Below are 72,089 nucleotides of genomic sequence, written 5' to 3'. Positions count from 1 at the left end.
CAATCTGCCTGCTTCTGTATTTTGGATCCTGGGTAGGTGTATGGCCACCAGTGTTATCCTTGTCTGGATTGCCCACCCCCAAATTTCCTATGCCAGGCTAAGGGGTGTGGCAAAGTGTGTAATCTAGTTTACCCATCTGTGGAGGTAAAACATCATGGTTGTGTTGTCCATTTTAATTTGGACTACTTTTCCCCTGAACTGCCTTTGGAAACCCTTCAGTGCCAAGAAGACTCTATTCAGTTCCAAAATATTGATGTATTTCATGGCTTTCTGTGGGTTCCACAGACAGCAGAGGTTCAACTTCCCCATCAGCGCCCTGTATGGGACGCATCCTTTTTGATGGTCCCTAAAGGGGGTTGGGCTCTTGAAAGGTACCTAATGTGATGTTCTTTGTGTTCCACCACTCCACATCCCAATACACTCTTGTTACAACCACTAGCTAGTCCCAACTTCTGGTAGCCTGTGACCATTGTGCTTATAGCCACTCCCGGAGGGGTCTGATGTGCAGCCATGCATGTGATAACAGGTGAAAGTAGGATATTATCATCCCCATTATCCTCCTTCCTCGATTCTACCCCTACTGGTGTTGTGTGTAGCGAAGGCCCTGAGGTGAAGTCACTTGTGAAGTGTTTCCTGCTCATCTAAGTGAGGTGGCTCTTGCCCTGGTCCGACCCCAAAAACCACTGCGATGTCTGTATCTGGGGGGGTGGGGGAGAAGTATGGGACATGAGGCTGGTAGCTGGTCGTGTGGTCACCCATCAGTTGGTCTCCTTTGTAGATCCCTTCAGAAGGTTCCTCTGAACTGAAGTGGACCCATGGACATAGCAGTGTTGCTGTCTTTTTTCATTTTCTGCAGGACCTCGTTTACTGTTGGTCCAAAGAGATTGTCACCTGCAAGGGCCATGTTTATTATTGCAGCCAGAACGTCCTGTTTCAAACTGGAGATCCTCAACCACCCGTGCCTTTGCTGTGTTGAGCATTCACGTAATTGTCTATTGGCTGTGTGAAGAGCTGATTTTAGGCAGGGGGTCGCTATGTTATTACCCTCCTGTGCTAAGGTCTTGGATCTTGTCTGGTATTGCTACAGGAGGTGTTGCATGAGCTCCTTCATTTCCTCCCACTGCAAGTGTTGGTAACGGTTGAGAACAGCATTGGAGTTGGCGATGGGCCACTATGTTGCTTCCGCACCTTATACTTTCAGCCCACATTCTCCATCCTCTTACTCTACCTATCACGTGTGGGTTCTGTGGTAGTTGGGGCGTTAGCACTCCTGTATAGCACTGTGACAAAGATAGATTGGGCACTTACATTTCCCCTGATGTCTGGGGGTCTTTTTACAAGTGCTTATACTTTTTTTCCCTCATTGAGTGAGTCGTTGTCAAAGCTGGCTCCTTAGAGGCCTCTTGGCTCAGGTACAATATGCTGGGCACCATGGGCAAGAAGTAGTGTCTCCAGTAAGAAATAGGACTCGGTCTGCTCTTCTTCCAGTTGTATTCCAATTGTGTCAGCTGCCTCCTTAACCAATGAATTGTACATGGCAATGTCGTCTGGTGGAGATGATCTGGAGGGGTAGGAGTATCCTCTCTTAGGGGGAGTCTTTCTCTATGTCCTGCCATACCTCCTCCTTATGGTCTTGAAGGAAGCCCTGGTTGAACTGTCTTTCCTCCTCATAAAGGAATCCCTCCTCCTCTTCTTCTTCTTCCGCTTGTATTGGTGTTGTTGGGGTTTCAAGGTCCATCACTTCGATCTCTTGTTCCTTCTCTAGCTGTGGCATTAGTGGGATTGCAAAAACCGTAGAGGGATCTGTAGAAATACTTTTATCTTTTCGTAATGGCCCCCATTTAGGTTTTGAGCCTGCATCCTTTTCTTTCAACATCAAGGTCCTTTTGTTCAACATTGAATGTCAAACATTTCCACTTTGAGAATAGGGCCTCCTTCTCTGGAGTGTCTTTTCCCTCCAGTGCTCTCGATTGCTCTTTGACATTGAGGCCAGTTCTGATAGGGGTCCCCCAGAAATGTCTTTTTGCTTCAACCCATGGTGCCATTTTTGAAGTAGCTTTCCCGTAATCACTGTTGCTTTTGGCATCAGGGCAGCTTTTGTTTTTGACTCCAAGAGACTTGGTTCGATGCCACTGAATATTTCAATGTTGGAGGCTTACCCTTGTGATTGCTCTGTGTCTTCAGTATTGTCCTCTTCGCTCTAGAGGCCAGGTCCCTCAGTAAAGTTTTTGACTATGACATGGCATAATGTTCCACCTCTGCTTTTCACTCATCTTCAAGGTCTTAGCGAGGAACGTGCATGTGCTATACCCTGGGTGTCGTGCTCTTTTGGGATGCAGAGGTTACAGACCTACTGGCTGTCCTTCTGGGTGTACAAAATGTAAAGGGGATGTACTCCGCCCCCTACCATCATTCTCTGACCTAATTTTTTTGTTTAAATCTTTTAATTTTTGCACATTTTTAAAACATACAATCAGAGCAGTGCTCATGCAGCAAGAAGGAAAGAAAGAAAAGTGATTACCAACAGAATAATGTGCAGTACTCAATAGCAAAAGGAGAGACAGGTGACTAGTGACTGTGGTTAGTGGTTAGTGACTATTTCCTGGAGCTTGGAAACGATTGTGTCCCACTGAGGCGCTAGGGGAATTTACGGATGCCGAGTAGGTCCTCCTTATGTAGTGTCACACCCTCTGCTTTAGCCCAATTAAGCAGGGATTGGTGCCAGGCAAGTGGGTGAGGTGACAGAGGGGATTTCCAACGCCTGGTGATCAATCGTTTGGCCGTTATTAGATTCAGGTCTAGAAATCGAATGGCGGAACTATATTTTTTGTTTCTACTAAAGAGGTGTAAAACATGGGCTTCCCAGCTAGGGGGAATGATTCGGGTGGTAAAGTTGTCAAGGTGATTGTCACATTGTTCCAGTATTCAGTTTAGACCGGACAATGCCAGAGCATATGAAGAATGTCAGCATCTAACTGCCGGCAGCGGGGGCAAGCCGTATCTGCGCGGAGGAAGTACCTGTTGATTTGAGCTGGAGTAAGGTAAGCCCGATGCAGCACAAAGAATTGAATTTGTTTAAACCGTTGATTACGCGGAATGTATGTCGGTCTACCTCGGACGGTAGTCCACTCTCTAACTGTAAATGCCCTCCCCAGGGACCCCTCCCAATGATGTCAAAGTCGAGTGAGGTCCACCTCCGTGTGTTGCCGGAAGGAAGATGCGAACCAGCGTGTGAGGTGTCCTCCCATCAGGTGAAGGTATTGTAAAGTGTGGTGCATAGGGGGTTCCTGGGTGAGTGTACCCCATTTAGATGATAACGAAGCTATAATTGTTCTATTTAGTAAACACTGCCCAGGGCATAGGTTCCCCTCCGCTATGAGTTCCTGGTATGGGATGAGAGTGCCGTCCTGGAAAAGGTCTCCCACATCCTGTATTCCCTCCAAGGCCCAGTGTTGTAACTCAGGCACCGCTGTGTAGGTGTCCCCTCGTGGAGTTCCCAGCAATGGGATAGTGGGTGCATAGGGAATGGTGGTTCTAGTGAGAAAAAGACACCTAGAGAAGCACCTGTACGCTACATTGAGTAGAAGTGTATCGGGGGGTCTGGACTTGGAGCAAGGATGGAAAATGTGTAAAAGGCTACCCTGTGCCAGCGGGGGCTGTAGAGAAGCCATGTCTGCTAAGTGACTGGAGGACAGCCACCTGGCAACCCATTGCATCTGGGAAGCTAGGTAGTAATGTTCAAAGTTGGGTACCGCTAGGCCACCCAGTTCGGTAGGCAAATAAAGATTTCCCATGGACACTCTGTGACGCGATGTTCCCCATATAAAGTCCCGCACAACTTTTTCCCATTGCCTGAAGAAGGGGGGAGGGGAGGGGGAATGATAAGAGGTAGAGTGGCGAAGTAGTAGAGAAGGCGGGGAAAAACTACCATTTTGATAAGGGCAATCCTCCCAGAGATCGCCTATGGAAGAGTTTTCCAGAAACCCATCTGTGACCGAATCGCCGTGGTGGCCCGGATTACATTCCCATCGAAGAGATCAGTTCTGGTACGATAAACTCGGACCCCCAAACAGCGAAAAGGGTCTACACACCAGCTTACGGGTGTCCCCCCCAGCGCGTATCCCGGATCAGGAGTCTCCCTCAGAAACAGCGAAAGTATAGATTTCGCTGCATTGACTCACAGTCCCGAGGCACGTGCAAAATGGCTGAGGGCTTGTTCAAGTGTGGAGGGGATGTTATGAAGGTCTCAAGCATATAACAGCAGGTCATCTGCATATAGCGAAATGGTGTGAATGCCATCTCCCAATGCAATCCCCAATTCGATGTAGGTGCGTATATGGACTGCCAGCGGTTTCACTGCCAACGCGAACAAAAGCACGGACAACAGGCATCCCTGCCGGGTTCCACGTCGCACCTGGATTGGATCTGAAACATAGGGTCCCGTCCGAATCCGGACCGACGGATTGTGATATAGCAGCCGCACCAGACTAAGGAAGTAGGGGCCGACTCCAAAACGGGCCAGAACGGCAAAGAGGAAGTTCCAAGTCAGCGAATCGAAGGTCTAACACCATGCAGCCCGAGCGTGGCCAATCGATCGAGGCATATTCCGCCATCTGGAAGTAGCGTTGTATGTTCAAAGCGGTATTAAGCTGTGGAACGAAGCCATTGTGGTCAGAGTGCACTAAATCAGGGACGAGCAGGGCTAGCCGATTGGCCAAGACTTTTGCCAGGATCTTTTAATCCGTGTTCAATATTGCGATCGGCTGATAAGAGCTAGGGGACGTGGGCTCCTTAATAGATTTCAGCAAAGAAACCACATTTGCGGTACGCATGGTCGGGGGGTAGAGCCCCATCCGAGATTGCCTCTGCGAACAGCGAATGGAGATGCGGTACTAAATGTTCCGCGTAAGTTTTGAAAAACTCGGCCGTGAGGCCATCCGGACCCGGTGTCTTACTGGAAGACAAGGATTGCAATGCGTCTCATTTTTCGACCTTCGTTAGGGAGGAATCCAGCTCCAGGAACTGGTCAACTTTAAGAGTAGGCAACTCCACTGTGTCCAAAAAGAAACCCACGTCCTGGGCGTTGCCCACCAGTTGGGTCCCATACTGTCGAGTGTAGTGTTCAGTCATCAGTGTGTGAATGTCTCTCTGAGTGCTTCGCTCCTGGCCCAGATCATCGAGTAGCCACTGTATGGGGCGCTGGGGGTGCTCCTTCCTGATCAAGTAAGCCAGCAATCTCCCGGCCCCGTCCCCCGCAGAGTGAGAACGGCCGAGTGCGCCAAATAATTAACACACCTCAGTCGGTCCAGAAGTGCCTCCCGCTCGACATGAGCAGCGTCCAGGTGCTGCTGTTGATCCGGGCAGTGGACAACCTGTGTCTCAAGTGGAAGCAGCTGCTTCTCAATGAGGGATAGTGAAGTGTTGAGTTGTCTGCAAATACTCCAAATCTGTCCCAGACAATGGCCCCTAATCACTACTTTAAAGGCCTCCCATTCAGTGAGAACCGAGTCCACGGAAGCCGTATTGAGTTCGAAATAGCTAACTATCGCAGGTCCTGGAGCAGGACCTCCGAGAGATCACTAAAAAAGGTGCCCTGCGTGACACTGGGGGCATATATGGAACCCAACAAGACTGGCTGGCCATACAGCTTGCCGCTCACTAAAACGTAGCACCCCATGGGGTCTGTCAGGACCTCCTCCTCCTCCCATGGAACCCCGGCCTTAACCCATATCACTAACCCTCTAGCCATGGATGAATAGTTGGTACTGTATACCTGACCCCGCCAGCGACGACGTAAGCGGGTAGCCTCCACGGCCGACAGGTGTATCCTGTAATAGCTCCACACTCGTTGTGTGACGTTGCAGATATGCATAGGGGGCGTACCGCTTGGAGGGTGTGTGAATGCCCCCAACATTCTAGGTTATTATATTAAGAATAGTCATCAGGACAATTGAAATCAGCGGACCCCACCTGTGTATTGTGGCACCCCCCCTGGGTAATGAACCGCCCCCGGGAGGGATTGTGTAAATGCAGCAGGTCTGTGTGTATGGCGACTCGTGCAGGGGGAAGTAAATAATAATGTAGATCTCTAGGGTACCTTGAAACAGGAAAAGAGCGGGTCCCCAACATGAGAACTGCCCAAACAAACTTGCCATGTCATGGCAACTGGACTATCGTCGTTGTACGACTTCGGGGGAACAGACCAGTGATAGAGAAAAGCTGATATACGGTCTATTCCCTTCAGATATGCCAACAGAGCAGAAGATAGAGCATCTGAAAGTTACTACGGATGACATGGCCTGGAGTGACATTGTGTTCTAATAAAGGCTAGGCTCAAATAATGCTATCTGCAGTCTCCGGGTTGGCGCCCGGGAGCGTGGGGAAATCTGCATCCATGGACCTTTCAGGTGTGGATCCGGAGTCTCCGGATTTTGGCAGGGAGGCAGCGGAATCAACCAGGACAGAGATCTGGTAGATTGGAGGGACGCCTTTGCCTGCAGGGCCTCCTGGCGCTCCAACCTAATTTGGGCAGGGTTTTGGGCGGCCACCTTTGGTCCCAAGTCCTTAGTCTTTTTCCCACCACGCCTGGCTCTGTGAGGGCGGTCGCGGGGTCAGGACTCATCTGATGATTTGGGCGCCGCCGCCAGCCCTTGTTCCTCGAGCCAGTCCCAAGCCTCTGTGGGGGGAGACAAAATATCTGGTTTTCCCCATCTCTGATAACTCGCAGGCGGGTCTGGAATAACAAAGAATATCAGAGGTCCATATCGCAGAGCTGTTTCTTTACTACGTTGAAGGTGGTGCACCTCCTCTGCACCGGAGCAGTGTAATCCGGGAAGAGGGAGACGGTGACATTTTGTACCTTAGGGCCAGGGTGTTTGCCTAGTTCCCGCAGAATAGCATCTCTGTCCCTGAAATTCATAGCCCGAAACAGGAAGGGACGAGGACGAGCTCCAGGAGGTGGCCTGCGGGCAGGTATTCTGTGAGCCCGTTCCACTACGAATTGTGGGGAGAGCGATCTGGGGGGCATCAGCTCTTTCATTCAGGTTTCTGCGAAGGTCTCCGGATCGTGTCCCTCCGCCAGCCTCAGGGAGACAACCACGCGGACATTATTACAGCGTGAGCATCCCTCAGCGTCATCCACCCTCTCCTCCAGGGTGCAAACCTGATCCAGTAGATCTTGGAGCGTGGAGGTGCAATTCCGAGATCGGGTTTGAAGGTCTGCAAGCGCGGCCTCCGTATCGCAAACCCTGTCTGAGAGTTTGTGGTGGTCTGCCCGGAGGAGTGTGAAGTCAGAGGTGATGGTGTCCATCCGGCCCTCCATGGAGGTGCAGGTCAGGCGTTGCTGATCCGCTCAACAGCCGCTATTACGTGTCGAGTTTGGTTGCAATGTCTGCCTGACTCATCTTAGCTGCGGATCCGGGAGCCATGAGCTGTGCCCCAGTCTGACCCCCGGGGGAGCACATCACGGTGGGCATTGGCACGTAGGCAGTCCATGACAATTTGCTGAGCGCTCCGCATAGGGAGCGAGGCCAGGATGTCAAACTTCCGTGGCTTCCCCACTTGGTGGCCGCGCCAGTACTCAGGACCATATCCTCTGCAAGGTGGTACCGCTCCAAGCAGCGATGTGTCCCACCGTGGCCCTAGTAACCGCAGGGCCCTCCTGGACGTCAAACCACCACCCACGGGGACCACAGAAGATGCAACAGATGGGAAGAGGAGGGAGGCGCCTGGCCCCTGCAGATATGTGGTACCACGGCAAAGGCTGCAGTCACAGAAGGGATCCCTGGGGGCTGTCTGCAGAAACTGCTACTGGAAAACTCTCAGGGCAGATCCGTGCAATGCGCACACGTCTGCCAGGCGATGCCCTGGCCGATAGCCTGCGAGGGTGTTCAGATGAGGGGCCCTTGGCCCAGCAGACCCACGTGGCTCCCACCAACTGGGTAGACCTCGCAGCCAGCACCACGCGGCCCCCCGCCACAGCTGTCACTCCACCAGAAGTGGGAACAGGAGAATGTGGGAACTCAGTGCAAAGGGCGCTGAAGGTGAGGGGACCTAGGTCCGACCGACCCCCGTGGCCTCCCTCTTCATGGCCGACACTCCAGCCCTCACATGCACGTTGGTCCCCATGGCCGCACCCCAATCAGCAAAGTCCATGTGGGGACCCTGGGCCTGACAGACCCCTGAGGCCCCCCACCACAGGAGAGATGATACTCGGGACTGCCACCCAACGCACTGCGCACCGGTGGGGGCCCTAGGCTCGACTGACCACCATGACCGCCCACTGCAGGAACTGCCCATTTCTCAATCTAGGGAAGAGCTGGTAACATTCTTGGGTATGGCTGAATATTATAATAAGTTTGTGCCACGTTTTGCCAGCCGCACTAACACTCTTGGGTCTCTCTTAAAAAAGGGTGTAACATTTTTGTGGTCACCCCAGTATCAATTGGAGTTTGAAGAAATCAAGAGAGCACTCAGTTCAGCTCCTTCCTTGCAGAGCTTTGACACTTCTTCAGACTCCGTTCTTGTCACTGACAAGAGTTCTAAAGGATTGGGAGCTGTCCTTAAACAAATTAAAGATATGAAAGAGGAAACAATCATGTTTCTTTCAAGAGCTCTTTTTGGCCCAGAATTGCAGTATTCAGTGATTGAAAAAGAAGCACTTTGTATTTTTTGGGCAATCAAGAAGCTCAAGAAATTTCTCTGGGGTACTTCTTTTGTCATGCACTCGGATCACAAACCACTTAAAGATTTGTTTTGCAAGAGAGATCTGGATGCGGTTTCCTCTAGAATTTGTAAATGGGTTATTGCACTCCAAGACTTTGATTTTGTTGTCAAGTATATCCCAGGGGTTGACAACAAAGTTGCCGATTGTCTTTCATGTTTAATATCCAAAAGTTATGCTGACCTTGACTCTGATGACTCATGGGAGATAGACAACTTCAAGGTGTGTGAGGTTGTTGAAGGTGTTGTATCTGAGATGGAATGGAGAGACTCCCTAAAGAATGACAAGGTATTGCTTGAGGTTTGCAAGTTTGTGTCTGGTGGGTCGACAGGTATTAAGTCTCTGTCTGATGATGCACGGAAATTTTGGAACATAAGGCATGAACTTTCATTATACAATGATCTCTTGTGGAGAGGAACGCGTCTTGTTCCACCGTTTCCCTCTTCAGGAGAAGATCGTTCACTTGGCACGTGATGGTCACCAGGGTATCTCCAAAACCAAGGAGAGGGTTTGTTTGCACTTCTGGTGGCCAGGTGTTGACATTCTGGTTGAACGGTTGGTCAGAGACTGCTCTGAGTGTAGAATGTCTGACAGAGTCTGTAAAACTAGAACTCAACCAATGGTTATTCGCGAATCTCCGACTAGGTGTTGGCAACGTGTTGCACTTTATCTCTTGGGTCCGGTTTCTTCCAAGTCTGGCCAGTTTTATGTCTTGGGACTTATCGACATGTACTCTAGATAGCCAGAAGTGAAGGTTACTCAGGGTATTGGAACCAGAAATGTTATAAAGTTTTTAGAAAACATTTTCTACAGGGAGGGTCTTCCTGAGACTCTCGACTGACAATGGAGTGCAACTTGTCTCGAGAGAAATGGAAGACTTTCTAGCTAAAAAGGCAATTGTTCATAAACTGTGCTCTCTTCCCCACCCAGAATGTAATGGGATGGTTGAGAGATTCAACCGTGTCTTAAAAGAATCTATCCAATCAGCCAAGGAGCAAAGTTGTGACTGGAGAAGTGCAATACTTGAGAAAGTTATGGCTCATCGTTTGACTCCTCATTCTACTAGTGAGAAAGTTCCCCTTGAGTTGTTTAGGGGACGCACACCAAACACTCATTTATTTCAATCTTGGATGAGAGGGAACGGGGCTGACATTAGTGTTCCTGAGGATCCTCAGTGGAGGTGTCTCCAGGATATCAAGTAAAAAAAAAAATGAAAGCTAATTTTGATGCCAGACATGCGGTTGCTCATACTTTATTTAATATAGGTGATTGTGTGAGAGTACGATTTCCACAGAAAACTGGAGGTACTAAGTTCTCTACTCCACGCAAAGTAGTTAAGTTATTTCTTAATGCTGTGAAACTTGATGGCCGCATTTGGAATCTGAATAGAATTGCCCTTGTACGTTCCTCTGCTCCACTTATTTCTCATACCCAACCTTCATCTTCAAAATGTATTTCTCCTCTGTGTAGGAGTACTCATGCATGTTCAACTCCTGTGAAACTTCATGATTATGTCTGTAACTAAGCTTATCTGATATTGTTCACATGTTTGTGTTTGGGGGGGGGGGGGGAGGTGGGTGGTATTCACTTATATTATTCCTTAGTATGGTTTTGTTATCCTATCTAGTTAATCTGTATGACTCACATGAGCAGCTCTGGAATTTAGAATGTGCTTGGTGCCTAGCTACCATGTTCTCCTGAGTCAGTTGCTGCTGTGTGTCCATGGTTAGGACTCTTCTACATATACGCTTAAAATAAAAGAAGAACCTCTATCTGCACCCTGCCTCCTGGTACTTCATTACAGGCACCAAACGGTGGTTGAAGCCACACAACAACAAAAAGATAAAATAAAAGGGACTAACAGAGAAGAATTCTGTACCCAAGCACTAATGCACAGCATGTGACTCAGTAAAAGATGCACTCTACAGAACTAGGTTTGCCAAGTCTGTTAATGTTGCAATGACTAGGCATAAATTCTATTCACAACCCGGAAAACCTCACAAATCTGTGGGTGAGCTTGCAATAAGATTAACAGCTATTAAATGCCAATCTGATTCGATAATGATCAATTAATCATCCAGTGTCATAGCAAAAAAATGCAGCACAGATTATGGGCGGCAAGTAACCCTTCTTTGAAGGAGGCAAATGTTAGCACTAAGGTTGTTAAAGGGTCAAAACAGTGCATAAAAGAAATGGAAACAGTAGAGGGGAATATTGAAAGTCATGTTGAACTGGCTGCCATGAGTGAAGGAGGGGCTGACATCAATGCAAGGGGTAAGAAAAATGTCTATAATTGGTACACAGGAAATCCTAAAGGGAACAACCAAGGAGGTAAAAAAGGTTTCAAGAGTTGTACCAGGTGTGGCAGTGGATACCATAACTCAGATTTAAAAAACTGTTTTGTGCTGGATAAGGTGTGTAGGCATTGGGCCAGTTTGCACATTGTGTGCAAAGATGGTACACGGTTCAGAGTGGGAGTCACAGGAGAAGCAGAAGACATACCAGACAGGGTATTAGAGTGTAGAAGATAATTGGGATGATCAGGGTAGGAAACACAAACACAGGCAAATTATTTTGAGTTAATGAGGTTGATGATCGACTCTAGTTACTTGTATGCTATATTCCCTATATTATATTCAGAAAGAAACGGCTATTGGCTACTCCTTTACAAAGGACATTAATTACAAGGGTTACTAGGAGTACAGTATAAAGGATGTAGGGTTAGCATGGTTGGACAACAGCTGCCAAGAGAGAATAATCTGAATGAATGTGTGTGTGGTCAAGGATGGACCTCCCACTCCGAAATAGGTTCATCAGTATGATCTTCACATCATTATCAACCCACAAGCTTCTTGCCAAGTGTTGGAAAACACTAATGTGGAGGAGCTCTAATTGAGGACCAGATCTGTTTTTAAGGCCATTTGCCTCAAAAAGAGGGCTGAGCTAGTAAGGCACAAAGCCAGACAGGTGCTGCTGGCTGTACAGGCGATGGGGGGCAGGGGGGGGGGGGGGACATGCTTCAGGAAGGCATAATTGCTTTTGAAGCTGCAGGATGGGTGCCATCTGTCTTCCATCACAAAAAACAGGACGTCAGCCTGAGAATCTGTGTTTAACCGTGTTGTTTGAACCTAGACATAGTAATGGAATGATTTCCCTTGCCCATTACTGAGGAAATTGTTCACCTTTTGACGGGTAGAATGTACATCTCGAAGTAGACTTGAGAAGAACCTACTTCTAAATCACACTTCATGAGAACTCAAAGCCTTTGACGGACTTCATCCCCCAAGGAGATGTTTATCAGCCTACTTGTCTGCCCTTTGGCTTTGCTTTGGCTGCCAACGACTTTCAAAGTCCAGCATATTTTTTAACCAAGAAAGTAAGATTATTTCCAAGTTTGATTCCTGGTCTATGGGAGCTCATGTAAAGAACACAATGCCACGTTAAAACAGGTACTTGATAATTTGGAAAGAGCTGGTATGACCCTTTGCAGAGAGAAGTGCTAGTTTTTGTTTAGGAAGTAGTGTACTCAGTGCCCACAGATGGGATTAAACAAAAACTGTATTTAGTAAAAGCTATAAGGGAACCACTTATGCCCAGCAACAAAGACCAACCAAATTCATTCATGGGCCCCAGGTTCCTACTCGGAATTTGCTAAGGACTTTACTGGCAGAACTGAAAACTTACAAGTTTTATTGAAGAGAGGGGTTTACTTTGTATGGAGTGAACAGAATGCAAGATTTCAAGACATCAAAGACTTGTCATGGTACTAGTCCTTACAACTTTTGATGTATCTAAAAAAAACTTTTCTTACTGTTAGCACCAGTGCCAAGGACATTGGGGTGGTTTCACCCAAAAACCAGAGGGAAGTTGAGAAAAGATAGCTTTTGTGGTTCGCTTTTCAAAGAAAGCGGAGTTTAATTACTCCACTATAGCAAAGCACTTACATACTTACAGCTGGGGTTTCAGGGTGACCAGATCACAAGGCCTTGAGACAGGTTCTTCTTCCTGGTGGGGCTGTAAATGGTTCTGCAATGTTAATCTGACTTGCTGACAGATTACAGGACTTCAGTTACACTGCGGCATACATTCCTAGTTGTAATAATGGGGTTGCAAATTGTCTCTCATGAAGCTCTAAATCGCTGGAGCTTAAAAGGGTTGACAGTATGCTTGACGGTGAGGAGGAGGTAGCGAGTGCGAGTAGAATGTTGTGGTGAAGTCATTAAGAAAGAAAAACTGAACGGAAGCTTCTGATGAAGATTCCGTTCTCAAGGAGGATGTGAAGATGATCGGGGAGGGCGCAATAGTTGTGTACTGGTCAGAGTTCACCTGTATTTTAACATTCAAAATGAGTTGTCAGTTTGTAGTGACATACAGGTAATGAGAGGGGACCAATTTGTTTCCCCTACATCTTTAAGGAACTAGTTCATTGCCTTGACCCATAGTGGACACTTGCAAAAAATAGATTGACATCCACATTTTTGTGATGGGAGCTGTACAGAAGTGAAAGGTTTTGTAGGGAAGGACAGAAGAGACTGAAGGTGCATGGAGGTTCTGTTGGACATAAAAACAATCTCAGTAAACCATGGGAAGAGATTGGTTTCAACTTTATTGGTCCCTTTTATGGATTACAGCAAAATTTAAGTTTCACAGATGTTCTTCATGCTCATCGCAGAAGGCTGGAGTAAAGTTTTTCGAGGAACTCGCCACAAAAAGCACTACTGCGTGGCTAAGGAGGATGTTTTTGCGAGAGGGTATACTGACTTACATTGTCACAGACAACCGGACTTAATTGGTTTCTGAGGAGATGAAGCACTTCCTGAAGGGGCGTGGTATTAAGCATCATCATACTTCCCTTTACAATCCTCAGCATACGGTTTGGAGAAAAGGACTAACAGTCTGGTTGAAGAAAACCGCGAAAAGGCTGCATAAAGTAAGTTGAGTGTTTAGAGGTCTGTGGTTGACGTGGCTGGTATGGTTTGGGCTCAGTGTACCGAACAATGTTGATACTGGTCATTCGCCGCTCTACTCCACGAGGAGAGCGGGTTCTAACATTGCCTTGACTCTAGAATGGGTGTGGGAGTTAATAGCTGGTGTAGGGCTTTGGAATTACTACTAGAGTTATACTTCGATTAATGTGGGAGATTGGGTGAAGGTTAAATCAGGTAAGCTAACGGCCAGTCTTTCGAGGTTTAGTGATCCTTACCCTGTCAGGTCTGTGGGAAATAGGTTTCTTGTCCTGGAGAACAGTTAAAAGGTGGAATATGCAAAGAGAAGACTTTTGCCTCAGGGCTGGAAAAGGTCCTGCACTGAAAGAGCAGGGTGTTGAAGGAAACTGTAGTGGTCTAGTAATAACTCTGGGTGCTGCGATAACGGGACACATTCATAGAAGGGATCAGGTGGTAGGCATCATCTCCCTAAGTTGAGTTGGTACTAGCGGTGATTCAACTCTGGAAATTTCAGTTGTGGATAGAATGGCTCCTGGTTGGTTGAGTGACTGTGTGTGAGTGATCTACTTCCCAGTTTTCCAACTCTCTGTCCTTCTATGTTTCGGATGTCTATCCTGTGTGATGTTCTCTATCCCTAGTGTGTCCCCCTCATATTTGGTCTTTTATCTGTTTGATTATACATTCGTGTTTTTTTGTTAGTGTGTGTGCTGCCTCTAGTTTGTTTTATTCCTCTCTTTCTTGTTGCCTTTTCAGAACATCTGTAGTTGCTTTGTTTTGTTCTCTTGGTTCTCATTCCCGTTCATAAGGAAAATATGTGTAGTACTTACCTGTTTATTACTTTGCTGTTCAGATCTTACCTTGTCATCCCTGGGTATTCCATATAATGTTGAGGGTGCTGGCTGTGCATGGTGTAGTTCCATGTCAGTTGGAGTTGGGCTGCCTGGATGGAAAGTATTGTTGTAGGCTCCGTCTGAAATAAAGCTCCTCCTGGTCGCATGAGTCCTTCACTACAGTAAACTTTTACAGAGTTCTAAAAAGGTTTGCAAATGGATACTGATTCGCAATTTGGGTGGGCTGTGTTGTAGTCCCTTCCAAATTATGAATCGGTATGTGATGTATGAAGGTTTTGCGACCACAAAACAATGAAATATTACTGATCCTAAGATGTAGCGGTAATGTGTTGGAATTTTTAAGATTTGTAAATCTTTAAAAATTCTACCAATTCTTAAACTTTAAAAATACGATTTTTTTTTTAAACGCATCCCAGTTTTCTTTTTGGAAAACGGGCTGCATTTACAAAATCCTTTACTATTTTGAGAGGCCATCACAGTCATGGTGGTCTACTGACCCTAGGAGGCCACCATCCATGTGATGGCCTTCAATCAGAGTGAGTCGCAATTTGCAACCTACCTCATGACTATTAATGAGGTCGTTTGGACTGCAACCCACTCAAAATCCTATTCATACACAGGTCAGTTTGTAAAAAACATTTTGAACGCACGCAAATTGTGACCATTACATGTGATCAGAAAGTACACACATCTGGCCCTTTACTCCTGCTGTCCAGACTTCTGTCTAGTGTGTAACACATTAAAGTCAACAACTCATAACCAACATAAGCAATTTCTTTTGTTTGTACGAAAGGCTGTACGCAAAGCCAGCAATGGTGACTGCCTTTGCCGCTTGCTGTCAAACTTTTGGCCTCATTTAGTGGTAAATATACAGGACAGTCCACTGGTGGAATTCCTTCCACTTCCCTTTTTTTATGGTGCTGGAATTTTAGCCAGTGGACCAGAGGGATTTACCAGAGAACTTAGAGGAAGTGACTGCCCATCCTTTTCAGAAGCTCCATCAAAAAGATGTCCAAAGTCATGTCACCTAGTTCTTTGACACCGTTTTACAAACAGCTACAAGCAACTACTGAAAAAGGCAACAACAGCACAATCGTAGTGCTTTTACCTTCCTCGTGAATGTTCAAGCACTGTATTATTCAATATAGACAGCTCATTTTGGCTCTCGGTTACAAAGATCCTGCCAATGATTACAACCTTTGCCTCACTATAAATAGAGCACAATTTTGCACTGGCAAATATTTCCGAAACTCTTACGGCACTAAGAGAAAAACACAGCTCTAAATCTAACAACTCTTCTAATTTTATTTTTAATGTGTGGATTGGCTAGCAAGGTCACAATAACTGTTTGAAGATAATTTGATAATTGGAGAAAGAGTGCCCCTGTAATGCAAATCTAGTTACACACCTTGGAAGGCTTAGTTCATGTCTGCAGATCAACATCAAGACATCTATGCACTGCTCTTCAGGCATACGCGTGAAAACAACCTGATTCTTGAAAAACACAATTGTTGTTCAATTTCCCAGTGGTAGCTGCGATATTTTATTTTTCTTACTGCTAAAAATGTAGGACTGAAGGATGAAACTATCTGGGCTAAGGAGAGAATGTTCATAAATATTCCTGGGAAGATCTAGATGGTAGGAAGGAGAGCTAATGACAGTGATGAGAGGGTGGAGAAAAATTCAGAAACGAGTTGGAGCAGCTGCATGAGTAGGAAAAATTGCACATAAATGACAGCAGAGTTCAGAGTGCAGAGCCTGCTGCATCATGTTGCCTGTGCGTCCAATTTCCTCCACGTATCCAGGGCTAAAAAGATGTTGATGACCCACTGTGATAATCAGAACCTAAACAATTTCCAGTGAGATATACGTTTGCGCGATACTTTGTTCTGCATTAGCGGCATGGGATGAAGGTTTTGCAAATATTTGGGCAGCACACTGGAATCATCCATTGTTCATCAGGTAAGTTTTGATGCAGCATAGTCGTGAATAATTTAAATACGATAGGTTGTGGGTTAAATTAGAACAGTAGTTCCTGAAAGTTCAAATAACAGGTTCAGATTCAATCGATTCTTAGACTAAGATGCTGTGGACAACAACATTTGACAATAAGGAGACACTCCACAATGTCCAGGGTACCTCACATCCGCCACCATTACATTTTGGGACCTGCAATTCCTTTTTTAAAGTTGGGGCCTATCGATACCAATGGCCAAGTCTTTACAAAGGTATAACCAACCAGACCAGTAAGCACACCACAAAAAGCAATAAAGCCTAGGTAGAATCCTTGAACAACAAACTTTCCAGCAAAGATGAGCTTTAAAGGTGGAGACACGAGGGTTGTGCTGAAGAACAAATAAGGTATGTGGTTCTGGAACAGGTAGCTAGAAGGTTTGCTGGGCTTGGTCTCCCATCAAAGGTAGTGCCTATATGATTTGCCCAGAGTCATTTCACACACTTTGAAATTAATTTAATCTTTCTCATATGTGACTTTTCTATCTCGGCTGCACATTTTCTTCAAGAACTGAATTGGAAATACCTGTATTTTACTTGGTGGGGATCGAAGAGGTCTTCAAAAAGATCAGGCAGTTAAAAGCTTCACCTAGTTGTTAAGGAAGCGACTGCCCATCCTTTTCAGAGTCTTCATTAAAAGATGTCCTTAGCTCACGTAATGTCCCATGGCTCTATCAATCAGAAAAACTACCTATTATAAAATAATGATTGATTAATTTATTGAAGAGGAGGAGTTTGGTGTAGATGTGGATGGGGATTTCTGATTATTGTCACTCAGTGCCTGATCACTGCTCATCTTCTTGTCCTCCTCTTCATCATCTGCTGTCTCTGTAAAGGCCTCCCCCCAGTCACTGAGGTTGTAGCCATCCTGCTGGAAGAGGTTGTCAAAGGTGTGCTTCCGCCTGATGTGCCGGCGCAGAGTGTTGCGTTCAGTGAAAAGCAGGTGGCAGAGTTCACACTGGAATGGCTTCTCACCTGTATGCACCCTTTGGTGCCGGTGAAGCTCACCAGATTCACGAAAACCTTTCTGACAGATTGGACACAGAAAGGGGCGTTCACCCGTGTGGATGTGCTTGTGCCGCTGCAGGTGAGAGGAGCGCTTAAATGTTTTCCCACATGCTTTACACTCAAAGGGCTTGTGCTCAGAGTGAGTAATGCTATGGCGCTCCAGGTCTGACAGGTACAGGAATGTCCTGTAGCACACGAGGCAGTAATGAACCTTTTTAGGGACTGGTGGTTTCTCATCCGCCATTGCAGCACTTTCAGCTTTTGGTTTATTCTCCCTCTCTCGCTTCATCAGGGTGTAGGGAACACCCTGGTCATCAATCAAAAGAAATCGACTCTCTGGTGTGAGCTTTTCATCACTACTGTTCTCTGATTGGCTTGGGAGGGCATTCTCCTCACTTCCGGAAACTGAAGAGTTAACTTGGGCTACACAACTATTGAGCTCCGCCTCATAACTACTGGAAGAAAGTGAAGCCGATTTGCTATTGTCAGTGGAATGGTTTAGGTTTGGGTTCACTTTAGTGCGATAGGGCCCTCTGAGCTTGCTGCTTGTTGGTGAAGGTGAACCCTGCACAGGGGACATCGTGGGAGCCTTGTCTGGGTCATCTTTCAATGACACAATCGATTCAATGGTGCAGTGGTTGAAGACTGGCTTTTGAGTGATATCCTGGATGGGTTCAGACACTGGATTCTTTATGGTCAATAGAGAATTCAGCATGGGGCTAAACATAGTCTTAGGTTTAGTATGAAGTCCTTTCTTTAACTTGCAAAAGTCTGATGTTGGCCCTAATGCCACTGAGGACTCTTCATTACGTGTCTTCCAGCCGTGATAGGTTTTAATGTTCTGTTTGCGATAACCTGGAAAACTGTATGCCCTTTGGGAGTCTTCTTGGCAAGAGGTCCACTTGGGTACAAGAGGGTAGCTTGTGTTTCCTAATAATTTCCAGATTGCTTTTTTCTTTGGCTGAAAATCTGGAACTTCGTTGATTCCATCTTGTTTGTGGTTGTTGGGCGGTTCCACCTTCACGGCCTGAGCTGGTGCAGAGATAGCCTCATCTCCTCTAGCTAAAGGTTTGGGTGCCATATTGCAATCTGGCGTCTCCTCTACCTTTTGGTTAGAGCATACATTTGGGATTGGTCTGCCCCATTCCTCGCTATCCCATGAAGGCTCAGTTTTCCAAGGCTGGTGAGGCCCTTTACTTGGTCTGGCTGGTTCCATCTGTGAGCCCTTGTGACTGCAGGATATCCGAATTCATCTACAGGTCCATAACTTTAAATAAAAAGAGAAAGTAATTAGCACATAAACCAGAAGAACACATATTTTATATTTTATTATAGCTCCTTAAAGTGTCTTGGAATATATTTTCATGCATAAGACAACATTATAACATATTTCCCCTAGCTATTACGTGGTATATCATTGGAATGTCCGAATTATGTATAGTGCAAACCTAACCTCTTTTTGTGGCAACCAACCAACTGTGGCCATTTAAAGCTGACAGCTCTACGAGGCAACTCTGTGTTCTTCAATACCTTCCTTCATATTATGCTCCTAAAAATCCAAATATGCAGGCTGTGTACCAGCAAAAACGGTGGTCCTGTTAAGCTGCTAGGTCTACGAGACAAATCTGTGTCCTTCAATACCTTCCTTCATATTATGCCTCTAAATATCCTAGTGCTGCTGGCACACAACCGACACGGTTGTGTGCCACCAGCACATTTTCACACCTAGAAAATAACTTTTAAACACCCATACCCAATTAAAATGTACAGTTTCAGTCATATCAGCACTGAAGTCCACTAAGGAGGAGCCTGGCAAATTATCCTCTTCAATGTATATGTAGAATCACTGAAAGATCTCCGTACACCAATTAAATATTACACATCCTAAACCTAATGACGAGCCTGAATGATGCCACGTACTGCGTTAATATGTAGTTCATTGCAGATGGCAAAGGCTGTAATAGTAATCTAATACAGCAAATTCAGGACAAAGACATGCTATTAGATGGAAAGTGGAAGGTAACAACACTTGATTTGATCCAAAAGAGTGAATTAAACCTAGAGGGATTAGCTCTTCCTCCTGTAGGCATTCAAAGACTTCCTCCACCAGGAATATTTGGGACAGTTAACACGGCCCAGGTGCTATCTAGGGGTGCAGCTGGGAACCATATTCTACTGGGTCCTCAAATGAAGATTTCCAAATCTTGAAATGGAGAATTCATTGCAGTTCTAAGGCCGATATTTCTCACACACTATACCTCTATTCTAAGGAAATTCCCCTAGCATATAACAAATAAAAATTCAAACTACATGTGTATCACCCAAAATCAATCTATTTGTGGATCCCATAACTTCTCACCAAGCATCGAAAGCAGCTTTAGCTACTTGGGATCATGCTCTGAAGAAAGCAGCGATTCAGCAGCAGTCTGAACATGTCAGAAATTGAACAGGGATATTTCACTCATGTTCTTACTTACTTTCATAAAAGAAATTAAGAAAATTCTCCTCTCAAACTGACTGAAAGCTGAATAACCCTATCCCATTCACCAACAGTGGCAGTTCCATAATAGAAAACAACTCATGTCATCAAGGTTTCCCGGCGCTGCACCCATCACTTTGTGGTCAATTAAATAGCTTTTTGGTTTATATTATTTTATATACATTGTAATACCTGTGCAGGTAGAAACTCTGCGTATGCATAGATTACATCAAGCACTTTCAATACTGGTCTAGAAGCAAGGTATGAGTGTTTTGTTTTAGGCATCGATAGGAAGCTAGGTATGATGGCAACGCCATATATTCAGGCAGTAAGATTTATGAATGGGAATGTCCTGTGAGGTTTCTTTATCAAAATTAACAGGATGTGTGATGTGCAATAATACCTAAGAACCTTACTGTCACCCAAGACCTGAAGCCCTCATTGTGAACACACTTTAAACTTTGTGAGCATTTCGTGCACACATCAGGCTAATATTGCACAATTTACAAATTAGCAGCAAATTTACTACATTTTTAAAAGCAATGCAAAAAAAGGTATTTTTCCACTGGGATTCTAAGGTATTGAATTTGATGAGGAATACCCAGTGGCTACTAAATAGTAGGTCATGGACCTGCAATTGAATGGAGATCTGTAAATACATCTAGAAGAGACAACCTATGTACATGGAAAAAGATAGGACCGCGTCTAACATTTTGGAGTATGTGCCTCGTCTTTAATTGAAGGAAAGACAAAAATGTTAGGATTGAACATGTCCAGCAAGTGGGACACACACAACCCAGTAACAACCAATGACGGAGGGACAGACTGGCAAAAATATCCTTTTTCTTATGAGAGGAGCTTATTAAAGAATCGAGGAGACAAGACAACGCTGCGTACCTAAGATAGCAGTATTCCATATCCTCAAACTTCAACCTAAAAAAAAGCTAAATAGTATGGAGAACTACATAATATCAACATTCCAACAGTGCAAATTGGTATGGAGGCATGGAAAGTAGATGCAGGAAACTTGAAGATGACTAACGCTTTGTTGAAAAGGCAATCATTCAGAAAAAGGGAAGATCAAGAGATCTTGATGAGCAACAGAAATGCATAAGATATACAAATTATCAGACACAGTATAAGGAGAGATGGGACACAAAGTTGTGCATATGAATATAATTTCTAGGAGTTCAAGAGGTGCAAGGAGGGTGATAACATATGTAGTGGGGGATCCAATATTGACATAGGAATGATAGCCGCAGAACTATGGATATGGTTGCCCCAAGAGGTGCACATGAAGATAAATAGAAAAGGGCTAGCTTATTGCTTTCGGTGCAGTGGTATTCAGTGGAGAAAGAGAAGGTCAAAGGATACATCTTGAGTGAAAATGTCATGTAACAGGTAACACAACACTGAAAATATAGTCGCAATTCAAGGTTCTCATAAAAAACATATGGGGATGAATTTTCTGGTCAAATGCCTCGAAAGAAGATACCTATAGAAAGGTCTCTAGATTTTACATACGTGCATCTGAAAGGACTAAAGCACGCACTGTGTGGTGGAGGCTCATAGGGTAATCATAATAACAGAAGTTTACATTTCTGTGGGTGTACATTGTACACTCATCACCAAATTGATGTGACCATAGTATATTTGCTGGAAGACGTCTTACCGTGCCAGGAAACCTGAATCCAGTCAAGGAACCAGAATAAGACAGATCAAGTGATGGACAGGATATTAAACAAGCATTGGCATAGACAATAGGTCTCACCTTTGGGACCTTATAAGTGTTTAGCCATGCAGCAGTGATGTTGTTGCACTAAAGATATTGTGCTGCATAACTAAATAATTATAAGGTCCCAAAAGCAAGACATATTGGCTATGCCAATGCTTGTTTTGAAAGATATTCTAATAGTTTTGGGAGAAGTGTCGAGGAGTGGGATTGTCTAGAGAAAAGTCCAGCAAGTAAACAGCAGGCATCCACTCTTTTGCTGATATTGATCATAGCTGTTGATTGAGTCAGTGAATGCAAGACTGTATGTTCCCCTTCAAAGTATTCCAATGCTTTGTGAACGTGCCCTTGACATTACTGTGCCACTGTGCAACAGTGCTGCTGTCAGTCTAGGAGTGCAGTGCCACATTTATTAATCCAGTAGGACTGAAGTTCAGCAGGTTTAAAAAAAGTCATTAGATTAATTATTGGATACAAAAATATTTTCTCACATTCCCTCACAGCCATTCTGTGAGTCCTCACTCAGTGGAAGACTATGAGTTGGGCACTTAGCTTGGATTGCAACTGGTTGTTAAACACACGTGGTCAGTACACCTCTCCGTGTTTTATATGCAATGATAGCCTTCATAATTGCATGTATTAAAAACAATCTTTGAAGAAGTCTGTGCTGTGGAATTACATTTCTTTTAAAAATCAATTCATAGACATCAGATCAAATAAAAGACAACTTAGTAACTTTGAAGCAGTCCATAGTTTAATTTAGTCAGGCAAATGTACAATCGATTCTTCTGTCATGTTAAAACTAAGAAGGCTGTACCGTCTTCCTTGTATAGAAAAGCAGCTAGTCCTACAGCGCAATGATGAGGACAGATTACGATGATGGCCTGAAATAAAATTGAATCTGATGTAATAGGGAAGTACCGTGGATGATATGGAGGAATTGCGATATGTGGATGAAAGCCCACTGGGGTTATATAACATGTACATTGGGATATTATACATTTCATCGACTACTTGAAATTGGGGCAATTAACTTGCACATTGTGATTTATTTGTTTAATATATTGTTTGACTTTTTAAAAAGATGATAATATTCATTTCTGGTGAAATTCCGATTCAAATGAATTTCTATAAAAATAATTGGTGGGCTATTGGTGCCATATTGTATACTGTGTTCTAAAGGTTTGTGTCATCGTAAGAAAGACAAACTATGTATGAGGACTGCCAAAGTCTGTCTTCACAATTTTGTTGTGATCATATGGTTTTAATTAAAGGAAGAGAGAATGGTGACTGGGTACCATGAACAAAGCCAATTCGTTAATATTTTTAATAACTTTCATTGTTACATTACTTTTTAAATTCAAAATACATTATTAAATATTTTGTAATTAAATAATGCTTTAAATCAATTTATTTATATTTTTTACTATTTTAAATCCTTGAATTTAACATTATTTCCTATGGGATTTTTATTTTAAGTCCCTAACTTCATTATTTTCTATGGGAGGGTGTTGCAGTACCAGTGGTTCGTCTTGTGTATTGTGGGATTTACTACAAAAGTATAAGACACTACAAAGGTGTAACTTAGTGCAAAGTGCAGTTTATGAATACTGAAAAGTACTAAATGTACTCAAAAGTGCAGTTTGTGAATCAAACTATACATGTAACACATAAGACATAGTTAGCCACTCTTCCTACTTCTCGTTCCAGCAGCTTTTAGGATGCTCCTCTTGTGAGATGGTGCACTACTATGCTTTCAAAGCCCAGTGATATAATTTGATATATACTTTTGATGCTTGCTTGGTGTCATTGCCATCTGCTCATTTGCCAAAGTTGTGTAGCATTGTGATCTTATTGGCACTTGATTGCAGATATTGTGTAGCTGTGAACAGGTTTGCTGAAAATTATTGCAAGGATTACATTTTATTTGTATTTATAGAACTCAAAGAATTTCATATTCAAAGGAAATACAGGGACTTTCAATTCAAACGTGTACATTTGTGGACATTGCCTTATTGCAATCCAAGCTCTTCCTACCCTGGAATTGGGCAGAGATTTAATCCAGTCAGGGGGCTGAAGTAACTGCCATACCAGGTCAGGACGAGGAATGTATCATCCAAAGATTTGGTGAATGTGTGGGGGAAAGGATTTCTCCATAAGGAAAAATTATTTCCCTTGCTTAGAAAGAAATGTGCATTTGCATAGAGGGCTACATTCCCCTGTGCGTAAGTCTACGCTATGTAAAAGTCCATAAGGGAAAGTCAAACCCCGTGGGACATGTCACATAACATTATCAGTAATATGCCTAGCAACCTATGCCTGGGGCAGCTTTCAAGGCATAACAATTGTATCTTTTTGAATAGCAAAATGTAGTATGTCTTTACTCTTACATAGGGATACTTTTACGGGTGCAAATTTACAATTGTTTTCAATCAGTAGGGCCCTACCTCTTAACACCCACCACAAATTGCCTGCTTCGTTGTAAAGGATCCTTAATATTCTACCTCGGGGCTCCTTCCTGTCATCTCCGCTGTTGCCCTTTGGCTATAAGCTCCTATACATACATAGATGTATACATACATACCTACAAACATATTGTATGGTGGAAAAGATTTAATCTGTGGATTTGACTGCTGATTTAACACTACGGTCACAAATATGACTTGTGTAAAGAGAACTGTATTTTGCCACACAACTAGTTTGTCTGCTATAGCGCCAGGATACCTCTGTTTGAGGTAGTTGTTGCGATTTACAACTATATTAAATGAAAATTTGTCTAAAGACAAGTCCGTAGCCACGATAACGTGGCCGGTGACCTATGTGTGAAAGTCTTACTAACCTGCTGACAGACCAGTGAACCCCCTCCCCCAAGGCCACAACTAAACCAGCCACATTTTATAACAAAACTCCATGCTGCCTGGACCAGATTCATCTTTGGTTTGACACCTCATTGTGATATTTCCATCCACGTGAAAAGCTGTGAGAAAAGAAACATGACAAATGGACTTACTTCTCTTGACTTGATGAAGTGAAGGTACATTTGTACATGTTTGTCAGTGTCTCTGGAGAGGAAAGACTGAGGTAGGCATTTTTGTGCCTGCCTTCTCAGAATTGTTGTGACCCGTGACATTTGTCAAGTCTGCTATTCGTTCGCTAGAGAGAAAACGAAAAATGTGAATTTTCTCTTTGTACTCTTTCTAAGTGAAAAAATATATTGGCAAAAGTCAAACTAATAGATATAGATGCCTTTAAATTCTGTCAAATGTCAGGATACGTCTTCTGCTGCTGTTTTTACATTTTAGAAGTGGCAAATTCTTCTCAAAATCTTACATTTAAAGTTACGAATTCACCAATAGAAGTAGGTGAAATGGTGGAGAAAGTTACATAAAATCTGTGCATTTGCAAAGTAGTTATTCATATAGTTATTCATATACATTTTTCACTTTTTCAACGTTTACTGTAATTCTATACATTTTTATTCTAGATCAGTCTAGAGTGGGGGGAGGGGGGTAACTGGATGTCTTAAAAACGATTCCAAATGAATAAAAGTTAAGCCGCGTGGGCTGCATTAAAATCTACTCGCATTAAGAATTTGATGATACATGAGTTCAGAGTTCATTTTGCCTAAAGCAGTCAATCTCCAGTGAGAGTTCTGAGAAGTAAAGCGCAGTGTGACTAGAATGCAGAAGTAGTAAAAATATTGAAGGCCATTAAGCCCAAGCTCAAGAAATAATGCCTTGTAACGTGACTCATGGCCGTGCACGCGCAGAGGTACATTGCATAAAACATACCTTACTTCTGTGCCAAACGCTTCAGATTACTGCGAAACACAATGAAGGATAACGGTCGGCATTTGGTAGGGGAGGTCACAAAAGTAAACAAAAAAATGTAGAAATATACAACATTCTGATACAAGAGCGTGGTCTCGTTGAATGTCCGCTGATTTGCATAAATTGCACATCTAGCCTAGCAAAGTGCTTCTGAATGGTGCCGGGGTAATATATCATGGCAATTAGAAGGCAGAGACAGACCAAGTTTTGTCATGAAGAAGCCTGCAGATTACTTAACCTTTCACGGCGGGGCTGAGCACGAGAACCAGAATATAACAAGCGGTCGCGATCAAACATCAAAGCAGCCGTGCGGCGGCGAAAGTGAAAGTAATCGTGCAAAAGCATGGCGCGCGCACCCGCGCACATGCACTGTAGCTCTAGGCTGGCCTGGTAGCACTTTTTGGAGCCCTCTCAAAAAGTCTCACCAGACCAGCGCATGCGCTGGGTCAGGCGAGACCTAAAAAGCAGAGAGCAGTTTACGAAGGCCATACAGGACTTGAAGATCTCAGAAATGTGGAGAGCACACCATTAGCAAGAAAAGGCTATACGTCTTTTTCACAAATCCTTTTCCACAACTGAGCAGATACACGTCTAATGTGGCCTTTATCTGAACCAAAGGAATCCGAATTTCAAAGTATGCTCCTTTTTTGGGGACCCTTCCGCACTTCTCAATGCAAGTGAGAGATAACTGAAAGGGGTGTGTAGGCAACTGCTGTGGGATGAGGCCAATGGGTGGAAGATGCTCAAAACACTTACCTTCTACCTCGGGTTGAACTGAATGCCATGGCATTTGCCACCATATGGGACGTCCTTAAAACTGCATACAACTGCAGTCTACAGCAGGTTAACTGCCATAGAATCAGGAAAGAAACACTCTAGTTTATTAATACAAACCAAATTAGACAGGGATCTGATGATCAAAGAGTTATGGTAAAAACAACAGGGGTGAAATAAGCATTGTCAAAGCCAATTGGTCTCACCCATGCAAGAGCTATTGGTTTTGCTAATGTATGTTAGCCACGGTGTACAACAGCATAGCTGCTGTTTAGCATGGCTAAATGTCAGTGGCATAGAGGAGAGTGTTGTAAAGTGAAGTGGCATACAGTGATGTGTATTGGAGTGGCACAGAATGGAATCGCATACAGTGGCATACAGTTGAGTAGCATAGAGTGGACTGCTGTAGAGTGCATTGGCATAGAGTGCTGCAGAGTATAGTGGCATAGAGTGCAGCAGCATAGCATTCAGCGGCGTACAATCCAGTGTCATAAAATGGAGTGGTGCAGATTAGAGTGTTGCATAGTAGAGTGCAGTGGTGGAGAGTTAAGTGGTGCAGAGTAGGTGACGTAGAGTACAGTGGAATACAGTACAGTGTCAGAGTACAGTGGCATAGAGTAGAGTGCAGCAGAGTGCAGTGGCATAGAGTGGAATGCTGTAGAGTGCATTGACGCAGAGTAGAGTGGCACAGAATGCAGTGGCATACGATGCACTAGTGCAAAGTAGAGTGGTATAGAGTGCAGTGTGGCAGACTAGAGAGTCGTAGAGTGCAGTGATGTTGAGTGGCATAGAGTGCAGTGGTGCAGAGTAGAATGGCATAGAGTGCAGTGGCGCAGAGTAGAGTGGGAGAGAGTGGAGTGGCGTAGAGTGGTACAGAGGCGAGTGGTGTAAAGTGCAGTGGCGTAGAGTGGAGTGATGCAGATTGCAAGAGTACAGTGAGGAAGAGCAAAGTGGCGTAGAATGCACTTGCATACAGTGTAGTAATGTAGAGTAGAGTGGTGTATAGTGCAAAGATGTAGAGTGGCGTAGAGTGCAGTGGCATAAAGCAGAGTGGAGTAGAGAGCAGTGGCATATTGTTCAGTGGGGCAGAGTGGAGTGCAGTGGTTTGACGTAGAGTGCAGTGGCATAGAGTGGAGCAGAGTGAAGTATGGAGTAGTGGCGTAGAGTGCAGTGGCATAGAGTAGATTGTTTCAAAGTAGAGTGAGGTGGCATAGAGTGGAGTGGTGCACAGTAGAGTGCAGTGGCACCGAGTAGAGTGGTGTAGAGTGTAATGGCGTAGAGTAAAGGTAGAGTAAAGTGGTGTAGAGTGCAGTGGCATAGAATGTGGTGGTGCAGAATATATTAGATTGGCATACAGTGGATTAGCGTAGAGTGGAGAGGTACAGAGTAGAGTGCATTGGCGTAGAGAGCATGTCAGAGTGCAGTGTTGTAGAGTGGAGTGCCGTAGAATAGAGTTGTGCAGAGTAGAGTGGAGTGGCCTAGACCAGTGCTTGATTTAAGCAGGTGGTTTCTGATGCTCAGCACCTAATTGTCAACACTGGCACTTATGGCATCCTGCCACATTTGGCGCTGCTCATCTAATTTATAGAAGAGAACAACAATAGTTGTTTAGGAGTACAATATACATTAACAAGCATTGGCATTGCCAATAGGTCTCGCCTTTGGGACCCTATAAGTGTTTAGCCATGCAATACTTGATGTTGTTGCACCAAGGATATTGTGATGGATAACTAAACACTTATAAGGTCCCAAAGGCGAGACCTATTGGCTATGCCAATGCTTGTTGGACTTGTGCTCTCCCCACGAGCACCACGCATCCCCAGCTAGACAGTTGCATATCTAATCCCAACCGTGCACAATACTCATTATAAGGTAGCAATACGCAGTGTTTGGGATATTGTGTTTTGTTTGGTATTGCAAGGTGGCGAATATGACATAATGGAGGACACCAATAATGTCAGGAAATCTGTGCAGACTGTGTAGTGGGTAATATCACTGCAGGAGCAGCCACTGCGTGTAACACCTGCACTACTGTGCTCTCTGCACCTGATCTATGTACATCCGAACGCGCCTTCTCAGCCTCTGCAGATCCATGCTGTCTTGCTCTGCTGTCCGGGTGGGAAGGACGGAGAGGCGAAGCCGACTTTAGCAACCGGTTTGCGACCGTGCTATGGGACTGGGAAGGGGCTTGAACACAGAAGCGGCTCTCATAGAAGAACACCGGAAAGGAAAGAGAGTGCCTCTACCACGGCCATCTTGACCCATTTGCCTGCAAACTGCAGTGAAGGAAGCACAATTATAAATAATTATCTATCAGAAAGAATCGCAATCTCCTGTTTTAAAAACTACAAATAGTTTGTGTTTCTATAAAGACATACCTTTCATTATTAAAACAAAATATCTTTTTTCGGTAACGTTCTTAATACTTACATCAAAGCTCTAATATTTTTAATGGAGTTTCAAAAAAGAATTTTCAATGTAATCAATAAGGTTTTCCACCGAGACAGCTGTCTAAAAAAACACCTGCATGCCATGCATGGGACGGCCTCTTAACACTTCTTGTTTTTGTTGGTTTTACATGTACGAGTGGTGCGTGCGTGAGGGGGAGCAGGAGGTGAGCTCGCGAGTGGTGCGCGCGCGCTTGGAAGAGCAGTCTGCTCGTTTTCATGCACTGCACTCGTGCTTGTGGAGCGCCGCTGCTCGCTCCCGCAAGGTGGATGCCGCCACAAGCACGAGTGTGTGCTTGAAATTGAGCAGAGCGACGGCTGAAGGCCCTCCTATGCAGCGCACTGCGTAGGCGAAACCTAAAAATGACTAATACTACCCTCCCCAGCCTTTACTTTAGCTTTGGAGACTTGAAATAGTCTGATCTTTCACACTTGCAGGAAAGAGATGCTTAGTAGTTGTTTTGGTACCATCATAGGCAGCGATGACAGGGGCAATGGGTGGTGCAAGCTGCTGTGGCCTCCTGGTCAGGGCCATGGCCTGTATTATTTTACAAACTAAGCACTGGCCTTAGACGGAGTGGTGTAGAGTGCAGTGGCAAAAAGTGAAAAGTGGTGTAGAGTAGAGTGCATCGGCATAGAACAGAGTAGAGAAGCGTAGAGTGCAGTGGTGTAGAGTGGAGTGGTGCAGAGTGGAGTGGTGCAGAGTTGAGCAGGGTGCAGTGGTGCGAAGTGGTGTAAAGTGGAGTGGTGCAGAGTAGAGTGAAGGGATGTGGAGTGCTGCAGAGTAGACTGGAAAGGCATAGAGTGGAGTATGCATAGTGACATAGCAGACTGCTATTACAGACAACCGCTAGGAAGATTAACAGTATGGAAAATATCTGTCTACATCGCAAACCCAAGTGCCAAATTGGACATGCTAGTCACAAGGGAGGAATTAGTAAAAATAAATGGTTACAAGTCACAAAATCTAAAAAAAGCGATGGGCCTGATTTTTGGAAGTGCTTTCAAATATTCTGACACTGTCACCTGTAGAACAATTTAACTCTTTTAGACACACTACAGAATTAACTCAAAATGGTAGCCACTAACCACATAATATAACAAGCAATGGCAAAAGCTAATAGGTCTAGGCTGTAAAAGGACGATTTACTGGTGTTTGATAATACTTGTTTGCTTGGACATTAGGTAATGCCAAAATGGCCAACAGTGCAAAAAGGTGCACATGCCACAGATTGAATGCAGACACATGGGCGTTCATCTCTGAATGCATTTTCATCTTACGGAAAAGCCATTACAAGACGAATGCCGATGTGTATGTACACCTTGCACATATGTTGTAACACTTACATGCTACGTGTGCATGAAGCTATTCCAAGATGATCATCGATGCAATGGGTTAATTAAAAATAAAAAAAGTGTGCAGGAGCATGAAAATGATAGTAAATGGTACGGTAGCACTTTGCAGCTGCTGGTCCTCATTAAACAAGCATTAGCAATGCAATAGGTCTCGCACTTGTAGAAGATAGATCTATTGGCCTTGTAAATGTTAATGTTTTTAACTTATGGTTTTTTTTGCAGTTCAGTAACCTAACAGGTAAAGCTATTTACATGTAAATGTATAGTACAAGCGGGCTGTTGATAAATAAAAAAAAAAGGCGCACGGCCATGCTGTGTCAGGAGGTGAGAGGGGTCTGCTTTGGAGGATATTCCACAAACAGTGCAAGTAGACAAGTCCAAAGTGAAAGCAGGGCTGTTTAAAAAATAAATGTGCGCAGCCATGCTGTGTCGGAGGTCAAAGAGGTGTGCTTTGGAAGCAAGCCAAGAAAAAACAAAAGCATTTGTGCGCCATTAATAAATAAATAAAGGCGCACGGCGAGCGCTGCTCGATGCTGTGTTGGAGGCGGGAGGGGCCTACTTTTGAGGCAAGCCATGAAAAAAATAAGCATATGTGTGCCGGTAATAAATAAATAAAGGCGCACGGAGAGCGCTGCTCGATGCTGTGACGGAGGTGGGAGGGGCTCTGTTTTTGAGGCAAATTAAGAAGAACAGCTAAAGAAAGAAATAGTGCTTTCAAGTGTTAAAATAACATGTAGCGTAAGAGCCTATGTAACAGGGCCAGTAAGCTATTTTGCCGATGAAAAGCCCAAGGACAGTAAGAAGAGTTAATAGAAAAGATGGGAGGGACTTACAAAAGATTGGATGGCCTTCAAGCCATTTTCTGAACATACCATGTCTCGAAGAGACAGCGCAAGCTCTGCCTAGGTGAGACCTAAAAATTATAAATGAAATATGCGAGCGGGACCACAAGCACAAGGGAGCAATGGATGAGTCGGAGCGCAGAGAATATAAAATAGAGTGCATGTAGAGGGGAAGCTGAATAATGACAGAGGAAAAAGGGAGCAAGCGGTGGGAGAAAACAGAAAGAGAGACAGCTGGGCAGAAATGTCAGATGGAACAAGGAAACACATGCACTCCCGTGGAATGTTAAAAGTAAAAGATAGAAAGGAGTCCCCTCAAGTCACAAGTAAGTGGAAGTCAATAAGAACTCCATGAGATTGAAATGCTCCTTGGAGGAACTAACACAAGTAAAGAAGGACAGATATTGAACCAAGCAACAAGACCCGAGACAGACAACTAAGCCCTCTTATCTTGATCAAGGGGCTGACCTAAAGCCCACTCTAAGTATGTTTATTGTATTGGAAACAACAGATCTGCAATAGGCATTTAAAGATGTCTGTAGCCGAGACCTAAAAAGGATAGGCTACCTTTTCGAAAAGGTCAAATAAGAGTAGGGTGACAATAACAATTTTCCACTGAAAGAGGATAAACCCAAAGGAGCTGGACAGATTGATAATATCCAAGTGTCTGTGGATGATTGAAAGAGAAAACAATTTTAGAGTAGAAACAGTACACATACTGCCCAGAGATCTGAACTAGAGTCAATGTAGAAACTCTATGACATCTTTGCTACTTTTAGAAAGGAAGGACGATCTGGTAGTGGCCTTTGATGACAGGCAGGCACAGGTGAAAGATGTGAAACAGGCTGGAAATTATTAATACTGCCAGAAATATTCTGGATTTTAAAAGGTTATCACAAAATCCTTTAGTAGCCCAAACTTTTCACCTTTATATCCAGTAAGAAGCGGTTACTCTCGAGAATTCTTGACCATCCTAAGATGGCGACTGTGACGACTCTAGTGAACGTATGTTTTTCAAGGGGCATATAGATAGCATTCACATTAGAATTAGTGACTGTTCCATCATGACGACCTCGGGTTCCCGTATAAGTCCAACTTCCGCGTTGTTCTTCTTCCTTTTTTATTAACATTTTTTATTATTTTTTTTCTTATTCTTATTTCTACTTTTATAATTAGCATGATGCGAGCTTCGAGAATTCTTGACCATTTCAAGATGGTGCCCGTTATGATAGAAGTGAGTAGATCATTATAGAACTACCTCGTATAGTTCTTTCCCTCTTTTGTCTTCCATGACTGAAATCATGTGATCAGATACGAGTACTTAATGTGGCTTTCAAACGCCAGTTTCTCGATGATAGGCGTGCACCATACGACGTTCGTAAAAACGCGAATACAGAGCTATCGAGGTAAGAACTAGTTAGTTTTAATTATAACCTTTAGTTTCTGAAATAGAAAATATCGGGGATTATCAGATTAGAAAATCAGTCGATACAAAATTGATTTTCCTTGCTGTTTCTTATAGAAACGATAGCGATACATTCTCTGCCTCTAAATACATCGGTAGAGATAGTTTACATATTGGGATTTTTCTCTTTATATTATTAAAGGACTTAAAAGCAGGACTGTCTTTGACCTCAATCTCCAATTATAGTGTTGTTATTATGAAATTGGTTATTGGTTATATAAGGAGCCGTTTATCACCTCAAACAATACCGGGTGTTTGGCTGGCATCATTACAAAATAGGCGGGTCGCCGCTTTAGTTTTAATATGGCCTTTGTAATAAGTTTGAATGGCAGTTATGTTACAAACTCGTCGCAAGGGACTAGATTAATCTTATTTTTAAATACATTTTTTTTTTATTTACTTCACTCATTTTGTGTTTTTAGCCTAATCCATTATTCTGGTTGGAACAGAAAATCACACTCCTGTCCAATAAGACGTCTTTTTAGATGACAAATGGCTATCCTAACTAATTAGTGTGAACGTTTTCTCAAATTGAGGATAAGTGACTGTGATAAATTTTAAAAGCACTTATTATTTAATACCCATATCTTTAATGCGACACATCTTGGATTTATCGTTTATCTATATAGATCGTGTCACTTTTGAAGAGCAATTGATTAACACGACCCCTTATATGAAGTGAGACTCCACCTGATCATTTTAAGGTGAGAGACCACAGAGAGACCAGCCTCTTGAATATACTTTTGATATAACAATGTAGTAGGTCTGTCGAACAATGAACTAATTGAGACACTTTCTCTTTCTCTCTGAATTAAAGATATATAGATATATATTCTCTTTACAACGTTGGCTGCCCTCTATCCCAGAAGCCCTCTGCCAGCTATTTTTATTGCGACATGATTAGAGGTATCCACACTATTATGATTGTTTAACATAATGGGAGTTATGGATAGAGAAACCTTATAATATTAAATTGGTTCTCTATATAATAAATATTCATAAATAAGGTTTGACATACGGGGAGTAGTCTCCCTGATTGATTGCGCCAGTATGACAGTGGGACGACTGAGGAGTCACTTTTCTCTAATTGGAGTGTTCCAAATGGAATGTTTGAAATTCTAGGTTATGATATAGGGAGTCAAATTGATAGCAGCTGTGCTTTGTTCAAATATTAATGCCTCAATTTATCGAAATGTTAAGATAAAGTGTGTATATATACTGCCTTTGTATCTTTTTTTGTGTTTACATTATGTTTTATGTTCAGGAATGATTACTAAATCTGTTTAACGGAGGACAAATATTGCCAGTCCTGAAGAAGGTGGTTCTTATTATTCTACACCACTGAAACGCGTCGACGCATATGCTCTTGGGTTTAATTTGTTTTGGGACAGAACCTTAAGAAACTAGGGTGAATTGTTACCAGTTTGTTTCTGTCTACCAAAGCTACAAATTTACACTGTTGAGACACAATTTTGGTGTCTGTTGTTGTCCTTCCTATTCTATAAATGTCCAAATGTTTTATTGTCATTTTTGTATGAGATGAGAATTACTTTTCTATTATTGTTTTAATTATTCAGTTTTGGTTTATGCTTATTGATTTGTGGTAATTGGTTTTTATAACAGTTTTTTTGACCCATTACTATAATGGGACTTTTAATACACCAATAAACTTAAATTGATGCTTTTTAACTAATGTAAATCTCTTTAGTGGTAACTTTCCAACATTTCATCTGGAGCGGTTATAATTGAGTGTGATAGTGTGCATTGGGCTGAATGGAGTAAGTGGATTTTATATGGTGCAATTCTCTATATTAGTCCAAAGAGAAAAATCTTTTTAACTACATAGTTCCTGGTGCTCTGTCCCTTTGGACTTTAATGAGCCCCTCTGCTTGCTTTGCAAGGCCCAAACTTTCTAGACTGAAGGCGAAACTCGGATGAATTCTATGAACACTTGTAACAAACAATGATGTGTGTTATATGTCTGATGAATCTGTGTATACAGATACCTGATTTGGCTTCAAATTGGGACCCTTGTAGATTTTTAGTTGTTATCTGAAACAGACGGTATTCTTGCAATAATATGAAATGGACCATTGACATTTAATTTGATGTATCAGTAATTGGGCTTGTTTCAAGAGTGATCTTCCTTAACTTTCACAAGTCAAGTCTTAGTAATACATCCCTTCTGAGACTATGGTAAATATCCACATTACAACCCGGCAGGGTTTTCTTAGCATCTAGAAGGCTGGGTTTGCCATTAAAGTTTGACTCTAAGGAATCTAATGCAGAGTTCAGATCAATCTTCTCCCATGCCAGCAAAGGTTAATTGCTTGATTGCTTGGGATCACAGTATTTCTTGATGGAAAACAGAAACATGCTTTTCAGATGACTGGAGAGGTGCCATAAATGTGGCCAGCCCAGAAGAACAATATAGGGTTTGATTCGAAAAGGTAAACGTACAGTTTTGTGAAGGTTTATGATTTTTTCCTATTCAAAAATATATTTTAGCGTAGTATCTTTACGACTGCAGCGTCTCTGCACTTATGGCAGAGACTCCACACATAAAACAATTGGCCTGTGTAAGTTTATCTTTGTGAATCGGGCTCATGGGGTCTACTAAGTGACCCTTTTGATGCATATACACAGTAACAAACTGGAAGAGGACAAAGGATTCAATTGTTCAAACAGTTTTGATGCCACAGTGAGTGTGAAATAATCTACATTATGTTTGAAGTCAATAATTGTAGTTGTATTACTGGAGCAACTGAGTGTCTTGGAAGTAGCAAGATGTGACAGGAATTAGGAGGCAGTAAACAACCATAAATGCAAGTGTGCCTATGGGTGAAACAGAGCGAAGAACCATGAGTATTTCAGGATAGAGACTGCTAAAGAGGGTCAGCTGAGCTCTTCTTTATAGATTAATGAACCCACCGCTTCGTCCACTAGTAAGATTACACGAAAGGATTTTATACACTTCAAGGACAGAAAACGTTCAGCCTGGGTTCAAGAGCTCATGCAAACATGTTTCAGGACTTAACCACAACTTTCGAATATTAACAGGTGGAAGGCTTCTTCCGGGGAAGAGAGAGCGCATTGACTGAGGCACAAGACAAAACACGTGTTGCCTGAAGAATTAAGCTGGGAGTGGATGAAGACCCCCGAGGTTGATTGAGAGGGTAACAATGGAAGAAAAGCCCCCAAATGAGGGGTACACCATATCCATTTTCAAGGATGCCCAAACTTCTTCAAAGAGCTAACTACTAAATTGGTCATAGTGGTGGCACAAGAATGTAAATCAATAAGAAGGCTAGCAGAATGCATGTGGAATTCTGCATCAATCCCTCGGGGACAAAGATAACCTCTCGCGTCGAAGGGTATAGCAGGCATAACTGTTTGTAAGTATGGACTGGATGCTCAGTTCATTGTAACTCAGCAAGTATTAACTGCAATATGGTCACACAAAACCCCAAGGCTATCAGCCAAGAATGGCACAATGAACTCAGAAAATCCACACCAGATGGAGCAGCTGCGACTCTAAACCGTTTAATCAATTCACTTTACAATACAATGTAAGAGTTCATCAAGTAAACCAGTTTAGGGAAGGTCCAAACTCATCAGGAATAACAACACAGTTTTAGTCTGCATAGCCCAGATTTTAAGCAATGTGATATCTTTATTTTCATGGGGACATGCCTCGCGGCAACAACTGCATTCCAGACGTCACTGAAAGCAAAATTCAATAAGGCAATTTCATATCTCAGTAGTGTGAATCTATCTCCTGCTGCTTAACTCCATCTGTAGCCTGGCAAATTCAGCACGCTGAGGTTTAGATGAAATTCCTTCTCCAGACCCACCAATAGCATATTCAATCACCGAAGTAACAGATAAAAGGGTCAGCTTCACAGAAGGCCTGATCTCAATCAGTAATATGCATGCCTCTGGAGCTGAGCTGAGGCAGAATATATGTCACAACATTTAACTGGCATAGGAATATCAGGTAAACGACAACGAACTTCACAAATGAACTTTTCCGACCACTTTATCTTTGCGCTGCGAATTTGGTGTTGATAGATACTGTGGTTAAATTGATAGGTATTATTGTTTAAACATTAGAAATAAAGTATCTCTGAACATTAATATATCAGTTAGAGAGCGGTCCTGCAGCAGGAAATCAAAAAAGCCTATGCCATGTAGCTCGACTCCTTTAGAGCAGTACATCAAAAGAAGAGGTAGAAATGTCAAATATTCACAGCAAAAGAATATAGGAATCATAGGAAGAAAATACTCCTTTTCAGTAGTACAGTCGTTATTTTAAGAGTAGTCGTGGGAACACTGGTGTTAATAGTCACACCAACAATGCTAGAAGCAGTATTTTTTAGCTTGAGAAGCAGTAAGTACACAGCACATGTTCTACTAGTAGGCACAGCATGTATGTACCTCAGAGAATAAAGCAGTTAATACTATAAAATATAAGGATGTTAAAATCACCGAGGAGTCAGTGATCAAACAGGGGAGTGAATCCAAAGGTCGTGTTCCTGTATAAGGTCACAAATCACAAAAGAGATGTCTTGCAATATCCTTTTTATGAATGTTCAAGGGTATTTGATTCCCAATAAAACTTGGTGGAAGAGCCACTCTATTTTGACAGTAGAGTAAGTGTGGCATCTGTACTGTAGCAAACCATAATTCTAATATGCATCTTGTAACTTAGTTCAAACAGATTCAAGATATCATGTCACCTTCAAAGCCAGTTGGGGATTTAGAATGTGTGGTAACAAGCTGGCAGATTTGTGATCTTCTCCAGCACGGTAATAAACATCCCACCAACAATGTGACTTTATTAGCCAATTACTTCATTTCCAGAGGGAAAAGATAGGACATCAAAAAGCTGCTCTTCCTTCAGCTTTTCTAATTGTTTGTAGGCTATGACAAATGCATTTTGACATCCCAACTCAAGTGTTAAAAATAATTACAGTGCAGTGATGGTATCTGTTGGACTTGGCCCTTTCCGCAGGATCATCCCCAGACTTTTTGCCTTCACTCCTCCATTTCTTTTGCTGAATTAGTTTTGTTGTCCTTACGACCATGTGCACTTTACCACTGCTAACCAGTGCTAAAGCGCTTGTGCTCTCTCTCTAAAACATGGTAACATTGGCTTATATCCAATTGGCATATTTAATTTACTTCTAAGTCTATAGTAAGGTGGCACTACATGTGCAGAGGGCATGTAATTTAAATGCTACTAGTGGGCCTGCAGACCATTAAGATTAATGGGCTTTGTTTGCTCCCTGGTTGCCAAGATGCGATTCACTCGCGCACCTGATATGAGAATCCGTTTCGGATCTCAGAGAGATTGACTAATGCAACATACTACCATTCAAATCGTTGGCTCTGCCTTCAAACCGTCCCCTGAGGAAGATTTCCCAGGATCTTAAGGTCAAAATGTAAAAGGTCCTTATTTTGGTTGATACTACATTAATTGATGGATCAGGATACCTACTATTGAAGTTACTTTTCACCACAAGTACAGGCAGTTTTTTGTTTCTCGGTCCTAATGAAGACCCGCGGTGATGTTTTGATATAAACAAATAACCTGAATACGTTGAAACTTTTACGATAATTAGAGGTGCTCCTTACCTCTGTCAAGCTGATTATACAACTAAGTAAAAGAGGATATCCGCTTGGACAGGCACCAGTTTCCTTGGGACACCATAACGAGTCATTTATGTTAATTTGTGTAATGTCATTTGTATTTGTATGCTTTGGTCTTGATATTTGTTATTTGTGTATTTCTTATTTCGTTATTGTATATGTTACATAACAGTCCTGTGTGGCCCTGTGATATGTTATTATCTGCATCACATCACAATATATGATTGATAACATACCATATTAAAACTTCTCTTTTGGTGTCATATATAATTTTTTCCAACTATTGAGGTGTCATTCTGTACAATTGATTTGTCAATCCCTAATGATATATGGGACTAAATAATGTTTTGTAAAAGAAATAACGCTTACCCACAGAACTGATTGTTGTACATACCACTAGTGGGCCTGAAGCACTTATTGTGCCATACACTTAAGTAGTCCTTTAAACATGTCTCAGGCCTGCCATTGCAGCACGTGTGTGTGCGCAGTGCTATTAAATAAACTTTTTGACAAGTCCAAACCTTCCTTTTAATACATGTAAGTCACCCCTAGGGTAGGCCCTGGCCAGCACGGAAGGCAGGTTGCAAGGGATTTAAAAAGTAGGACATGTACTTTTAAGTTTTACATGTCCTGGTAGTGAAAAACTCTTGCATTCGTTTTTCACTACTGCAAGGCCTATCTCTGCCATAGGTTAACTTGGAGTTGCCTTATTACATTTTATAAGTGTAATTTCCAAATGGGATGAGGTATACAGTTCATGTTTGGTGTTTCGGGAATCACAATTTAAATTTCTAGCTTATGGTGCAGTCAGATTTTAAATTGTAATACTGAAAAAGACAATTTTAGAAAGTTGGCATTTTCTTGCCTTAGCCATTTGGTGCCTGCTGCCTGTCTCTGGGTCACATGATTGGGTGTAGCTGACAGTAGGGATTTGTCTATTCCTCCTAGACACTCACACACAATGGGGAGCCTAGGTGTGACTGGATGGCCATCACTAGCAGGATGGGATGGAGGAGCTGGGCCCAGCCCCACTTACACTTGAACAGATTGTGTCAAGTCTCCACACAAATGGCTGAATACTCCCTGTACTTAGTCTGGAACCAGGGTCAGGAAAGCAGAGTATCTGTGCACGTCAAAGGCATGCCTCTGGAAGCTTCTCCCCACTTCAAAGGCACAGCTGTGTATAAATACTGGACCTCAGAAACCAAGCCTTGAGTACACTTCTGAACCTGTGACTTATTTGCCAAGAAGAAGGACTGATGTGCTGCTACAAGAACTGCCACTCTGCTGAACTGCTGCTCTAAAGGAACAGCTGCCCTGATGTGCTTACCTGCTGTTTGCTGTCCTCTTTCCTGGGGAAGAGGAACTTTATCTGCAACTTTATCTTGAACCCAGGACCCCAGAGTGGCTCTAAGGACTAGTATGCTGCCTTCCTGATCCGAGCATCAGGGACATAAAAGGCTTCCCAAACAGCTCATGGACCAGGCTGCAGCGAGTTCCTGACCTCTACGTGGTGCCCCTCAGGTCTTGGACCCTTGATGTAGCTCACGGGTTTTTAAATCAAGCTTTTAGGTCCTTCGCGACAAGAAACGGCACGATCGCACTGAGATCACGCTGGTTGCACCGAACATCAGCGTGAGCCGCCATCAGCCCGTCTCTTCTCACAGCAGCATGGACAGCCCACAAGGGACCACCAACACTAAGCTCCAGCCCACCCATCTGTGATGACCGGCCACCCGCGACCCTTTCCTTGGTCCCTGTGGCCTTCTCCAACATGAAAGGGGCTCTTGGCACAACACTTAAGAAGGTGAAATCTCAGTTGGACTAATCTGGGACAGTATTCAACCTGCGCTCCATTGATTTCGGCCTGAACTTTTGAATCTGAACTGGTCCAGTATGACCAGATAGCCATGGTTGTTGCGTTGCGCTTCTAGGTGCTATTTTTCACTTTATTCTTTAGAAATTCATTACTCCGGTTCTACTGATTGGATTTTTCTAATTTTGGTGCTTTATTTATTAAATTCAGCTCTATTTCTCTAACTTGGTGTAGGATCCTTTTTGTGAGGTATTTTCACTGGTTTGCTGTTTGAAGTATTGCACAACTACTTTACAATTTGCCTCAAAGTTAACCCTGACTGATAGGTGCCAAACTACCGGAGGGTTAAGCACAGGTTAATTTGGGGTTTGCTTGTGCCTTACCCTGACAAGGACTGTGGTTGCTGCTTGACAAAGGCTCACACCCCAGTGAACCAGTTACCCAATTTCTAACAAGTTCATTTTCTTGCTATAGGTGAAAAATTATATCACAACTAAATTCAGAATAAGAGAATTACAGAAAGACTTTTATGTAGGGATTGCAGTCGTCAATGTCTTACTTATGGAATGAATTACAGACTCCTGCATGTGGTAGGTGAGGTTCACAGTTTTCTAATACAGAAAGACAAATGTTTCTCTGACTGTATTTGTTAATAGTGGCATCAACAATAGTAGCCCAAGGTAGCATGATCACAAGTAGTACATGTGGTGTAGGTATACTTGTATTCTTGGCATGTCTTGAGCATTACTTGATTTATAAAGAGGATCTCTTGTACCCGTATTACAACCATGGTCAGGATGGTGACCGCCTTAAAAAACACTCAATCACATACAGGAGTGGTCAAGCGGTATATCTTTATTATCCGCTTCTTACATTAACGTGAAAGCATCATCATCGGGTCTTTTTGGAAAAATCCGGAGGTAGACCAACTGGTGATAACAGTCGGAATATGCCTCCTTATTCCGCATGCAATTACAACGCGGTTATTACAACGACCGCGTTGTAACAATGCATACCATTATCCCGGATGTCGAAACACCGACTTGTGGAGGGGGGGGGGGGGGCGCTTGATGTTGGAATAGCGTAATTTACTATTCCAACTCCAGTCTGTGCGCACAGTAGAGAAGGTGTTGTATTTTAAATTCAACACCTTCTCCCCCCTCCGCAAGTTGTTGTTACAACTTTCGGTGTAATGGTATGCGTTGTTACAACGCGGTTGTTGTAACGACCGCGTTGTAATTGCATGCGGGGTGACTGATTCATTATAAGCTGTGTTTACCAACAGTAGTGATCAGTAATAAAACGTAGTTGAGTGAGGTGAGTTAAAATTACCTACATCTCCATACTAAGGAAACTTTATTCAGTTAGAGATGGGGCAAGGTTAAAATCAGGGTGGTGCGCAAATAGAAATGTTACTTATCTATAGCACCTGTTTGTCCATGTGTGTGGTCGACATGTTTCATCCCTTTCTACGCCCAGCTGGGTCGGGGGTCTTTCTTCAGGACCTGTGCTAAAGTGAGGTTGCTAACTTAGCAGCTTGTGAGGGCTTCGGAAGTTTCCGCCCATTGACATGTTGATAATTAACATTACCACACAGAGAGTGCTTACACTCCCGAAGTCGCTGTGCACTGACACACTCTTGCTAACATACCACCATAAGACGATTGGAAGCTATGCTCAGTTTGAGACATGTTCACGTTATTTTTGTATATTCCACTGACTACGTCAGCACAATACAAAGTCCTTTTATTCACGCAGCAGTCATCTGGTCATTAATGCGTACACGACTGTGTTCATATCATCATACCTAACCATTGAGACAGATATCTTACACTTTTCCTGATCCTTTAACATTCACATAAAACACCTATTTAGTAAATGGGGCCCTCAACCGCCTCTTTTAACTATCTGAATTCTGAGCTTCCACAATTTATAAACCAATCCCCAAACATATTCTGCTTATAGCACCATATTACAAATGTATTTGCACTGGTGCTTCACCTTTGTTTAGTGATAAATGTGTTCCTCCACATAAGAATTTAATTAAAAATTGTCTCAAGAATCCTCATTACATAATCCAGATCCTGGTTATAATATTTGTGTACCCATGATCCTTGTCTTCCCAGTTATAGGTACTTTGGACCGATAACAATCAAGTAGAATGTTAAGTTATTTACCTGCCCTCACAGGCTGCTTAGTTAGCAACCTAAAATGATGGCAGGAATGGCTTGGTCAGTGTGCAGAGTTACCGTTGTGGCATACTTGAAACCTGATCAGTGCATACAGTTCATAACAGACACAAGCCTCGATGGACATGGCTCCGTCTTGGCTTAAAACTAACTTGACCAAGAAAGTTTATCTTTTATGCTAGCGTGAGACTAACGAAGGTTGAATGTGCTTACTTACAACCAGAAAAGTACAGTCTAGCATTAGTATTGGCTTGTATGAATTACCACATTTCTGTTGGAACATCAAGCCCTACTGACAATCTACGGAAAACATATGGCCAAATATGCTGCAACAAATTGAGATATGGGTAAACGAAAATGGAATACTACTTGTAAATCATCATTACAGAAGGTAATGAAGAGAATCCAGAAAACTGCATCACCAGGTACCCTCAGCCAACTCAAACCTACTCCACTTGCGATGAATATATATTGTATTATGAAGATAAGACAAATATAATATATCTTCATACTACAATAATCTATGCCAGAAAACAAAATCAATTTGCAAAGCACACTTCATGAGATTCCTCACTGTGCCACATATGACAAGTCATACCTCAACAAAGGTAAATGACATCGAAAAACTGAAATTGTTCAGGCAAATAAAATGAAGAACTCCTGATAACAGCTGAGGGTACAATCTTTTATTAGATGTGTATTGTATGCACTGGTAACCTGTGCAAAAGAACAACTGATATCACTCATTACAGCCAAAGAAAATTCATAGCCACCAACGGGGCATCATGGTCCAAAATGGTATCAAATCAAGCAATGGGTCTCAGAGCACAAGCAAACAATTTCACCCCAATTAACGTATTTATGTCCAAACTGCCCGATGGGGTCTGGATGGCTCTTGCTGTGGTGTTTTATGGGATACTCCACTTTGGCCAATACCAGCTGGCTGATGACTACTCCTGATTTCAGCTAATCATTCACTTTGCACTAAAAGCTGCCTCAGGACTGACTCTACTTTTTGAAATATTGTCCGCATGGGATATATCACATGTACTAAAAACAGACAATTAGCCTTCAATCAATTGAACTGACTTAACAAATACTTAGGTGCAGGGTAATGTAATATCATACCAGTGTTGCCTAGGACAACTAGCATGGATGGCTGGTTTAATCAAAAACCCCTTTAGCCACAGCTACCAATTTCTCAATGGACAGGCCCTTAAAGCCACAGCTACCAAGATCTCAATAGGCAGCCCCTTGTCTCAAGACTTTATAGACAATAGAAATATTGCGCAGCACTAACCCGCAGTTGTTTGAACGTGCACTCAAAACACACCTTCTTATAGTAAACGTGTATTTGACAAAGGAGCATGATGTCACCTTATCAGCATTTAGTCGAGCAAACGAAGTTGAAGAATTGTGTCGCCTCTGACATCTAGTCAGGAGACAAGACACTGGTATGAAGGAAGAAAAAAATAAGACTAGGAAATGTTACACAATGTCTGATAAAACACCCATGGAGGTCACTCAGCTCAAAGGAAACATTGTCTGTGCAACTTCAGATAGGTGATTGATCATAAATATCTATGATTTCAAGAAATAGCTGATCTAACTCATTGTGCACCATCATCAGTTGATGGTCAAACATGGAGCTGACGGGGGGCCATGAAAACCTCGCACCTGTCTGAAGAAAAGTGAGAGCCAGAGTTAGACCACTGTAATCTAGAAAATGGACTAAAGAAAGAGCAGCCTATTTACTAGTTTCTTCATTTGGAGGTCATAGGAAAATTCCACACATTGTGCCTCTGACTTTGCTAACCTCTTCTTAGAATGCATGTATCATCTATGTAACCTATCTGGAAACAACATAATTATCATGGGAATTCAAACTGCAGCCCGGTTCACACACACCACATTACTCTACACAAAATCACCAATAAAACCCTTGAGAACTACCAGCTCTTTTCCCGAAATTTCTCTGCCAGTCACTACTGAGCATTGTCAGTTCATTAAAAATGCCAAACCAAGCACAGAAACACCTAGCTAATACCAACACAATGTACAAATAAAAAAGGGCAAGACGGATTTGCACATGGCTGGGTCCAAATTGGGGTGGCGTAGATTAAACCCTGATTTGTGACTGGGAGTGAATGTTTGATTTGTCCAGCATTCCATCCATCATATGTTATCTACTTGAAACCTCATTGTGCTGTAAATGTGCTTTTTAAACTATTCACACTGATCATAAATCACTGACCTCTAAGCTAAAGATCCAACCTGTTTCCCACACCTCTTTAACCAAACGTGCTGAAATACTGCGAGGAAGGATTATGCAGCTACCAGCACTGATTGTTTTAGATGCCTGTAAGAAATATGAAGTAGCTAAGACCTGCACCCAAATGTTTACCACAGGAAAACATACGAGATGGGTCAGGCACAACCCTAATCAACAATTACGTGAATAAGAGAAGCATTTACACGCACCCCGGAGTTGTTAGGTGGTGAATCGTATCCAGCACAGAAAGAGAATGCTGCCATCACATCTAAGTAGCTAAACTACTCCCTCACCAATGCAGTTTCTGCCTCACAGTTGGCACATTTGTCTTATGGTCTACACTAAACTTTGTGTCTTCCAATTGGCATGAGGAGGGCTTACTTTAGTGCACATATATTCAAACGTACAGGGACCTATTCAATAACATGCATGTGCCTCACGTCATAGAAGAAACCTCCGAGGCCTAATCATATAAATGAAGCCTGGAGTGAGGCAGATTTTAATTTGCAACTGTTGAGGTTATTCCTGATCTCTCTTCCTTTGCTTTACCATTCCCCCCCTACCCCCCCACCCCCCCGAGTATTCACTGTATGATTAATTCAGTTCATCTCGATATACAGACTCCACACCCATCTGCCTGGTCTCTCATTTGACAGCCTCCTTCTTCCAAGACCTCTTCAATACCACAGACCTCTTCAATACTGATATCTATCTACCTCTCCACAAACCATTCTTGCACTTATCCCTAAAGAAGTACTCTACTCACTGGCTCATCCATTCTGTCAGTTTCCTCTTCAGCTGCCTGATGCTGACCTTTCTCTACTCTTTGGGCCTGTTTCAGGCTTATGGGACTGATCAGCTGGCGGTAGTGAAGACTATAGCAATTTCTCCACAAGGATCATTCTTATGTGTGTGGCTTGATATCATATTGCTAATGGATCCTTTGGCATAGATTGATAAGGAAATCAGAAACTCTGTGGCATGCACTGGTATGAGCACTGGCGAAGGCATGCACTGGTATGAGCACTGGCGAAGGGACTGTTTGCCTCATTAGCCACATCTCCTTGAAATAGAGAAACCAATGCAACAAGCACCTTTATACTGCCATCCCTGAAAATGGCAGAACCACCATACAACAAAGGAAACTGACTCCACACACTGGAGGCACTAGCCCTTGATCTATGCTTCATCAAGTTTACCCAAGAACTACCCATTGCGACTAGTGGTTCCACTGGCACACTTTGTGAAATTTCCCCCTCTTCCCTGGACATTATATGAATGATCTAGTCCTGAAAGAGGTGCAAGATGTGATACAGTCACAATAAATAATAAAAAAATAAAAAGAAACATCAAAAAAAGCCCCAGGAACTCTCAAACGAGCAGTAATCTGCCAGAAATGTCTGAAAATGTCATATATACAGTGCTTAATTTGTAAAATATGAAGTCCAGGTGCTCAAATTTTTTTTAGGAGGCCACGCCCACTTTACAAGCTCCACCCACTGGCTCCAACCACCAGGTTGCCTGAACCCGAACCCCGAACATTGGCATTTATGTAAAACACCTATATTAGTCAACATGGATGGCACATGCTTCATTACTTTCTTTTTAGATTTTTGTCTGATGCGCTTTCTAGAAAGTACAGCAAGTCTGCCAAATACAACAGACAGCCTTGCCAATTACCAGGCATCATGGTGCGTATGTGAATGTGTGTGTTTGTGTAATGACAGAGAAACATAATTTAATCATGGTGCGGTGGGGAATGTGACCTGTGTGTAGCGCTACGAGAACCTAGCCTTCAACTAAAAGCATTGCGAATATGTAAGCCGTTTTAAAATAAGGGCAATTGGTTAGTATTAAGCTCAAGACTCATTTTCTCGCCCTTTCCAGCTCTGCCCGTCGCAAACGCCGTCTATTTCATTGTTCTCTCACCACAGAGAGAAGTGCCGATGCAGAGCGTATTATATGAGCAGATGCCCCTGTCATTTACACAAAGAGACTAGGGCTCTGCTACTCGTCTTCTACAGTGTACATCCCATAGACACCAGAACACTAATGGATGAGCTTCTAATGTACTTTAAGACATACATTCTCTACAAATTTTAGCCGGGTATTTTTCGGGGTGGAATAATGGCAGAATTTTTAAGACACACATTGTGTTCTTAAACACCTCAAAATAATTAATCAAGACGTCAATAAGATTCTAAGTAGGAATCCATTGCACTTTCCTCCCCCGTCCCATAATGAAGTAAGTTATTGTTGTTCCTGGAGGCCACGGCTACACCTGTAAACCTAGGAACGAGCCTGGCAGAGAGGAATGTGCAAGTGAAACAGTAAGGTTTGGGTAGGAAATACCATCTATGCTGAAAGCAGCCACTTTCATCTAAATTGCTAACTCATGTGCATATTGACAAAGGATAAGGATAGCCAGGAAAGTGGTATTGCGTAAAATGATGCCTCCCCCAAGCCTCCACACCCTTTCCCGCAGAATGTGAAGCGAGCCCTCTGAGTCTCCCATATTTCACAGATGTTCATTGGACTTGGGCGGAATGGGGTCATTCTGAAAGGTTTGGGGGCACTTAAGGGTTGGGCCTACCGCAGGAAACTGTGTTGCCTTTGAGCCACAAACGTATTCTGTTTCTTTTCATATTGCAACATGGTCTGATTGTATTTGGCTTCTATTTCCGCTATTGTTTTCGCAATACTGCTTGAGCTTGGTAGTGCTGCCGGATGCTGCATGGTGTCCTCTGTTACGATAATGCGCTCTGCATTGCTTCTGTAGTCGCCAGTGCGCCGGTGCCTATTTTTTTTTTTTTTTGGTAAACCTTTATTGGTACATAAAGCAGTTACAAACCCGGGCCTGAAACCATCACAGTCGGCCAGTAGTACAGAGTCGGTCAAAGCAAATCAGTCAATCCACCCGCCGGTGCCTATTTGAGCGACATTCACATGTTTTATGTAAAATATTTTAAAATAAAGTCACTAATCCTTGTGTTGCCTTCCAGAGACGGGTAAGGCCATCTAGAGCAGCCATTTTCCCTGCTACCAAGAAGATGCCACGAAGGTGGCGGTTAGTTGGCAGGACCTGGAAACTGACTGAAATCATGGCTGGGATGAGAGACGGCCGGGCACCGGGGACAGTGACGGGAACGAGTTGAGTGGGACGTGGGTGGGTGGCCGTGGGACTCGGGACTAGGACTCTCACTGTGCACTGCCGGCTGTGCAGCTGCGCAGCTTTATTAACTGTCTGGTGATTGATTAGGGCTTGCTTGCTTAGGCCTGCCAGAAGGCCCTGTCTCACCTGGTGCAGCTGTTGCCAGACTAACTCAAGGCTCACACCGCCGTCCGGCCGGGTCGCTCTGTACTACTATTGAGTGAACGGCGATCACTAGGTGCGGCCGACCGCCCGTGGTGCGGCGGGCATGCTGGTGCGTGGCACTGACTGAGGCGAATGCGTGCGCAATCAAAACTGCCACAATCTGAAAAAATCTGCGGAGTGCGCATGCTGCCGCGGCAGCGCACAGCCCCAACCCCCGAGAACCAAGATCCAGCCCTGCCCTGCCCAACACCAACAGTGTCCCGCACACTGGGCCAGCGGCAACACTGCATCAACATTCGAGCCGCGAGCGAGCAGTAAGTGAGATGAGATCAGAAAGAATCTGATCCATTCATTGAGAACTTGAAGTGATGTTGGTTCAAGTGAGTGACAAGCAGAGTGCAGAGTTGCAGACAGACAGTGTCTCCGGAGTCGGACGAGAAGTAGAACACTTGAGTTTTAGTCCCGTAGCGATAGCAAAGCAACTAAGCAAAGCAAATAAATAATTACTAGTATAAATCAATTACGTGCACGGTGCACTTATATATATATATATATATATATTACCAAATATCCTATGGTGACACTCATCTCCCAGCAAATTTACACCAAATACTACTATGTAGCAAAGCAAGATTGAAAAACGATCTTCTAAAATAACTAAACTGTACTAAAGAAACAGTACTACCAACATTTAATAAAGGAACTATGGCTACCAACTGCCAGGCGGGGATCTCACAATAGGGCAAGTAATTCTGCTAGAGTAATGCTCTAGTGGGCCCAGTGTAGTTTGTAACCGAGGTCCTGCAGAGCAAATCCATTTAATAAATTACTTTAGGTCTTACAATTGACTAAATGTCTGAATGCTGTTGTGGAGTTTGCTTCCTGGGAGTGCGCGTTCTGCAGGGATGTCTCTCCATGGCAAATCGTGCTGTAGCAGGGCCGCATCAGCACTTGTTTGTTGTTACAGGGAAAGGGCATACCCCCTTGAGAACGTCACTATCAGATTCCTAGCAACTAGAAGTGAAAAGTGCTGCTCTTCTTTTTGTATAGTCGTTTGGTATAGAGGTAATTATGGAAGGTTCTAAAAAGTGCAAGGAGAAATACCAAAATGTTGAGGATGTTCCTGGGTAGACTACTGAAATCTCTTCTTTGGCGGCCATCCAAAACATGATACAGATGGTAGTAGCGGCTGCCTTTATAGAAAGAGACAACACTCCCACCCCCAAAACAAAACACAAATGGAAATTCCAGTTGCTGATAACCAGAAGGGGAAGGAGGGAGGTGTGTGCAAGAAACAGAACTGAAGGAGGTCCTACAGCACATTAGCGAGGATATGGCTTTCCCTGAAGCCTCCACGATAGAGGAAAATTAGGACTTATTTTCTCAATATCAAAAGAAAGAATCCAACACTCTCCCTCTGCGTGTATCCATTAAAAAGGTGATGGAACCAGAAAGGAGAGAAATAGAAAAACATCCATTCCCAAGATTTCTTTCAAAGAGATATCCTATCCAGAATGTTTCTGACAAGTTGCTAATCATATTAAAAGTGGAATCTTAAATGGCAGAGCCATAAGGCATAATCATTTCAGGAGAAGCTATGCCAGCGGATCCAGTCAACAAAAGAGTAGATTTGGCAGTAAAGATAACATATGCAACTTCTAATTTTGTGTTTAGGGTTGCAAGACATTCAACTTATGCAATCCTGTCACTCATCAAAGATTTTCAGAGCTTCCCCTCTTGCAACAAGTAGTGGTTCAACCACCTAGGGCGATCCCACGGGATCAATATCTTCTAGTAGGTTCTCGGCTGCCTCTCAGTATGTTGATTCAAATGCATCTTCAGGCTTGGCTCTTAAAAGAGTGAATTTATTATCTAAAAGTTGTTCTTCAGGGGTGGAGAAAATGATTCAGCAGTCCAGTCCTCCATTCACCCTAAAGGCTTATTCTCACCATTGAAGAAAATTTGAAAAATGGTGTAGAGATAGATGTTTTTCTAGCGTCTTGGTGGAACCAATGAAGCCTTAAGATTTTCAAAAGAGATGGGGTTCTCTTGAGGCTAGAACGTTTCTAAGCCCCGAATGGACAGCTGTGGGAGCAATCAGGAGTCTATACTTGGAAAATGTAGAGCTTTTAGTAACGAGCTTGCTAAGAAGTTTTTCTTTCAAAAATCCAAGGGTTCATTGCCCATCTCCTACATTGCATCTGTCTTTGGTTTTGAAGGCACTCCAAGGTCCTTCCTTTGAATGCTTTGAGGAGTTTAACGTAACGTTCCTGATCCTTAAAGTGATGTTTTTTAGTGTCCATTCCCTCAGCTTGAAAGGTAGGGGGATTAAGGTCATTTTGAGATTAGAATCCTCTTTTAGGGTTTTCTAGATAAAGTGGTGGTGAGACTCAGTCCTAAATTTCTTTCAAAAGTCCCTACTCAATTTCAATGTGGCAGGGATATTGTTTTCCTGGTGTTTACCCCGAACCTCAGACTGATAAAGAATCCCTGTTGCATTTTTTGGGATTTTAAAAGAGCCCTTTGATTTACTTGGTAAGAATGGAAGCGATCTGGAAGGTTGATACCTCGTTTGTCGCATCTGGTCCTGTTGGAAGTGGTTTCAAACCTTTTAACTCTACTCTGAGTAGCAAGATTAATCAATGTTGCTACCATAAGATTCTCAGGGTACAGAGGTGGTGGATCAGACTGAAAGTAGGTCTACAAGAGGTATATCTACCTCCTAGGCATCTTTCAAAGGGGCATCGATTGAAGATAATTGTAATGCAGCCACTTGGGCTTCCCCACACACATTTATGAACAACTATAGATTGACACGGGGGGCGGAATACACCTGCATCGTTTGCAGTCTCAGTGCTTGGTTCAGTTTCAGATGTCTACTATGTGAAGTAACAAATAGATTTTGGAATTATGAGGGCATGTGAGGTCATTAAACAATGTTTGTTCTTCGCATTTTTAGTCAGTTGTACTTTCTTTATATAGTCATGAAGCCAATGATTGCTTTGGTATCAGCTTATATGTTATCACTGTGACGAAGAAGACAGATGAGGAGGTAATGCCCGGTTACTTACTGGTTATCTTCAATACTCTAATTTCAGGTCTTTCTTGCCACAGTCATGGTTTTCCATCCCTCCCAACCCAGAAAAGCTACGGCTTTAGGCCTTGGAAAGAGGCTTTACAATTCCAGGAAGCAGGAAGGGTCTTCTACTTTTTAAATGAGGTAAGCGGGTGGTGGCCAACTTGGACAGATGGAAAAACTATTAATTGTAACAATTTTGCTTTTGGAGGTTCTGTCCACAGGAGCGTACGCTCATCAAGTTACGACTGTGGTGAGGAAGATCTGAACTTTAAGTAATGAACATTACCAGTTAGTAACTGAGGCAACACTGTTAACTTTTAATAATGAAACTAAGGCTATAAACTGACAGGCATGGATCTCTCAATACAGCAAGTAGTCCTTCTCCAGGGGCTGCTGATCTGGCTAGCAACCCGCCATGGTATAAATAACCCTCTTAACCTTTACCAGTCAATCCTTAAGCAATAGGCCACCCTGTGGGTAACTGAGTACTCAATTGATTGAATGCAACTCCCCAGTAGTCATGTTTGAAACCTCCATTAAATCGTGGCTTTTTAAACAATAGCACTCTGTTTCCTGTGACTTGTAGTTTTGTTTTATTGTGCCCCTATGAATCCAAGCATGTAAAGTGATTTTGAATAACAAATCTCGGGATGGCTGAAGATGGCAGACATAACATAGGGCCGCTTGACAGCTGTGTGCAACATTGTTTCTAATTGTATTTACCACATTTAATGCACATTAGGATCATACATCTAGAGCTAAGGCAGCTTTTGAGGATATGAGAAAGAGCTAAGGCAGCTTTTGAGGATATGAGAAAGACAATAACGTTTTCAACCCGTAAAATATAATATTTCAATCGTGTCCCTCTCCGTCTACCAGATCGCGGTGTCCTTAGACCTTGAACCTAAGACGGCGAGTAGGCAGAACATTTTCAAATACTTATGATTGTGATTTGCTCAGCATCATCAGTAGACGGAAGTTACATCTTTACATCCCAGACAGAACCAACACTGCACTGTGCAGGATAGGAACTGGAAGCAACGAAGCCCTTCTTAAAGTGGAATCTTTAGCAAGTGGCGACTTAAGTGCAGTGTTCATTCACTGAAAAGGAGAAATGGGCAATTTAAAACTACAAAATAAATAATAAAGTATGTGCCTGTTTAAATTCCCATCGGGTAACCCATGTTCCGCAGGACTCCGTGAGACAAACGTAATTATTAAAAGCGGTCCCTTTCCTCCTTAGAGGGCTCGGAAGCAGAATGTAGGGTATAAAAGAGAAGAGAATACCTGTCTCTCATTGTGATCCCGGGCAGCTGATATGGATGGAGAGCAGCGTGGTGCGCTCCGAAATCGGTCCGGTCGAAAACTTCTTCTGCTTCCCAACTGTGCCTGATACTGGAACAAAGGAAGCAACACCAGTCCACCGGCGGACGCTAGGACCCAGTAAAATGACGCCCGGCAGACGGGGAGAGGGGAAGGGGGCTGGGAAACATTGCAACCGTCCCTCGAATGGAAACGGCTGGGTCATAGTGCTCGCCGGATTTCCTGGCTTTGTTATTACTCATTGTCTGCCTGGTCTGTTTCAGCGTCTGTCGTGAAAACTATAGGTTCTTCCAACCTGCGAAATTAATTATTTACGTTGTATTTTAATACAAGGTCGTCGCTTACCTGCAGTTTTTGATAGACTTCTTCGATGAGGGCAGATTGCAGAAACTTTTACCGTGACATTTTATTTGGTATACAGCCGCAGCCGATCAACTTTAACTTAGAAACCAAAAGGGGAGAGGATGTGGTCCGTCGGCTGCGCTGCCGCCCCTGGTGCAGGAAACCAGGGTTCGAGCCTCGAGGTCGCGTCCACATCCTGTAATTCTGGGCATTCTGCCTGAATGTGCAATGTTAATACGGTGCTATGTAAAGCGCTCCAATACCTTCGAGTTAAGTTCGCGCTATATAAATATGCAACAAAAAAAAAGCACCGCCATCGGTGTCACGGTTTCACAGGCAGGGCAGTGGACATGGGTTGGATGATGGACAGGGAAGGGGGGACCCATTGGCCCATATGTAACCACTTCTGTCTCCTACTTGCAAAGAGGCAAAGGAAAAGATGAACATGTAATTTGATACTTTTCTGACCTAGTGACAGGCACTTACAATGACATACACTGGTTTCAGTCTCAACTCTAGAGCCCTAAATCATGACCCATCTTCAACATATATTCACACTTTTAAATCGCACTATACAACGATTGTTGCTTGAAAAACAAAACTACAGAAACACACCAGAGAATAAGAAATACTCCTACAGGTTAGGGGAGCATACCATGCAACATGCTCTAAAATGAGTGAAATCGAACGAATCACCGATAATGAATGACAAAAGGCAAAAGCTAAGGCCCTTCTCTAATCTACCATTTTTATAGTAAATTTACATTCCAAAGTGTAACAAATCATATTTTGAACGAATCCCATTGGTCCGTTGGGGAAAATTCGACTTCTTTCCCATACATATAATGTGTCTTTAGATATAGTTCCAATCCACGCAATAGTATCTTTTCATTGTTTCTTTCAGAGCAGCTTGGCCGTAAGCCCGGAAAATAGCCTTGGTTGTCACAGTTGAGTCGGGGTCATGTAAAGGATGCGGCAGCTGATGGCGACGCATGCGCTCTTTACCCAGAGATGCTCATAATGGAGTTGTTCTCGTCTAACAGGGACGTCAGCCATTTTGTGGCCACCAAATGGTCAACTTAAGCAAAGAAACACAAAATGTAATTAATACATAGAAATGACTAATAATCTGTTATCCCATTACTAATACCCATATGTGTATGTATTTATCTAGCAGAAGCAACACTTAATGCGGGTTATATTCACATTAATAAAGCACAAATCACAGGAAAAACAACACACAATCATGCAATTTCTGAATATATATCATTAATATGCATACAAATTTAGTTTACGTCATTAGTTAGGCCATGCAAATGCAATTTCCCACGTGTATTTCTTATATTAGTAATGTTGATCAATTCAAACAGTAAACCATTAGTATAAGTACCATTAATTAACTAATCTTATTAATCTAAACATGCAAAATGGAGAGGGTATATGATTTTTAAAGAAAATCCCACTCCAGCAATCCCCCCTTTGGTGATTTTATCACCACCACAACACTAAATTGATTCACCCTTTTACGGAAATTCGAAATGTATTCTTGCTCTTAATTATAGTTTAGTTTCTTCTTCATCTCTTTTTGCCTTTTTATACAAACTTTCTTTGCACTCTTCTAAAGCTATTTCTGTTAAGTCTCCATCTGGATCCTTCTTTCTTTTTAGTTTTTCTCTTTTTATTGTATTCTTCGTTTTCTTGTTTTTACAACACATACATCCTAATCTTAATATTAGTAAGACGAAAATCACACAAGTTAATGGGAATACAATTTTACCTATAACTGTACTACCTATTTTCACTAAGAAATTTTTAATAGCAGCAATTTTCTTCCCAATCTTTCCCAAACACCTTCAACCTCCAGTGGTACAATTTCATCATGCAATTCAGTAATATTTCTAATGTAAACTTTTAGATCTTTGCTTTCATCTGGAATGTAAGTGCAACAATGTTGAACTTTCAGCATTCCACAGACTCCACCCTCTTTTGCCAATAAGATATCAAGGGCAAGTCGATTTTGCATTACCATAGCACGCATGGCAACCATTTCAGTATTAACCAATAAAAATCCTCCAGCGGTGCTTGTTGACAAGCGTTCCACTACTGTTGATAATCTTCTAATATTGATCGCATTCAGAGATATTCCCACTGCTGGTATCAATGCTCCAAAAATGTCACCTACAATTTCTGCCCAAGATTCTCTTTTACTATGTGTTAATTGATTACCTAACCTATGTACACCATCTTTATCTCTGTCCATGTGAAAGATTTTTGGAAAGACCAGGCCTACGCAACATGTGCCATACCAATGGTCTGGCAAACGATAATATGCCCTGTTCCCACAGATAAAATAAAGTCCAGGGAAAACTGGATCTCTTCCACCTTTAAATCCCCATCCACCTATAATTCGGTATGTATCATGGCACTCACTATTCCCTACAAAATAATTATCATACGCCGTTTGATTTCTTCTTATACACAGATTCCCTTTCTGAGGCCAATCTAAAGCCAAGGTTGGATTAGACCCTCCTTTCATATGTTTTTCCATTTCTACATCCCAGACTGTTCTCTCCCCTTTTCCTTCAGATCCCTTTCTTTTCATTTTCAATCTCCTCTCCTCGACCATGTCTAGGAATGTCTTTTCTTCATTCTTCAAACTGCATGGCAAATTATTTTTAAACATATATTCTAATGTTAATTCCTTAGTTACTAAGAAAAACTCACCTAATACCTTAGCAGGTCTCACTTTGTTTAGTTTATTATTAGCAGGTACTTGCGAAAAAATGTTATCTACATCTGAAAAATAATATTCTAATTTACCTGTTTCATAAAATAAGCTTGCTATCACACTACATGCTATACCATATGTTGCTGGAAGGTGATGATATGTCACTCCCTCTGACACAGAAGCAGGTAACTGCATACATACGTAGCAATCCCTACGTCCATGGTCTTTACATATTCATACAATAACTTTGAAAACACATTATTTGAAAAATCATTAATAGACCTATTCTTATGTAAATAATTATTATCTATTCTAGTCGAAACTACTTTTGGAATCTTTTTTATGTTAGTAATGTTTTCAGTGTGTCCTTCTAGTGTATCTATAGTGACCTTAAAAGAAATCAGCAGAGCAAGTATACTCCACAGAAACATTAATAATCCTGTAAACAACAACACATTTTACACCATCTCTTCATGAATGTACATTTGCTTTTGCTACTTTCTATGTTAGCCATCTTGTTAGTTTGGACTGTGCCTTTTGACTTAGCCTCTTTTATTTCACAACTAGTTCTCTAACCTTAGGCCTCTAAGGCCCTACTTAGTTCTACCAGTATGTATTGTTTGATCAATTGTTACTTCTTCATCAGTAGTTTTATAGTTTTTCTCAGTTTGGCATTTCATCATTTTTCACTTCTTTCAGTGCATCCAAATACAGAATTTCCTGATCTTCCGTTTCTTCTTCTCCAATGTCGGATAAGATAACTCTCAGGATTCCTGCTTCTTCCTCTTCTTCAACCACTTTCAGTACAGCCTCCTCTGGATTTCCTTGACTATCTGCCTCTTCCTCCGTTTCAGGCAGTGCCACATACGTCCATTCTGGTGACTTATACTTCTGGTTGGGTTTTCTTGTTCTTTTTCCCTCTTCTTAATTAGCCTCTTCTTCTTTTGATTTGTCTTGGCTTGTCACTTCATTCACCTGATCTTCTCTTGGTGATTTTACTCTTGTCAGCCGATACCTCAATCTCTTTATTTTATTTGGCCACACTTCATCCTTTTTGACTCTTTTCTGTTTACTTTCTTTATTGTTCTTTTCCTCTCTCCAAGCTCTTTTTCTTACAACTCGTCCTTCTGGTATCTCATTCTCACTCTCTTTGGATTCTGTCTCAACTTGCTTTTTCTTTTCGACAACCTCTTTTTCCACCACTGTTTTCCCTACTTCTGTCCCTCCTCGGGCCTCCGACACGCAATCTTCCTGCTGGCTACTTGTCCCTTCACCTAGCTGGATGTTGCAGTTCCCTACACCTCCTCGGGGGTCTTCCACAATCTGTCCCTCTCTCTGTACCTGTCCCTGTTTCACTTTGATCTAATATTTCGGGTGGAATTTCTCTTGGTCTTTCATCTGAAACTTCCTTCTCTCGAATTTCTTTCACTGCTTCTTGGTTGTTTTTTCCTTTCTCCCTTCTGTGTTCTTTTCTGGGACCTTGGCTTCCCTGTTCGTCTTCAGAATCTGAACTGATATCAGAAATCTGCAACCGTCTTCTCAGAGAGATACTTCTGGGGACTAATATCTGATCACGTTCCTTTTCCCCCCTTTCAGCATTTTCTTGGGTTTTTGACTCTTCGTTATCTCAGATCATGGGCTGGCTTCCTTTCAAGGGTGGTGGCATCCGCTCCAACCTGATGAAACACAGAATGAACTGCGTCAGCCAGGCCTTTACAGTATTCCAACACCATGTCATCAGTTATTGTCATCAGCTTGTTGACTGGAATATAAACATGCCTCATCGCTCGTCCCATGATTATTTCATGAGGACTTAACCCTGTGGTTCTGTCTGGTGTTGCTCTAATGGTCATTAAAACAAGAGGCAAGGCATCAGGCCATTTCATACCAGTGGCTAAACACATTTTTCTAATTCTGTTTTTGATTGTACCATTCATCTGGTCAACCATACCAGAAGCCTCTGGCCGGTAGGCACAATGTAGTTTCTGTTGTACATTCAATGCTTCGCTAATCAATTTTACAATCTCGTTATGAAAATGTCCTCCTCTGTCTGATTCAAGAGTCACTGGGAACCCAAACCTAGGGATGAATTCTCTCAAAAGTAGCTTTGCCACTGTCAACCCATCATTTCTTCTTGTTGGGTATGCATCCACCCACCTGGAGAACAGGCAAACTATAACCAGAACATACCTCAGTCTGTTACACGGAGGCATTTCAATGAAGTCAACCTGCATTCTGGTAAAAGGTCCACCTTCCCGGCCTATGGTCCCTAGACTCACCACTGTCTTTCTCCCAGGATTGTATTGCTGACATATCAGGCATCTCTGACACAGGCTGTCTGCTACAAGTCTGAATTTTGGATTGTACCAGGTCTGCTTAAAAGACCTTATCATGGCGTCTCTCCCTATGTGTCCCTGGCCATGATACATACGTGCCATTGTAGACATCATGCTATAAAGGCATTACTGGTCTTCCATCTCGATAGACCCGCACACGGTCCTTCTCTCTTGGTGCACACCCTGCTTTTATCCATTGTTTCATTTCCTCATCTCCTGACTCTTCCTGCAATTGTCTCACTTCCTCCCAGGTTCCTACTGCGTTAGTAAACATTACTGAGCAAGAAGACATTTCTCTCTCCTTAGCCCGACTGACTGAATTCTGGTTCCGTGCACAATACTGTGCCATATCATTAGCATACCTATTCCCAGTAGTAATGTAATCGCTTCCCTGACTATGGGCAGCACATTTTACCACAGCCAATTGTTTAGGCAGCTGTATCGCCTCAATCAACTTCCCAACCACTTCAGCATTCTTTATAGGGGTTCCACTTGAGGTCAGGAAACCTCTTTGTAGCCAAAGCTGGCTGAAATCATGGACGACCCCGAAGCCATACTGGCTGTCTGTTATCACAGTCACTCTCACACTTTTCCCAATTTTACATGCTTTGGTCAAAGCAACAAGTTCAGCTACTTGAGCTGACCTCACTCCTTTCAAAAAGATGCTTCCATCACTGCTGCAACCGTGCATGCTGCATATGCTGCGCTTAGCACTCCTTCATCTGTTCTCAAACATGACCCATCAACAAACAACACAAAATCACTCTCAGGCACTGGTACATCCTTTATATCTGGTTGTGGCTTTGTGCAATACTCAAGCACATCCAAACAGTCATGATCTGCTTCATCTCTCACTTCCACATTCTCAGCATCAGGTAACAACGTTGCAGGATTCACGTTCACACATCTCGCAAGGCTCACATTCGTTGCACCTAATATGACCTTCTTATACTTAGTCAGCCGACTATGCGTCATATACTGAGTACGACTCCTTGTTAAAAGAATCGCCACATCATGAGGAATAAACACTTTCAATGGATACCCCATCACAATACCTTCACTCTGCTCCAAACTTCGACATGTTGCAGCCACTGCTTTCAGACACCCAGGTAAAGCTGCAGCCACTGGGTCAAGCATTGAGGAAAAATATGCGATTGGTCTCCTCAATCTTCCATGCTTCTGGATCAACACAGAGAGTGCACATCCATTTCTCTCACTGCAATACAACTCGAACTCTTTCTCATAGTCAGGCATGCCCAGTGCTGGTGCTTCACACAATCCCTCTTTTAATTTTTTGAATGCTGCCAATTCTTCCTTGTTCAATTCAAGGGGATCTTTTACATCACTCCTTGTTAATCGCACTAAGGGCTTTGCAATCAGGGAAAAGTTACTAATCCACTGACGGCAATACCCCACCATTCCCAGAAACATTCTCACTTCTCTTTGGGTCATGGGGGCTCTCATTCCTTTTATAATTCTGATTCTGTCTATTGTTATTTTTCTCAGTCCTTTCTCAATTTTATGTCCCAAATATTGCACTTCTTTCTGGCAATACTGTAATTTTGTTGGTGACACTTTCAAACCTCCGTCTGCCAAATGATTCAGTAGTGCTATTGTGTCTACCTCACAAGCTTCACGTGTTTTTGACGCCACCAAAAGGTCGTCAATATATTGCACTAGTACTGAACTCTCAGGCATTTGCAGACTTTCCAACGATTTCTTCAACAATTGATTGAATATTGAGGGGCTCTCTGTATACCCCTGTGCGATTTGGCACCATGCCAAAATCCGCTCTCCAAAACGAAATGCAAATATTGGCTGACTGTCGTGGTGCAAAGGGATAGAGAAGAATGCATGACATAGATCAATTATTGTATACCATTCCGCATCATGAGGAATCTGGTACAGAATTACTGATGGGTTTGGCACGATAGGACAGCATGATACCACAATTTTGTTTACCTTTCTCAAATCTTGCACTATCCTGAATTTCCCATTAGGCTTTTTCAGTCCCATTATCGGTGAATTACATGAACTACTCATAATTTCTCTTAGAATTCCTTGCTTGATCATTTTCTCAATTATTGGAGTAACCCCTTCAATTATCTCCAGTGTCAATCTGTACTGAGGGACGTTTGGATAACTTATTCCTTCCTTCACAGTTATCCTGACTGGATCTACATTTCTCATTAACCCTACATCTTCTACAGTAAAATCCCACACTTCTGCCTTCACTGACTGTTTTAATTCTTTAGGTAATTCATCAGGGTTGAATATTGCATACGTCTCAGTTACCTCATTTTCTCTGTTAGCTATAGTCATTTTATATAGCACATCCTCATCTGGGGTTTCAAAAGCTATTTCATCTGGAGTACAGAATATAGTGCAATTCATCTTGCACAACAGGTCCCTACCTAATAAATTCACTGGACTGGTGTCACACACAACAAAGCGGTGCATTTCTGTAAATTTCCCTATACTGACTTTCACTGGTTCTGTCAAAAATGTTTTTAACTGTCTGTTGGACACACCAACCACTTGGATTGTTTCATCCGAAAGAGGAAGATTCTTAACATCAGCTGATCTAACAGTTGATCGAGTAGCACCAGTATCCACTAGGAAAGTAATATTTTCATCATTAACCTTCCCATCTACAAATGGTCCTGTCTGGTCTACTTCTAGAGTTGCGCCAAGTACGCACTCTTCTTCCTCTTTTCGGCACCGTCAATAGCTTTCCTCTGAGTCACTCTCATCGCGTTGCAGCCAATACTGTGAAACGGCTCGAGCGCGCGGCAGTTTATTTACCTGTTCTTCATTGTAGAATCCCGATTCATTACTATACTTCTGAGTGTTTCTGCTCTGCGGGAAAGGTGGTTTTGGCACCTGATTCTGTGAAGTAACCACCTGCTGCTGTTGCTGCAGTTGACCACTCACCTCATTCTGCACCTGCGGATTCAATGATGCATTTTCATTATTAGTATTTGGAGGGTATTTACACTCGGATTTCCAATGCCCTAACCTACCGCAATTATGGCATGGGAACTTCTTTTTAGCTTCTTCTATATTACCTTTCCCTTTTCCTGTGCCAAATCTCGGTTTAGTTCCTGGGTTATTTGCTTGTTCGACCAATTGAGCTTCCTGCCTTTCAGCTACCTTTACTTGTGCCCACATTGCCTTTTCTTTTAATTTTCGCTGTTTAGCCTCAATTTCGTCACTGAAATATTTAGCATGTCTCAGTACTTCATCTATTTTCTTATTCTGCCAATCAACTGTATGCTGCTTTATCATGTCACCAATTTCTGGGCGTAAACCATATACAAATCTGTATACGAAATGACTCAAATCCTTATCACTCAGGTTCTCATCTCCACTGAACTGTTTAAAAGCTTGAATTAGTCTCTCATAGTACGCATGTACTGATTCCTTTGCTTCCTGATGCGTTCGATCAATCTTTACCCAATCTGTCTCTTTAGGGGGCACTTTGTTTTTCAAAAATACCATAACCTGTTCATACTTTTTCATTACTTCAGGGTCTGGGGCTCCTGTCTTAGGATCCCTAGGGTACTCCTGAGTTGGCCAGTTGATCATCAACTTGCACTCAGACCACAAATCTGCTGGTACTATTATGTCGAACAGACTATTTAAGTCTATCCACAGTACTTTTGATAATTTTACAAATCTGTCTACCTGTCTGTACCACTCGACGGGCTTTTCGCGTAGTCGAGGGAAATCATTCATAAATGACAAAATGTCCTGTCTTGTCTATGGGATATGTACATATCCTCCTCCTAGGATCTCTCTCATGGGGTATTCAGTCACTACCTTTTCTTTCTCTCTAACAGGGAATGCCGAAACTGTCCTGTCTAGGGCATCATTTCGTTTTCTATACCATCTGCTTCTCCATTTATCCACATCCCCCCATTTTCTCAAAACAATGATTATGTCCTTAATCTGACCTATCTGTCCTGTGGTGTTCAAATTTTCAATGTCTTTTTCAGTAAAATCAACTCGATAGGGTTTCTGTAAGGCTTTTACCTTATCAATATCTATTCCCATTTCATTCGCAACTTCTCCCAGTCTTTCATGCAGATTCCTCGCTCTCCATGTCACACTTTTACACAGGAATAACAGCTCCTCATCCTGATAAAACTTTAATTTTTCCCTACAATCAATTCTTCCAATACCATCCGTAATGTTGCCACATCTATTGATTGGGAATCTTTATCTGGTCTCTGCAACCCTTTTAACCATTCACTCAGTTCTTCCACAGATGGTCCTACCAGGTTCTCTACACTACTCTCTTCTGGATTTCTCTGGGGTTCTAACAAAGTTTCTACTGTCATTCTACTCCTTTCAGCATAATTCTGATTTATAAAGGGATTATTTGAAACGTGTGGTTCAAACATATTTACTGTCGGTCCCCATGGATTCTCAATTTGACTCCGTCCTGAGCTCTCGACCACATTATTGTTCCGGTATGGTACCGTTAAACAATGTTCGCTATCCTTTTGCCTTTCAAAAACTGGCATTACTGGACCTATAGTCACTGGGACTGTTACAGCTTCCAAATTTTTTGTTAATTCTCTTATTTTCTCTGTTAATTCTAGCGTGGTTTGGGCCAATTCTGCTGAATTTTCGTTATCTATTTTATTCTCCGATCTCTTTTCTACCTCTCTGATAGAGTTTCTTTTTTCTAAATCTGGTGACATAGTCTCTGTCTTGATAATTCGTAATGTTTCTCTCATTGGGGCATTTGGTGTCAACATTTCTGGTTCTGGTCGGTACGGTGGTGGATTTTTATAAAACACATCATCATCCGAATCATTTGCTCCGTAACCTCTTGATTCCACATTATTCCTCTTTTCCACACATTTTCTACCTTCATTCTCTCCTACTGCTCTTACAGGAAACAAACCCTCAGTCATACTTGCATTCCTCCATCTTTTCATTTGATCATCATGCGTTTCATGTCCATATGACCTGCCAAACATACATCTGTAACCTCTACCATTCCTCTGTTTCTCTCGCTCATGCGCTTCGTCTTCCCACTCTGTCAATGCCTCAAACTGCGTCGGTCTAGGTCTTGGTTCTAAATACATCATCTTCTGGCGCAAGTTGCTTAAAACAGCCAAATTAAAGGAACCATATTCTGGAAATGCCAGGACTCCATCGTCCTTGGTATATTTTACCCAATTATCTACCCAAATACAAGTATGATATCCATACTTTGCAATCATTAAAGCTGCGGGGGTTTTCGTGGAGGAATTAACTGTCCTTCCCTAGTTTTGACCTGCTTATAATTCTTGAACCACCTTTTAACTTTACCAAACCAGGATTTCTTTTCCCTATCTGGTGGCTGGTAATACATTTTCTTGGTTTCTGTGTATCGCTGGTCTCTTACGACTGTACTGCTATTCTGTCCACTCACAGCGCGACTTCACGCTAACGCACCAATCAAGAGCGTCTACATCACTGTCTCAGTACTCTAATCCCAGCGCGACTCACACTAACGCACCAATGAAGAGCGTTTACGTCACTCTGTACTTCTCCAATCCCAGCGCGGCTTTACACTAACGCACCAATCGGAGCGTTTTACACTTCTGACCCACAGTCCAATCCCAGCGCGGTCGTTCTGACGTCAGCAGCCGCTGCAGCAGCTCTGCTCCTGTCTACCCCTCCTTTACAAGACCGCTCCGTGAACTTTTACTGCAACTTTTTACAATTCTATTAGTAACAACACTAAAACATCTCCATTGTCTGCTCCGCTAACCAAAGAATAGCAATAGACCTTTCTCACGAGAATTCCGTCTTTCCCGAGAGCAGCGCTTACCTCTGCCCTACTACGGAATCGTTACTTCCATTGATAAAGTAGCACATCCCTCTACTTAACCCTTCTAGCAAGCATTAGCTAATTGTTTCTTCTGGTATTTTAAAATAAACCTAGAATTTTGCAATCAACCCAAATACAAGAAAATGTAGTACATACGCACAGAATCCTGTCTTTCCTGAGAACAGCGAACAGTCTATCCTACTACAGAATTATGACACACGTTAACAAAGCAGCGCTTCCCTCTACTTTGTCCTTCTAACAGGCTCAGAGAACACCTGCTACCTTTTCAGTGATAAGCGTTATCGGTATGCCAATTGGTTTCCTGGTACTTAAAGACCAAAATTTCACAGGTAACCTTTGCTTTCATACACACTTCTCTCACACCGAGAATATTTCTAATGGCAACACACAACGATGCCGCCGAATCGAACCCATTCAAATGCGCCGTGCAACTTCACTTGTCACACGTTTCCCCTGTGTACCTACAGGGCAACAACAATTCCGTCTTTCCCCAGAGCAGCGCTTACCTCTGCTCTGCTACGGAACTGTTACAAACTTCCGACTTCCTACATCCCAGAAGCCGTGCTAACAACATATAACCCAACGCAGCTCAACATATAGTGTTAGTACATAAATCAATACCAATCAATAATCAATAAGCTATTTACAAGCAATGATCACTAAACCAAAACAGTAGTAAACCATATCTCTGCTACCAAGTAAAACTGCTGCAGCGCGGAATGCAAAATCCCTCTCTTCGTCACAGGTCATAGATCACAAACAATACTGCATACGCTGGTGGGGCCCATAACACCAACATACACCCATCGAATAACCTGTTTCAAAGAGGTGATTGTTCCACTCGCTGTAATGGAAGTGAGTACACACTTAACCCTATTCATAAAGATCTAAACTTCACCTTTCGTACTCCTCCCATGTATAGGCCATGGATCTACTAGCTGCAGATTGAAGTGATAACGACATCTATAACATCATTTATATAAATACATTTTCTCAAATAATAACGACCCAACACAGTTCTTGTAATGAATATTACATTTTATCTAAATAATTGAATTCGATTCTCTGGGTTTTAATCAAGCAAATTAGATCATCATAGTTACCTATTCTGGCTAAGAAGTCGCCTTCAAAGTCAAAATCTCGGTCACCAGTTCATACTGTCAGAGTCTTTGGAAAACAGCTGTCCTGCAGTGTCACCATCCTCTCCATCAGCATAACGTCAGGAAATCTGAAGGGTCTCAAACGAATCACCGATAAAGAATGACAAAAGGCAAAAGCTAAGGCCCTTCTCTAATCTACCATTTTTATAGTAAATTTACATTCCAAAGTGTAACAAATCACATTTTGAACGAATCCCATTGGTCCGTTGGGGAAAGTTCGACTTCTTTCCCATACATATAATGTGTCTTTAGGTATAGTTCCAATCCACGCAATAGTGAAGTACTGGGAATTTTAAGCCCAGCGGTGCAGGGGAACACACCCTATGACTTCGGGTTCTTCCTGTTTCAGACCTACAGAAACACAGAGTCTTCTGGGTGAAGTCAAAGATCAATTTATTGGCTGCAGACCAATTACAGGTATCCTAGAAGTACAACAGCGTGTATGTTCTCAGGAGACTGCTGAAAATCACAGAAACTGGCTTCTTCTTAAATACAGAATATCCTGCTTCAGGCATACATTTCTTAGTTTACGATATGGCCATTACATGTATACATTACAAACGAAAAGGCAGAGTCATGATGACCATCCCACATTCCAGTTAAGCCAGCCCGCAATTATTTACCCAGCAAGGCTCAGATCCCACATCAGATATCGATAGGCCCCAATAAACATGAGCATCTCCTGTTTGGGAAACAAGCCATAAAGCAGGAACAGTCAGGTGAGAAAGAGATTAGCTGGAGGCTCATGTAGGATGAAAAGACTTTATGGTGTGTCAAGCCCTGATGCTAATCACAGGTGGCCAGGGGACGGGGAACTCGTGAGCCCGGACTGACCTGGGGCAGCGGAGCCAAGCTGCCCAGGTCACAGAAAAGTCAAAGAAAGGCACATGTGCTCTACAAGGCCCGTATTTGCTTCATGCTATGTAGCCTATGTGAGGGCAACCATAAGATGGCCACTGATCTAAAATGGAACCCACGTAGTGATGTATAATAGCGTATACACAGTGCATTCATAGCTAAAACGTTACACAAAGCACTTGTACATACCGCATTAACCATTCGCGGTTCACTAATACCGGGATAGACAGGGGTAGGGCCCTGCCTCCTACGCGGTCCCAAATTCTAAAGTACGACAGACCCTCCTTTTGCCCTTACATAGGCAATAACTATACTCATTTCAATCCGAGTCTAGGTCAATATTCACGAAGTCATGGAGATGTTGCTGTAGCATCATCCTATTACTTAGCTCGTCCCTCGATACAGGTTTCCTTACACATAATGTAGCACAGAGGCCACATATCGCAGGAGCACACTGTATGCACAGACAGAACAGGAAAAGGATGGCTAAGATCATTCCAATGACCATCAGAACTTTCCAACCCCAGGCAGATATCAGTTCCCAGAACCACCCCACCAGTGACCAATCTCCTTTATCCACGTGTATGGACTCAGATATTTTATGTAGTTTGGAGATGGCTTGATAAACTGTTGGAGCGTTGTCTGGTATGAAAATGCAACAACTGGATTGGATAACCTTACATACCCCACCGCGGTCTGCAAGTATGACGTCTAGAACCATGCGGTTCTGCAAAGTCATCCGCCTGGAGCTCAGCTGTCAAATTACCAAGGGCACCAGCCGTAACATTAACAGTGGATTCAACCACACGAGTCAGTTGTCTCAGGTTCCTACTATTAACCATAGGTCCCCAAAATGGCAGGAAACCCAAAAAGAAATCTCCCGCTTCCTGACCGGCAGTATCCTCCTTACTAATCACGCCTCTCACAACTCTGGTCTTGTGATAGTCAGAGGCAGCAGTAAATGTTGGCGGTAGCAGATTTGCAATATAACATGTGCCCGAGAAATCAGGGGGCAACCATGTATATGCTCGGTCATTGCAGATAAAATATGTACCCTTGGCAGCCAAAATCGCAGGGGAAAACTGTGACGGGAAAGTGTACGTTTCAGTACAGTCACTTCTTCCCAGTTGAGCTCTAGGATTCTGACCATTACCTTGCAAACAGAACCGACCTATGTGGGGTACGACCCAGATTGGGGATGAGATTTTTCGCTGTCTTTCACCCAAACTAATACTATACCCCGTCGCGTTCCACCCTACATAAGCTCTCAACTCTTCTTTGGGAATAGATGAGTATGCATCGATATCTCTGCTCATATCGGCAACTCCTTTCATTAAAGCTTTGTTATTTGTGCTAGGTCTGATGGAACGCGGTTGTTGCGGGGAGTACGCATCTAGTGCATAGAGAAACATGGTCTGGAATGCCCATGACGATCCATTGTAACTATACGGCAGCACTAGATAAGGAATACCCTTATTAATGGTATGTGGCATTAAACCACACACCCAGCAATTGGTTGTATTCATGACTAGTTGGTGCTGGTGCAGGAGCTGAATAAACGAGTTATTCACAAACTCTGATCGTCTAGCTTGTTCATGTTCAGGCAGAGGGTGAAAAGAGTGTGAGGAGACAGTAGGAGGAGGTATAGGCTGTACAGTGGGTGCAATGGGCTCTTGAGAGGAGAAGAATACAAATCCTACAGTAAACACTACCATATTACATAATACAAACAGGCATAAAAATACAAAACGTTTGCTCTTCATTATTTTACACATTCTTGCTTTAAAGTTCATTTCCTCAGCGGATCTCTCCATCTTGAAAAACTCCATCCTCTAATCGTGCCGCTCGCGGTGGGTGAGTTTCTTCTGCTGAGGAGTACGCCTGTCAGTCCAGGGAACGCCCTAGACCAACCAGAACCGTCGACCTAACGTCTTCAGCCTGTACCCCAAAGTCTTGGCACCACGACCCTGCGGCTGAACCCGGATGGTGGTTCGAAAAACAAAAATCAAGAAAGTCCTTCAGATGGGAGAGCTCTGGTTATCAAAAACAAAAAAGGTAAGGAAAAAGAATATTTATTTGTCCATAGGCCTTGGTCTTAGATTATAATGAAAACGGCCAGGTACTGTTTGATCTTGAAACAAGAGTTCAGGCTCTGTGGTGTCCAATCGAATTGACGGTGGCACAGCTTCTTGCAAAATATCGTTACTTTCCTGTGCTGAAGCTGTGGCTTTTATGCGTGCATCACTGAACGGCAAAAAACGAGGTACAGTGTCTGTTTCAGAGTCTGCGATACCCTCCTGGACCCACTGGTCATACGGCAGAGGCAAAGGTATCCTCTTCACGTGGGCGCCATGGATCCAGTTCTTTTTCCCCTTTACTCGAACAGCTGATCTTGTGGATAGGAGTACGAGATGAGGGCCGATCCAACGAGGCTCATCGTTGCTCTTGCGCTGAAAAATTTTCACCAAGACCCACGTGCCAGGGTCGATAGGGTGTCCTGGAGCCTCAGAGGCCTGGGAAAGAGTATCGTGAACCTGTTGGTGTAAAACACATAATTTAGCCGTCAATTCATACAAGTAATCAAGCAGTACTGGATGTTCGATTTCACTGAATTTCGCCGGTCTTCGCACACCCCAAACATTGGCCGGGCGGCCAAAAACGATCTCGTAGGGACTAAGTCCCACTCGTGAATGCACAGTCATTCTGGTGGACAGGAGTGCTAGAGGCAGAGTGTCAGGCCATTTAAGACCTGAGCCCGCTTGGATTTTGGCCAGTTTGAGTTTTAGAGCGCCATTGTAGCGCTCTACTAATCCAGCTGATTGGGGGTGATTTGCAGCGTGAAATTTCTGCTTTATCCCTACTCCCTCACACACATTCTTAATCACTTGACCCACAAACTCACTCCCATTATCACTCCACACCATTCTTGGCATTCCAAACCTAGGTAAAAATTCCTTCACAAGGGCTTTGGCTGTGGACAGAGCAGTGTTATCTTTTAGAGGATAGGCCTCTATCCATTTTGAGAAAGCGCAAACAACCACCAATACATATTTCAGGTTGTTGCACCTTTCCATGTGGATAAAATCCAACTGCAAAACTTCAAATGGATATGATGGAGGCGCAAAATGACCAGCTGGAGTTGGGGTTCCCCTACCAGGGTTGTACTTCAAGCATACCATACAATTCTTGACCACATTCTCTGCACACTTAGGAATTCCAGCATTCTGCCATACTGGAGCCAACAACTTACAGATTCCTTTCGTACTGATATGTGCCATTCCAAGTGCCATAGTAACCACTGGAAGCACATATGCATCAGGTAACAACCATCGCCTATGTTCTGACAAATCAATCCAACAACCATTCTCATCCAACTTACCCATACTTTCTCTCCACTTGCTCAACTCTTTCTCTGTGGCTTCAGCTTGAAGGGACTTTACACTTTCTATTGTGTTTTCACACATTCCAACATCACCAACCCATCTGGCAGGGCCTGCAACATACATTCGAGTCTTTACATCTTTTGCTGTTTCTTTCGCGACTTCATCAGCAAACGCATTACCACGACCAACATCATCAGTGATTTTCTTGTGCGCACTGCATTTCATAATCGCAACTTGCAACGGTAGGGTCAGTGACTCAAGGAGATCATTCACCAACTTGCCATTCTGAATCTTAGCTCCATGCGAAGTCAGGAACCCACGTTCCTTCCACAATCGCCCAAAACTATGAGCCACGCCAAAGGCGTACTGGCTATCCGTATATATGTTCACTTTCATTCCTTCAGACAACACGCATGCTCTCGTAAGGGCAATTAATTCTGCTGCTTGAGCCGAATTTTGTGGCACAGGTGCAGTTTCCACAATCGTGTGCAAAGTCGTGATAGCATATGCAGCAGTCGTATCACCATTCGGAAGCTTGAAACACGAACCATCCACCCATAAAGTACCATCACACTCAGTCAGGGGAGTATCTTTAAGATCTACTCTCCCTTTCGTCTCTTCTTCGGTTCTGAACAGGCAATCATGTTGCTCAATCTCATCTAGGTCTGCTGGAATTGGTAATAGTGTAGCTGGATTCAATGTGTTGCATCTCTTTATGTGTATATGATTTGCTAACAGTGTCAGCTCATAACCAGATAATCGCGCACTAGTTAAGTGTTGTGTCTTGGTCCTGTTTAACAATGTGTCCACAGCATGTGGAACCATGACAATCAATGTATGATCCATTACTAGGCCAGCAGACTGTCGAATAGACATAGCTGCAGCGGCTGTAGCTCTCAGACAACTTGGCAATGCCCTCGCTACCGGGTCCAAGGTTGATGAAAAATACGCGCATGGACGCGGTCTGTCGCCAAAAGGCTGTGTTAACACTGAGAATGCGCAACCATCTTTCTCATGAACATACAATGTAAAAGGCTTGCTGTAGTCAGGGGTACCCAACACAGGAGCTGAACACAATGCATCACGCAATTCCCAAAAACTTTTCTGACACTCTTCAGACCATGGGATAGGATTCGGTGTGTCTTTGCATGTTAATGCTAATAACGGTTTTGCCAACAAGGAAAAATTAGGAATCCAATGCCTACAGTATGAAGTAATGCCCAAGAAAGCACGCACTTCTCTCTGTGTTCTTGGCACACTCAACTGTGCAATGGCTTGAATTCTTTCTGGGGTCAGTTTCCTTCCCTCCTTCGATAAGAGATGACCTAAGTAGGTCACTTCTTGTCGACAATATTGCAGCTTTGAGAGAGACACTTTGTGATGAAAGGCAGACAAATGACGCAACAATGACAAGGTAGCGTTTTTGCAAATCTTTTCAGTATCCGCGGCGATCAGTAAATCGTCGACGTACTGAATGAGGATAGCGCCACTGGGTAAAACCAGTGCATCAAGCTGCGCTTTTAAAGCCTGACTGTATATTGATGGACTCTCACAGTAGCCCTGGGGAGCGCGTTTAAAGCGGAAGCTTCGACCTCCTAAACTGAAGCCAAAAATGTCTCTGCTCTCCTCTGCAATTGGGATGCTAAAGAAGGCATTCTTTAAATCGATCACTGAGAACCATGCAGCGGAGGCTGGAATCATAGTTAACAAGGCAGTTATATCAGGGACAACTGGAAACTGTGGCACAACAATCTTATTAACCTCTCTAAGATCAATCACAAATCTGTAAACAGGTGGCTGTGAAGGGTCCGTTCGTTTTAAGACAGGTAAAACAGGACTATTGCAAACGTTGCCCCTTGTCTCTTCAATTACACCCTTTTTAATCAAATCACTGACAATTGCTAACAATGCTTTCTGACCTTCATTGGAGATCTTGTACTGAGGAATACGTGGCAATCTGACATTGGCTGTTAACGTGACCACATATGGCGGTATTTCCAATAGACCCACATCATTGGGACCAGTAGCCCAAAGGACATCCGGAAGGGATGACAATTCAGGTGGCATTGCATTTTTAGACAAATACATTGGGGAAATCACTTTCTTGCCTAATGTAAGTTGTACTCCTGAGGGAGAACAATATAGCGTTGCATGCAATCTCTTTAGCAAATCTAAGCCTAGCAAATTTTCACCACAACCTGTCATTAGGATGAAGGGTGCTTTTAGCTCACAAGGTCCAACAGAAAGTGACATAGGATTAGAAATCGGGTTCCTAACTGGGGCGCCAGAAAAACCTACTGAAACATTCATTTCGCCAGACAAAGGCGCGCCAGGGAGTTTTGAATGCATAATTGAACTCTTTGCAGCACCAGTGTTTAGCAGAAAGGGCTCCGTTACATTTGCTGTAGTTACTTTAACATAAGGCCCGCTCTGATCCACTGGCACTGAAACAACTCCCTCTCTCTGTCTACGGCTGTCCTAGTAATCATCATCTTCTACATTGTCGTCTTCTGCATAATAATCATTATTGTAGTACTGAGCTGTATTACCAGTCGCGTTGGCTTGCTGATCAAAGATATTTATGGTATTTTGAGGCGGAAGAGGACGCGCGTTCTGGGGAACATTTCCACGCCCTCTACCTCTAGGAGCTTGCTGACCACCTCTACCTCTTGCGCCATACGCATTACTGTTACGCTGCATTAATTTGGGGCAACTATATTTAAAATGACCTTCCTCTTTGCAATATGAACATTGGTTGGGACCTACAGGGATTCGTGGTTGATAATACCCATTCATTTGCTGACTATTCTGAAACTGTTGGGGTTGCTGATAGATACCTTGTGTTTGCCTATAATTACTCTGTCCTCCACGTGGCGGATAGGCCTGCTGTAAAAGGACCTTCGTTTTCAGTTCTTTCGTTTTCTTGTCTGTTCTATCTTTTGCTTCTTTATCTCTGTTTTCATAATACTGTGCAGTAGCCAGTATTTGCGCTGAAGAGGAAACAACCCAAGAACTTTCTGAATCTTTTAATTTCTTACACAACTCGGGAAGTAGATTCTGCACAAATTTATCAACAAATAACCGTTGGCCACCTTCAGTACTCATGTCTTGACCACTGTGGTTGATAAACGTTTCTTCAAACCTGGTGAAGAAATCGGACACTGTCTCATCTTTCTTCTGCTTGCATGCAGATAGTTTGTCCCAATTTACCCGCATCGCGGGCATTATGGTCTTCATGTATGTAATAATTCGACCAGGGAGTTCTGCCACTAAAGGGTCAGGCTTTGCGCCACCAACTTGTCTAGCGTCTGCAGCAACA

At 42.9% G+C, this 72,089-nt stretch overlaps 1 protein-coding gene across 2 annotated transcripts; it reads right to left on the bottom strand.

The window, feature by feature from the left end:
• Positions 1 to 15,800: 15,800 nt before the first annotated feature.
• On the bottom strand, positions 15,801 to 52,244 carry LOC146809739 (uncharacterized). 2 transcript variants are annotated; one of them, XM_085616596.1, is made up of 2 exons: positions 52,077 to 52,244; positions 15,801 to 18,807 (listed from the first exon to the last, which is right to left on the bottom strand). In XM_085616596.1, exon 2 carries the CDS (start codon positions 18,754 to 18,756, stop codon positions 17,245 to 17,247), a length of 1,512 nt encoding a protein of 503 aa, XP_085472722.1. In that variant the 5' UTR covers positions 18,757 to 18,807; positions 52,077 to 52,244; the 3' UTR covers positions 15,801 to 17,244. The 2 variants fall into 2 exon arrangements, with proteins under 2 accessions (XP_085472722.1, XP_085472723.1); XM_085616597.1 differs by lacking the exon at positions 52,077 to 52,244 and adding an exon at positions 24,762 to 24,900.
• Positions 52,245 to 72,089: the final 19,845 nt, after the last annotated feature.

Source organism: Triturus cristatus, chromosome 7 (genome assembly GCF_964204655.1).
Source record: "Triturus cristatus chromosome 7, aTriCri1.1, whole genome shotgun sequence".
Classification (NCBI taxonomy): Eukaryota; Metazoa; Chordata; class Amphibia; order Caudata; family Salamandridae; genus Triturus; species Triturus cristatus.
The sequence above is the reverse complement of the archived record's forward strand: the minus strand, read 5'-3'. Positions and strand labels throughout refer to the sequence as shown.

Bases quoted from the DNA above. Each gene is read 5' to 3' on its own strand.
- LOC146809739 (XM_085616596.1), bottom strand. From the start codon at position 18,756: ATGGAACCAGCCAGACCAAGTAAAGGGCCTCACCAGCCTTGGAAAACT.